We start from the raw sequence: 72,089 nt of genomic DNA, 5'->3' as shown, positions 1-72,089 counted from the left end.
AACGCACAATTACTAGCATATACCAATATTGAAGTGGCTGGCACTGCGTAACGTTGCCTTTGTGGGATTTTACATTCGAAGAATTTAGAAGCCGTATTTATTCGCTGAGGTTTAAAACTAGTGCAAGGAATGGGGAACTATTTTTTTTTCAACGTAAGCTGTTATGGGCTCCATCCAATAGCTGGTTCGGTTGGCGACTATGCCCGCGGCCGCCACCTCCGCCGCCGGTGTCCGGGATCCCTAGCAGCTATTGCCAGGAATGAGAAAAAAAAATCATTTCCCGTCGTGATTTGACGCGGGCCCGCTGGGTAGAGTCATCTACTCTACCACTGAGCCACGCCAGCTTTTCGTTTCTTTATTAGATGGGACCGAATTTTAATAAAAATAGGAAAAAGTAAAGCGCTAGAGGAACTTAAGGGGACTGAAACCATATTCAAAAGTCAGGCAAGCACGTGCAGGTGTCCCATAAAGGCAGTCAATCCGGCGGTGTTGCTTGTGCAGCATACACACTACGAACGTGGCAGCAGATTCCCGAAAACAAGACCAATTGCTTCGAGGTGGTTCAGCGCGCCTTGGTTCAACATGTCATGCAGTGAGTCATAGGGATCTTTACAAGGTAGGAAACTAATTGTGTATGGTCTGATAACTGAATCTTTTTTTTAAGAGTTCTTTGGAGAATGTCCCCGAAGACCACGGCATCCCCCCACTTTACAAAAGAGGCATCAATCGTTACAGCATGTGGATACAACAGCCCTTTTTTCTAACCAGGTTCTGACAGGAAGGGTTGCCGAAAGTAACTTAAAGAAAAATGTGTTGATCCCCGGAGGAATGGTCATTCGACGGACACGCTTAAGCACATCTAGGTAATAACATTCCAAATAAAGCGCACGGTAATGGGGAACAGGAAACAATGTGTATATGAGTGCAGCAGAAATTTTTTTACGGGTGGCAGTGAAAATATAATTCATAATAAACCGAGCGTAAAAAAGAGAAAGCCTTCAGCAACCTCCTTCAGAAAGCCCCAAGGAGCCGGTGGGGCATCTGTGACAGATAAAGGCACAACTATTTCTGGAATGTAATTGATTAATCGAAGTTGTAACATCCCTTTTATAAATTGACTGTTTACATAACGAAAGAACAAGAATCGGGAGACAAGTTGCCTAACGGAAACGTGAACTAGCCAAGACACCAACGCACAAGAGGAAAAAAAAAACGGTTATCACGCCGCACGGCCTCAATAAGTGAGCTCCATACATAGGTAGCAAACACAAGATGAAAAGCTTGCAACCTAAGCCACGAGCAGCGTAATACCTGCAGGACATAAATCGAGCAGGACATATCTGTCGCTGTTGCTGGAACTCAGCGTACTTTGCGGACGCTTCTTGCTGCCTGCTGCGGCACTAGCCGCCGCCTCCGCCGCCAAAATGCACGTTAGCAAGCAAAAAAAGAAAGCGCGGAAGAAAATGCGGTAGGAAGAAAAAGCACGTTAGGAAGAACTTGGCGGTCGACGCGAGCTGCAAGGTAAAGCGTGGTAGGAGAGGAAGAACTTGTCGCTACTTGGCGAAAGCCGATCTAGGGATTTTACGCGCCACTTGCCTTGCATTGTGAGAGGCGCGCCTCGTAGCGTGTATACGTGAGCCCCTTGTATTGCAGTCACATATTATTACACCAGCTGGCATGCTATGTAGCAGCTACATAGGTAGCGTTAAAAGGTAGACAGAGAAGTCTTGAGTAAAACGAAATAAGATTATGGAGATATACAAATATTTATGTAATGAGGAGCGCGTATGGCATTTCTGATTAATTCAAGCAGTCTAGGTAACTCTCACCGTCCCATTTAAAAGGGAATCGTATTAGATCCCCATCATCAATAGCATCGTATCGTGCCATTAGATACGCATGTGACATGCGCGCCGTGTAGCGTCGATACGCTCAAACTTTGCATTGTAGTTTCATTATAATCCGCCAGGTGTCCCGGCATGTAGCGGTTGAGCATAGCAGTTTCATACTGAATGTAGCTGGACCTGATTAACTCAAGCAGGCTAGATGAGTTTTTCCCCACGCCGGTTCAGAAGGGCTGCAAATAAACCCTTTTCTCTATCATCATCAACATCAGCAACGTACGGTGTCACGGGTCAAGGGATGCTGCATGTGCGCCATGTAGCCGCGATACCAGTGTCAGGTTGAAGGACTCTGCCTGTGTTCACGCTTTGGTACAGGTAGAGTCCTTGAATGCTTGAAAAGCATTGAAGGACTCTCGTACTTGTTATGGCGCCTCCTCACAAAGTATGAACCGCTGCCGAAGAAATGAATAGTGGAGCTACGCGCGCGGCTGCAACCAGGCAACAATGGGCTCAGCAGACCGCTGTGCAGAGAGCACGATAAGCCTCGTGCGTCTAAATGTCGTACAAAAATCCCTCACGTGATCTGACCCTAGGTGCCTAAGGACAGGATCGTTTAGGGACTTTTGAGAGATGATGACGGCATGTGGCGCGTTGAATCTCCGGCCCACGCTGACCGCTCGTCGTATGATGTCTCCGCGGTGGGTTCAGTATTTGTTGGCGAAAAGTCGTACAGTAGTAGTGGTGTGGCATGTCGGCTTTTGGTCTCGGGGAACTCTGGTAGTGTGAGACCCGTATTTCTCAAGTGATGATGACGATCGAAATATTCAAGTGATATAGCGCCTCAGCAATGCAATTAGCGAACGGGCGCTGTGCAGCAGCGTCATCACATCGCAGATGCACCATTACCAAAGTCGGTTCTTTATTCTATGCCTTTAGTTGATGGGTGCCGTAGGCGGTGGTATTCTATGTGTTCTTCGCCCCGACTTACGTTACGTAAGTAATATAATGCTTTAGTACGTGGTGTTTGCTCACAGCTGTTCACGAGTCGTTTTCAATCGTGTGCAGCATTTGTGTGCCATATTTGACTCCAGGTGATTTGCTTTTATTGTGGGCTTTACGACAATTATGCCGTAGTGCTGTGAACTTAATGGAGCTCTAGTGACATCACATAGTCTGCCAGAATTCCACAAACTAAAATGCAGAGTAGATGTTTCACATTATTCGTACTAAGGGCGGGATAAACACGGTGAGGTGGAGCTTAATACTGTATCCTGTTATATATAGCTGCATCTCTGCCCGTTTTTCGTGCTCTTAATTTTAGGAACGGGACGCAGGGTTCTGTGTTAAGTTGGGACGAATGAATGTGTATATGAGCATCTGCAATAACTTCACTGCAGCACATTTGTGTAATGCAATGAACCAAACGGCGTATTGCGGTGACGGGATGTATGGCTGCCCTAGTTCAAGCTTTGATGTCTCCGTTACTCTGAAGATACTGCCCCGCACGCTTAACTATAATCTCAGGTGCTCTTGAACGCTCTATTTGCCGGTATTTTTATTTTCACACGCTGAATGGTCCCACGGCAATACATATATGTAGCGAGGTGAAGCTTATTAAAATGCCAAATGCTTTGACAGTGTCCGACCTAACAGTTTTAGAATGACATGGCCAATACAACAGCCCAGATCTTCATTTTAACAATTTTATTAGGACTGTCAAACTAATCTTACAGCAAAGAAAAACAATGCAAGCACCTCAAGAGTTGATTAGCAAGTAATTCTGGAAAGCACAAGTCTAGTGGCGAAGGGTGTGGTGAAGTGCTGTAAACATTCAACCGACACACCTTAAGTGCTTAAAAATTTCTAGCATATTGATGCAGGTTGATCCGACTTACTGCGATATTGGTTGCTTTACAATTAAAATAATAGTATTGGATAAGAGTATGCAAGCGACTCGTGTGCTGCTTGGTTATGCAATCCACACGCGTCCCAGAAATGCCCAAAAGAGGGTTCTTGTTTATGCATGCAGCTTGTGTCCACTAATCTAAAGCTCTATAATGTCAGCAGTATAAAGAGAGGCTTTAAAAATAGGCCTTTGAACTTCACAACTCCAATTTTGTTTCTTCTATACTCGTACAACCTAAGCACTACGCTGTCGTGAGAGCATCCGGCTAGCTCATTGCCACATTTTGCGACAAAAGCAGTGATCACTCAATTAGAGTTGCCTGTCCTAACACAATTCCAAGAATTCATTAAACAGTTCATTTTTTAAGCACGAAGCATGCCATGCCTCTCAAGTAAACTGCTTTGCACTGCACCACATCATGCCCAACTAGACAATTAACCACGCAATGAGCTACTAGAAGTAGCTAAAAAAATCAGCAGTCTTCTGAAGCCAGCTTGATTTGCAGCTCCTAAAATTGGCTATTATTCAATTAGGGGAAGGAAAGAACAGATTGAATATACATATGTCTGATCAGAAAGTTGTGGTGGTGTGCTGCAGGATAAGGCAGTGAAAGGAAGCCGTTTTGGCATCGGTCTACCTCTGTCCCAGAACCAGGCTACGCAACCTACGGGACTTTCCTTGGCTTTGACATTTCAAGTTCACTTTCCCGAGCACAGAATACTCAGCCGAGGTGAGCTCAATGCACATCACTCACATTGGGGATGCAAAGACGTACGGCCAAGAGGATGTCAGCTTGACGAAGCAGACACAAGAGACCTGAAATTAACAAACGACACCAACTATCTCAGCTGCCACATCCTCCATTAAAACCGGATGGGCAGTACACTTACCTAGCATGGGCAACTGAAGCGTTCATCCAGAGTATCAGTGCGACTCTGCCCCAAGAGGCAGCGACCATTATTCATTATTCCACAATCACAGCCACATTCAATTAAACATCCTATTAAACCACTTTCACAAAATTGGGGTTTCAGGCTGGGACCATTTCCGTGATGCACTTGAGTCCGCAGAATGTGAAGGTGTTGAGGAATCGCTAGCAACACGCACCCTTCACACACTGCGAAGAGCGACATGCGAAATAGAGCTTAGTGGGGCAACATCTAGCCCTGACAAGCACCTGCTGCCCTTTGGGGTGAGCAAGCAAAGCTGCATATTGCATACTTAAATTGAGCCGCATGCAACAAACCCGCATCAATGTTCTTCACAAGCCTGAGCAAGCAAGATGTCATGCTAAGAAACTTGCCAGAGACTGGTGGGTAGATCACGGCGCGTCATATGAATGTATATGTCTCAGTAAGGTGCGAGACATTCTCGGCTATAACAGGATGAACCAAATACTGTAATACTATTGAAAACATGCTGCTCGATCTTCAGTGCACATCTGAGTAATTTGAGGAACAGGCTGCAGATTCTTCCCCCGACCGCCTCACAGGGACTAGCCGTCACAAGAGTTGTACGCACCTTAATGACCACTTGCGAAGGTAGGAATGGAAAGACTCTTTAGGATGGCAGAACCTGTTGTTACTCTCGAGCATCTCAACACTTGAAGCGCACGTGGGAAAGATGGAGTCATATTGCAGATGTTGAGGAATCTTGCCGAAGCGAGGAAGCAAGCACTATTGCTTGTAATCAATGAAATCTGGAATATTGGAATTCCCCACAGAGTGAATACACTTGGTCATGATGCCACTACCGAAACCAGGTAAGAAACCTAACACCATAGCCAACCTTTCATCAGTCTCACTCACATTGACAGTGTGCAAATTGACTAAAGGAACGTGCCTCGCGAGGCTGAATCACCATATGGGAAAAACAAGACTATTTCCACCTGTTCCAGATTGGTTTCTGGCCGAAGGTTGACACGTGCGACAATAGCCTCTTTCTGCATCAAAGCATCTCCAAACCAGCCGCTTCGGAGGAAAGATATATGGGATCATAGTCACAGTCGAACCAAGAAGAATGTTGAACACAGTCTGCAATGAGGAGGTACTGGTGGCCTTTCATGAGGCCTGCCAAGGCCTTAGGGTTTCCAGTATTGCCAAAGCCTCTCATGCAACCAAATGTTTGAAATACGAAGTTACAGTAAAAAGCCAAAGACTTTTACCAACTGCACAGATGGAAATGCAGGTAAAACCCGGATCAGCACAATTGGTTGCAGGAGTGATTCGCTGACGAGGTAAGAAGGTGACTTAACAGTTGGTGATAAGGTATACTGAATGCAAGTATGGCAGTATGTACATATACTGTTAGGCCGAAACAGATGAATTTTCTCCAAAGTAATATCAAAAGCTCATTTTTTTCAGGATGCCACTCACGTGCTTTAGGCAAGTGTGGACAGGGTTATATAAAGCTGAATAGGCAAAATAATACAACTAGATACAGCTGTTAAGCGTAGTATTGTTCCTGGGCTAAATTCTTGCTCCTTGAGCTCTTTCAAGATCATTAACTGTAGCACCAAAGTAGTGGACCACTACCAGAACAAAGCATGTAGTGTGCGTATCTCAGTTCTTGTGCTTATGCCAGTCTTCCTTTTTACAGCAATAGCTGCTATGGGCTAACTCTCCTGGTTGTTGTGATGTCTACTGGTGTTGTCAATGGAATTCCCAAATTTCTTTCTAGAATATTGCAAATAAGGTTTTGCTGAGAGGTTTCAAACATACGACTAAAAGATTGGCAGTTCACAATTCTATATTACAACCACTCTGCTGAAGGTACATTCATGGTGTATACTGATACTGGAGAGCGCAATCAAGCCAACAGGTGCCAAGATTCGCTACCACCTGCTCAATGTCTGCATATTGTATGTAGAGTTGGCGTCCGCGCTTTCAAGTTCTGACACATCACCTTCCCTCTTGTGAATGCAGTCCTAAGTTAATTTTTCTTCTTACTTGTAATGACTGTGAATGATTGTATCCGCTTTATTAATCTTCTTCTAGTGCTTGGCTTCTCAGATTAACTGGCAGGGAATGTTGGTTCCCTGTTTTCCTCAAGCACAGTGCAAGACCTAGCAATGGGTAGCCCAAATATAGAATTGAGAGAACCAAAACAAATTCAGCAGTAAGCTAAAGGGTTCTTTTGGTGGAGACCAGTGGCCAAGTCCAGATATGAAAGAGAAGGGAGAAAAGTGGATTCTTTCCACTTCAACACTGGGAGGCACCAATCCCACAAATAAATGCGACTCGTACTTAAATTACTTCTTTGAAGGAGATTATTGACTTGCATTGGTAAGTATTCACTTCAAAAAACACCGCATTAAGCAAGCTTCGTATGCATTTTTTTTTCAATTCAATTCTATTCTTTATTTGCAGACATAGAACATACAGAAATACCAGAACTGGTTGGACCCATAGCCACATGCTAGTGCGGGTCCAATGAAAAATGAATAACAATTGCAAGTACCAAGCAAATAAAATACATCACGTGCACACACATATTTGTCACATACCATTAAGCTGCACGAGCGTACACAATGAAATGCGAAACAGTGAAAAGTATTGTATACTATTAAACATTTCTAAGTAAACACAACACACTAGTTAGGAGGATTGCAGGCAAGTTTCTGCACTAATATGAACACACATTATTAATCTCGACAAAATCGAAACACTAAGATATGTTCAGCAGGTGTCAGCGAGTTACTAAAGAAAAGAAAGGACATCATGATTGTTACAATTGAAAAGCATTATTGAGGCTAAGCAAGTATTTCTTAAGTACCGATGAAAAATTATTTGCTTGTTTTATTTCTGCTGGTAGTTTATTTCAAATCTTTGACCCTGCAAACTCTAGTAAACGTTGCACGTGAATATTTTTATTTTGGAGGAAGATTAAAATTACCGCAGGTTTCATTTCTGGTCACACGAACAGATGAGTAAAATATAGAAACAAGAAAAGGGAGGTTATGTTTAACAATGTTGAAGACACACGTGGCAATTCTTAATTAGTGTATCTTGTCATACGGCAACACATTCATTCTATTAAATAAAATCAGACTTGGTTTATTGTAACGTGAATGGGTAATTATTCTCAGGGCGCGCTTTTGAAGTTTGCGTACAGGTTCAAGATAAGTTTTGTATGTCGTAACCCATGATTCATTACAATCTGTGATATGGCTACGGATGAGTGCAAAATATAAAATACGCAGTGTGTTAGTATCGAGACTTGCCGTGCGTGTGAGAGTGCATAGCATCCTGATGCGAGCTTTTTACAAACTGCGCTTATTTGTTCTTGCCACTGCAGATTGCTGTCGAAAATCACGCCAAGATATTGAAATGAGTTGACTTCGCCTAATGGAAAATCGTTTATTTCTAAATCTAATGATTTAGCAGGAAAGGTATTGTTACGCGTTCGAAATACCACATATTTGGTTTTACTAACTTTAATCGTAAGTTTGTTCTTTGAGAACCATTCACTTCCTTTCTTGAACTCTTCGTTTGCTTTAGTTTCGAGATCACTAGTGTTATCGGCTGTTACTACAATACAAGTGTCGTCGGCGTACATAAGCGTTTCACTTGTACCAAAAATAGGTGAGAAGTCAATAATGTATAATGAAAATAAAAGGGGTCCAAGGATGGATTCTTGAGGGACTCCAGTGCACGTATGCTTAGGCGATGATGCAATATTGTTCATTCTTATTACTTGTACTCGCTCATGAAGGTAGTCAGTAAGAAGATCTAATGAGCTACCGCGGAAGCCATAATAAGAATCAGAATCAGAATTTATTGCTACAATTTGGGTCAAATTACATGTATTTAGTATGCAGGAGGGGGTCCCATAGTCAAAGACTGTATCGGGACCTCCTGTACAAGAATAGTTATGATAATTGACATCTCAAAGCAACAGTAGCATATAATAAGGTATTATACAAGCAACAGGAAATAACGTTAACAGAGCAAAATACAGAATTCATTACAAATAATAACAAGCTTTAGCTTATCTCAAAGTAACATAAAGAATTGCATGTGAAAAATGTACCAGTAGTTTATTTACAAAAACAAAAACAAACAAAAAAGGCTAAAAAAGCAAGAAAGAACGAAAAAATAACGGTTACAGTAAATTTTCTCATTAGTTTGTCAATAATAAATGCATTTTGAGGGCCCTTTTGAATTCGTGTAAAGATTTTGTATTTTTCATAATGGGAGGAAGAGTGTTCCATACTGATATGGAAGTGAATTCCACGCTTTGTTTCATGTAGTTAGTGCGAATTCGTGGTAAAAGAAAATTGTTATTTAACGCGAATCTGGTGGCACTATTAGTTGTCAGGTTAGATGGTGAAAATGTGATCGCCGGTAGCTCTTTATGTAGACATCTGTAGAAAAAAATACCTAGGTTGTATTTAATGAGCCCGGAAATTGTAAGGATGTTATTCTCGTGTAGTAGGGAAGTGGCATTAGAAAACCATGAACTATAGGTAATAATTTTAATGGCTCGGTTCTGAATTGTTTGTAAAGACGTAATATGAGTATTATAGGTGGTTCCCCAACATATGATACCATAAGTAATGTGAGAGTGGACGAAAGAGGGCTAAAGTGAGAGCAATGTGGTACGTGTGAAGTAAGGGCGTGCTTTAATTAAGATGCGTATACCATAAGCTATTTTCTTTTTATGTCAGCAATATGATTGTGATATTTCAGATCAAGTAGTCAAGAACAGTCAAGTAGAACGTCACGGAAAGATGAACATGAACTTGGATGAAGGCAGTGGGGACCAAGACTGATAGATGCAATGGACGCTGATGGTTTCGCTGATGTGAGGAGAATACAACAAATTTAGTCTTAGTTGTATTAATAGATAACATGTTAACGTTACATCACCTTAGAATATTTTCTAAGTCAGCATTTAGTTTATTAACGAGAGATGAGATATCTTTATGAAAAGTGAATATAGTGGTATCGTCAGCGTACAGAAAGCACTTTGTCGAAGAAAGACCATTAGGTAAATCATTAATAAAAACTAAAAACAGGAGTGGCCCCAGGATAGAGCCCTGAGGCACACCGATGTTAGTAGTTTGCTGTCGAGAATAAGCGCTGGAAACTGAAACAACTTGAACCCGGTTATGTAAGTAGCTTTTTAGTAGCGAAAGGGCAGGACCGCAAATGCCAATTGCTTCGAGCTTAGAAAATAGGACATTATGATTAATGCTATCAAATGCTTGCGTTAGATCGATGAAAAGTGAGGCGGCGAGAAATCCCTCGTCAATATTTTTTTTAGTTGGTCCGTAAGATGAATAAGTGCCTGCTCTGTGGAATACCCAGGGCGAAAACCAAACTGACATGCAGAGATGATAATAAATTTAGAAAGATATTTTGTTAGCCGTACTTCAATTGATTTCTCAATAACTTTTCCAAAGAACGGCAGAATGGAAATAGGTCTGTAATTGGGTGCAGTAGTGAGTTGTCGCCGTCTCTAAAAACTGGGATAACTTTGCCACGCTTCAGTTCAGAGGGAAATAAACCACTCCTGAATAATAAATTAAGAATAAATGAAAGTATGTCTGAAGTTAGGTGCGAGATATGTTTAATGTTAGCAGGGTGGACCTCATCATTTCCAGCGCTTGTCACTTTTAGGTTATTTATAACGGCAGTTATTTCTTCTGGCGTTGTAGGAAATAAAAAGAATGAATGAGGTAGACGGTTCATGTTAATGTTTTCTGCAAGAGTAGGTGGATTGTTAGAAAAGAAAAAAAACCTACTAAAAGCCTCAGCAATTTCAGCAGGGGAATCGAGCTCTACTCCATCCTTTAAAATTCTAGGTACCTGGTTTAGTCGTGCGTGTCTATTTAAAAAGGAGTTGACAACCTCCCATTTCTTTTTAGTGTTATTAGCTGCCTTTAAAATTCTTTGCTCGAAATACAAACGTTTAGCTGTTTTTATTTTACGTTAACAGTGTTACAGAAGTTTTTATATCTGGCACGTAAGTTCATTGTAAATGGTTGCCTTTTAGTTTTCCTATATAAGTTATCCCGTTTGCGCATTTATGCTAACAACTGCTGTGAGAGCCATGGATTGTGAACAAATGACACATTTTTTTGCATTTCTTTTTATAGGTGAACTTACGGAAGTATGATGTATTTAAAGAAAAAATTTGGAAAAAGCTTTCTGTGGGTCATGTAGTGATTTAATTTCAGACCAGTTTGTATTAGCAACAGCAGTTATGAAGCCATCTTTGTCAAGAACGTCTTTAGTGTGTGAAAGTGGGTAAGGTCGTACATTAGAATTGAAACGTAAAAGCAGGGGGTAATGATCACTGATGTCGATGTGCAAAACTTTTGCCTCTGGTGAATGAAGCAGGTTAGAAAAAGCATTATCAATAAGTGAGCCTGTACCATAAGAGACTTCGCGTGTGGGTACATTGATTAGGCAATCATATCCGTAGCTGCGGAATAAACTAGTGTAGTTAATACAGATGTGTGATGTTTCATCGAGTAACTCAATGTTTATATCACCTATTATAACAACATTTTTATTTTCTAGAGATATAGTATGTAAAATATCATCGAGATTGGTACAGAACTCATTGACTGACGGTGAGGGAGAACGGTAAATGCAGCCAAATATGAAGTTCTTGTTATCTTGAGCAAAAAGCAGTTACTGATTAAATCCAAAGATTCGCATTAGTGACGGTTAAGGATAAATCATGTCTTCTTCGATAAGCAATATTAGAAGAAACATATATGGCAGCACCACCGTTATTAGTCGTCAATCTTTTGCAGTATTCCACCTTATAGTTAGGGAAGCAATACAAATTTTTGTCATCGTCAGATAACCAGGTTTCAGTAATGGCAATTAATGAAAGCGGATTAGTTAGTGATGCGAGGAAATTATCGATAGCGTCGAAGTGTTTACGAAGACTCCCAGCATTAAAATGAATGATGGAATGAAATCCATTTAAGAAAGAATTCAATTGATCGGTCTCCAGTGTAGAAGCCATGTTTGTTGTGTCAATTGGTTAAACAATTACGCCTAGTCTAGTTTGGTTAAGTCGGATTCGTCACGAATACGCAGAACTTTGCTGTTAGTAGTCTTCCTAGCCTTAATTTGGCAGTTGTCCGTCCAAAGGAACATCCATTTTCTTTCTTTCTTCAAAGTTAGAGCCTTGGAGAAGAGAGCCTTGTTAGATGGGGTCAAATGCTCATTTAAAAAAACGGGAGCGTTTGAATGTTGCAGTTTATGTAAGAGTATGTTGTGATCAACTGTATAGAATGCTTTTTTAGGTCCAGGAATATGACACACACAAGTACATTATTTTGCAAAGCTTCATTAATCATTTGAGTTAACGTTAACACTGCTGACGAAGTTGAATGATTCGGACGAAAGCCATGCTGCGGCGGGGGCACACAACCTTGTACCGATGCGTTAGAATTTTTTCAAACATAGTATTAATGGTACTGAGACGGATATCAGCCTGTAATTGCAAGGGTCATTTCGGTCTCCATCTTTGAAGATAGGGACAAACTTAGCTATCATCAGCTGAGACGGATATCTAGAACAGTTCACGGAGTGGTTTCGTAATGAAATACCATCTAGTCCGGAGGCTTTAGAGGCTGACATCTTATTGACTGTTGCCATCACGTCTTCAAGTTCAATGGTATACATAACGAAAGTGTTAGGTACGGGACTCTGCAAGATAGATATATTTTCTGAATCACTAAACTTTTCAGCCAGGGATGGACCAATACATGCGAAGTATGTGTTAAAATTCTCTACAACGTTATTATCAGTGGTTTCGGGAAGCACAGTTAGCTCGCCTTGTTTTCCTGTGATTTCGTTTATAATTTCCTACAGCTTTATTGTGTTACCAGCGGTCTGTGTAATTAGGTGAGCATAATAGACCCTTTTGCGCGATCGCATCATAGCGACAGATTTATTCCGCTGTACTTTAAATTGCTGTAAGTAGCATATATTCTATTAATTATGGTGCCTTTTGTCATGCCAGTATTCTTTGGCCTTAAGTATTTGAAGTATGTGCTCAGTCATCCAAGCGCACATGGGCGTATCATGTCGACCCTTCGAGACCTTGCGATTACTCCTATTTATGGCGATATTAATAAATGCAATTAGATTATTTATTTCAATGTCGATATCCTCGTTCAAAATTTCACTGAAGTTAATGCGAAGGATTTCTTCTTGTAATAGCTTGTAATCTATTTTCATTCAAATGCTGTTTCTTATTTTTTTGGTACTAGTTGAATGATCTAAAGCGGCAAAGATAGGTAGATGATCAGAGATTGGCTCTTGGTAAAAGCATCCGGTAACCCCCATGTCTAGATTTGTAAATGCGTGGTCAATTAAAGACGAAGATGCCTTAGTTTTACGCGTCGGCGACGTAATTAAATTACGATAGCTGTAAGATTGCAACAAATAGCTATAGTCGCGGTTATGTATGTCATATGTGTTTATGTTCATGTCGCCTACTCAAATCACTGGTTCATTTCGCTGCTTTGACACAGCGCAGAAAATTGTTTCCAGCTTATTGAGAAATCCTTCGAGGTTACCGCTCGGTGGCCCATAAACTGCACCAATGCTGACGTCACGCTCTAGCCGAATGAAAACGGATTCAATGTCATTGCAACTATATGTAGCCGCTGCAACCTTACTATAGGATATATTATCTTTTATAAACAATGCAACGCCACCCCCGCGTGAACGTTAGTCGCTCCGCGTTTGATTCTGTTCTGTAACCTGGAAGCCTGATTATTTCACTTTTCCGCAGCCACGTCTCAGTTGTTGCAATGACACTGAACGAATGTTCATGTAGCGACAGGAAAGCAGAGCAGAAAGCAAGTCTACGTTTTATTAATACTACGGATATTGCAATGAAAAACTGATGTAGATTTTGCTCTACAAAGATTGTCAATCTCTTTGCTTGAATAAGCCATTGTAAACGAATAGGGTGTGCATGTTATAAAAGTACTTAAACTATTGCTGCTAAGCCTTCTTCACGTGTTAGATACACTACTTTGGAGTTCTCGGATTTCCGCATTAGTATTTTCCCCTCAGAAACCCATGCAAATTTCCATCCTTTCTCTCGTGTTTGTTAGATGGCTTTTCCCAGCAAGATTTTGTTTTCGGGGCACAAGTGTTCGTTTACGCACACTGGATCACTATTCTGAAAGCCCAGCATGGCTGTATTCAGTCGCTTCTTTTTGGCTGCCTTCAACAGTTTGTCACGAACTGATCTGGATGGGAACTTCACAACTACGTTTGGAGGCGTATTGTTCTTCGATGGGACGCTGTGAGCTACGTCAATGTCACCATCAGAAAACTGGACGCAGAAGGAAGATGCGACTTTTCCGATTGTTCCGAGGACGTCTTCATTGTCAGCCTTTGGTATACCTCTTAATTCCAGGTTATTGCGTCTGCTGTACTGCTTTAACTCTATAAACTGCTTTTTCGTTTCCTGAAGCTCTTTGTTTAGCCTTAGGTTCTCTTTCTTGCATTCCAGGCCCTGGTTTTTCACTTCGGTAAGCTCAAGTCGAAGGCTTTTTATTTCTTTGCGGTAATCTTCAAAGTTTTCGTTCATGTACCCGACTGATTGTCTGATGGAAGTGAGCGCAGCTTTCACTGAGTTATTCGTTCTCTGACTATTGGTCCGTATATACTATAGCAGCTACTGTCATGAACAAAGAAATTGCTTCGTGAACTGTAGATCGGTGGGGGATAGCTTTTCGTGCTCTAGCTTTAGCTCACGGAGTTCTGAGACGCGGAAAACATGTGTGAGGAAGATGTGTTGTCATTACTACAGCATAAGTATGAAGAAAATTTATTTATTTATTCATTTATTTATCTCTCTTTTATTTATTTATTTATTTATCACTTATTTAGTTGTTTATTTATTTGTTTATCACTGTACCCATAGCGCCACAAATGGCATTACAGTGGGGGAGATGATATAGTACAATGAAGGGGAAAATACAGATGAATTGTCATGTGCATAAAAGATTGCGATAACACACACATGAAAACAAGCACTGCAAATGGATGAAGTCGAGAGTATGACGGAAGGGCGTCTGGTCGGGATTATGCACACTTAAAAGGAAGATGTCCGGACACAGACCAGAATGGTTTAAAACGGTAAATATTGATTTTAAGCCATTCTGGTTGCTGTCCGGACTTCTTCCTTCAAGGAAGCACTACAAGAATAAACCATAGGAATAGAAAGCAATAACTTTAGCATCAAGATAAACATACGTCTCGGGGCCTAGAAATTACGTAGCAATTACAGGGCCTAGAATACATTCTTTATATTTGACAGAATCCACTTTCGCATCAATTACATTGGCCACGTAAATGCTCTACTGGGGCGACAAGAAAAAGTTTTAATTTGCGGTGGTGGTGACAACTTCTCATGATAGTCGGTTCCAATCCGAACTTGTCCGGGGAAAAAATGACATATTAAATCTTACAGTTTTGTGCCTCATCTCTTTAATTTTTGGGCATGGTCGCGTTGTAAAGAAACATAGTCAGGAGGAAGTAAGTACGCTTCCGGACATGTAACTGTTTGAGAATGAAAAAGGATATGCAGAAATTTCAGTTTTAACATTTTCCTACATTTACCTAATGAAATACAGCCAAGGTTATCCTTAACGCGTTACGCTGAAGAGACTTGTGTAATTTCAGAAAACATTTTGCACTTTTTCTATTCGCTGAATGTCATTTTTCGAGCAAGAGATCCCACATGGTACAGGCGTATTCAAGTGCGCACCTAATAGGTGTTTAATTTCTGAAGGAAACCGTTTGGTATTTGGACGCAGGGAGCCTAATGTCCAGCATGCTTTGGCTGTAATTTTTTCAATGTGGCGGTGCCATGATAAGCCAGGTGTAAAGATGACGGAATGGTATCTGCACTTACACACGGCAATTAGCTCACTAGTGATTAGGAAGTACTTGTAGTCTTGGGCGGATCGCTTTCTTTCGTAAGCAACATCTGCACTGTTTCTCAAATTGATATGCATGCCCAAAGCGCTGCACTATTCACCAACGCTGCTCAATTCATGTTGCAAAACGGTACAAACGTGTTCATTAGTAATAACGCGATAAATCGCACGATCGTCTGCGAACACGCGTGCATGGGAAGATAGGTCAGCATCTCTTTCATTCATATAAATTAGAAATAGCAATGGAACCAAAACTGACACCTGCGGTACTGCTCATGTGACATCAGCCTTACGAGATCTTTTGTTGCTAAGAGCTACGCGCTTACGTTTAGTACTGGGGCCCTATAACGTAAAACTGTTCCAACATGTTTTTATTCCAATTTCGCGACGTCAAATTTGCGTGCCCGCCGACGTTAGCCTCGGGCCACCACCCGCAGGGTTGTCTCAACAGACAAATCAAACGCTCCTCTCGTTCATAGGAGGTCACTTTTATTTGCTTGAAAAACGAATAACATTGTTATACCGAGCTGGTTGTCTTATCTAATTCGCCCACAAGAGGCGAGGAACATGCTCATGTGGAGAGCGATTCGATGGGGCCGTGCCACTGCACTGAAAATTGATAACCGGATGAAGAGCGTGTGTGAGTGAGTGAGTGAGCGCGTGAGTGAGTAAGTGAGGAGTGAGTGAGCGAGCGAGTGAGTGATCGTGCCGGCGTCTACGATTGGTCCGCTTTGCCATACTTAGCTTGCGGTGGCTCGTTCACAATCGCGGCGGCATGCAACGGAAGCTTAAGAATTACGTTAAAACGGATCCTCAGCAATGAAGACTTGACAGAACAAGGCCGTAAACGTACTGAAAGTGCTCAAAAACGTTACACGGCCACGCAAAAAGTTTTACTGGACGCAAATAAACCCAAGCTCTCCCGCAGGTGCGAGTAGCCAGTGCCTGATCGATCGGTGGCAGCCATCTTTTATTCCTTTTGGAACGGGGCAGCCTGTGGCTATTCAGAGGAAAATTCAGTTTTGTTCGGCATATTAATGCATCTTTAACGCGTACACGTCACTTTGACGCGGTGAGTTTTGGTGGTTTTGTGACGTCGCGCGCCAGGCAGGTGAAGTGGCTGCAGTCCGAAAACTCTTCACCAATAGCCGAGGGCTAATGGCCAAAAGGCCTCGAATCAGAAATAACTATTTTTCTTTTGTTCAATCAAATCATGCATAATCATTGCGTACACGTCATATCACAGGGGGAGCTGTCACGGTTTTTGTGACGTCGCTTGACCGACAGGTGAAGTGGGGGTGATCCAAAAAGTTTTTGATCAATCGCTCAGAACTCCAAGACCAACTTTGGGCCATCCAGCGAGCCAAGGAAGCCGCACGGGAGCAGCAGCTTCCAGTGGCCATCTAGGCGGCCCCAGGCCCGGGCCTCCCAATCGCCGTATTCGATATAAAATTATCACATCACATCACAACGCGGAGGGTTGATTGCAGAATTGGAATAGAAAAGTTTGGAATAGTTTTACGTTATAGCACCGCTGAAGTATTCTTTAATGCAGGAAATTACTAAGTGATTAACATTATACCATGAAAGTTTTTCAACCAATACATGAAGTACAACATCAAACGCCTTCTGGAAATTCTAGAATATGGCATCAATGTAGCAACCCATGTCTAGTACATTCGCTAAACCATGTGTGAAATCGGCGAGTTTGGGCAATCGATTAATATGGTATGGTATGGTATGGTAAAATTTTAAACAACTCCTGCAGATTGTGAGTCTTCACGAAGCGGGCCGCTCCCAAGTGGGAACCGAAAGGCCGAGCCTCACGGCCGCATCGTGGGCCTGCTGGACCGCCCAGAGTTGGTCAGACAGAAGAGGGCTGCGGAGAACCACCTCCCATCTGGCCGAGCTGTTAGCGATGATAGAGCCTGACCAGGCACACCGCCAGAGCGTATGGTCTAACGTGGCTATTTCTCCACAATCGTGGCAGGTAGCATTGGTGTAAGTATCCGGATAGGTTGTATGTAACAGCGACGGATTCAGATAGGTAATCGTTTGTAGTAGAGGGAACGTTAATGATTGAGCCCTATTGAGGTGCGGATGAGGAACAAAGTTGGTTCTACGGCTGAGATAGTAGTGTTTAGTAATCTTGTTGTAGGTGGAGGGCCTGTCCCTGTTCTCTGGGGAGTCGGCTTCCGATTGGTCGAGGGTAGCGCAGTGGGCAAGTTCACGCGCAGCTCTGTGAGCCGACTCGTTGAGGTTGGGGGGAGCACCCTTTATCTGACCCTGATGTGCGGGAAACAAATAAATGAAGTGGTGCGTGATTGCCTTGCCCCCAATATGTCTGAGGGCCTGTTTGGAAACGGTGACTTCTTCAAATGATCTGACTGCAGATCTTGAATCACTATAGATGACATCCCGTGAGGTATCCAGCAGGGCTAGCGCAATAGCCATTTGTTCAGCTATTTCGGAGTCTCTCGTCCGAACCGACGCAGCATTGGTGATTCCTTGCCTACCATCAACAGTGACGATGGTGAATGCCCGACGTCCCTTACAAGAAGCGGCATCCACAAAGATGACCTGTCGCTGATCACTGTGGATTTGCCTAAGGAGGTTGGCCGCCCTTGCCCTCCTTCTGCCACGATTGTGATCGGGGTCCATGTTCCTAGGTATTGGCGCGACCGTAATGTTCTCACGAATCGACGGAGGAACGTCAGAGAACTCCTCCGCTACTCTATCGGGGTGATATCCGAGTTCCTGCAAGATGGATCTCCCTGCCTTCGTTGTTGTGAGGCGAGTTAGCTGTGCGCGCTTCTAGGCCTCTGCAATCTCTTCAAGAGTGTTATGAATGCCAAGCTGCATTAAGCGCTCTGTGCAAGTGTATATGGGTAACTCGAAAACCCGCTTGGTAATCTTCCTAAGATGTGCGTTCAATTTATCCCGCTCTGCCCGTTTCCATTGATGCATGGGTGCCATGTATCTAAAGTGGCACAGAACGAAGGCATGCATTAGCCGAATGAGGTTATCCTCCTTGAGTCCATGATGCCGATTTGATACCTTCCGAACTAAACGAACAGCACTTTCAGTTTTAGCAATTAGCTCGCGTATAGTCTTGCCATTTGTACCCCCTGACTCAACAATCATGCCCGAGACCGTGATTGAATCGACTCTCGGTATACGGCAACCGTTTCTTGTATATAGGCTAATGTCTCTGTCTTCTAACGATGCCCATGCCTTGGGTCTTGGACCGCGTTTCGTCGGACTATACCGCAAAAGTTCCGACTTCAAGGCGGAGCATCTGAGACCGGTGGGTTCGTGAGAGGTTTCAGTAGTGTCTATTACTTCCTGTAAGGCTCCCACAACCTAACCGTCATGGCCTCCTGTGCACCATATAGTTATATCGTCAGCATACTTAGTGTGTTTGATGCCTTCAATCTCGAGAACCTTTCTGCTTAGGTCGGCCATGGCTATATTGAATAAACAGGGGGAAATGATTGTCCCCTGTAGGGTGCACCTCTCGCCAAGTTCCAGCAGTTGTGATCCGAGATCGGCCACCCGGAGGGTAGCCTTTCTATCCGAGAGGAACAATGTAACATACTTATAAAATATCTCACCCAGATTGAGCCGAGATATCGAGGCTAGCATATGCGAATGTAGAACGCTGTCGAAGGCCTTCCCAAGATCATGTCCCAAAACGGCTCGAGTGTCGCTTGAGTCTTCTATGATTTGATGCTTAATCAGTTTCATGGTATCTTGTGTGGACAGGCCTGGTCTGAATCCTAGCATACTATGAGGGTAAATGTCGTTATTCTCCAGGAACCGGGAGAGTCGATTCAGTACCTAGTGCTCCCCTACATTACCCACACAGGATGTAAGCGAGATGGGCTCAAGTTGTCAACGCTAGGTATTTTGCCAGGATTGGGGTGAGTACTGCGAGAGCAGTCTTCCAAAGTAATGGGACGGTTCCATTCCTCCAAATTTCATTAATGTCCTCTGTGAGGTAGGCGATTGATTTTTCATCCAGATTTCGAAACGCCTTGTTGGAGGTGCCATCCGGCCCTGGTGCGGATCTACCATTGGGTCCATGTAGGACCCTACGAATCTCCTCAACGCCAAACTCTGCATCCAGGTAGGAATTGGCCTGGCCCTGGTAATCGAGATGTACAGGATACCACCCTGAGTCGACTGGCAGATATCTGTTCGCAAGCGTACGGATTAATTCGTCCTCAGAGATCATTCGTGCGGCCTCATGTATGGTTCTACCAGTGACATGCCTCTGATTAGACTTAGTATTGGTCTCGTTAAGCAGATGCTTAAGCAAGCTCCAAGTTTTACCATTGCGCATTTGGCCGTCAATCGAATTGCGAACCTTGTCCCACTGCTGTTTAGAGACGGTTACACAATGCTCCTCAATGTGTTTGTTAATCTCAGATAACTTTTTGCGTAGCCAACGATTAAGTCGTTGACACTTCCATCTGTTGAGAATGGACTGTTTGGCCTCTAACAGATGGGCTAACCTGCTATCCATTTTCTCAACAGGAAGGTCAGTGCAGACCTTAGAGGTTGCACACCGAACGTCCTCTTGGACCTCCACCAACCCTTGCTCTATGGCAGGTCGGGAATCTGAGGGAGGCCTCTCTTCCCGAACCTTGCGGAATTTATCCCAGTCCGTGTACGAGAATTCGCTCTGTTTTTTACCCACGATAGGAAGCTGGGCCTCACAAATATAGTGGTCACTACTATGGTACTCAGCCAAGTTATTCCATTTGGCCTCAGTCACGTTCTTGACGAAGATGAGATCAGGGGTAGAGTCTCTACACGTGGATTTCCCGATTAGGGTTGGAAAGTTAGGGTGAGTTATGAGCGTCCGGTCCAGATCCATGGCATTCTGCCAGAGATGCTTACTTTTATTGGTGTCATATTTATAACCCGAGGCATGAAGCGGGGCATTAAAGTGCCCTGCGACAATGAGAGGGCTTGAGCCTGTCATGCCTAGGGCCTTGCGGAGCAGAGTCTTAAATCATTGTCTTTTTTCTTTGGGACTACTATATATGTTAAGAACATATATGCTGCTTCTGTTCACCCGACGAGGTATGATCTCTACCATAACATACTCAATATTACTACTAGCCAATTAGAGATCACGTGTCACATGAGTGAGTTTCTTACTAACGAGAGTACATACCCTCCTCCCCCCCGACTGCACGTCGACCGAGCAAAACCCAGCCATCGAGATGCCAGGCGAGAGGGTTTCCTGTAATAAGATAACCTGGCGCATCTGTTCACAACTGCGTAGATGTTGTTGTAGGGGAGCCTTTTTCCTAGAGAAGACCCTACAGTTCCATTGCCAAATTAGGAATGTCTCAAGGGCGGAGCCATCTCTTGCGAGGTGAACACCGACCTTAGGTTGGGCTAGAATCGGGGCTACGTTGCTAGCTGTTGGGTTAGAAAGACGTATCGGTGTGTTCGGTGGCGTTACCGGGCCATTAAAAGCCACATCTAAAACCACGTTGATTAAGGCTTATCAATGCGTAGATGTTGAGGTGGTTTATAATGCTAGCCAGTAGGATTTGTTCGAAAATTTTACAAACGCAACTCGTTAAGGAAATACGTCGATTATTCGATAGAATACTACGTAGTCCTGATTTGTGTACTGGTACAACATTGGCTATTTTCCGGTCTTCAGGCAGGGTGCTCAGCTCTAAAGATTTAGCAAAAATGCCTTTTGGATATCGAAACACAGAAGAAGCACTTAAAGAAAGAAAAACAGGAGACAAATCATCCGGCCCAGCCACTTTAGATTTACCAAGACGCTGGAATAACAATTCAATTCCCCTTGGGATAATGACATCATCCATGCGTTAAGAACATTTTGTGCCACAGTTCAGAAACATTTCACTGTCATGAGGGCGCGTTCCGAATGCAAACCCAAAAATTAATTCAGGCAATTGGCTTCAGCCGTGCTATTGTGAACAGCTGTGCTACCGTGATCAAGCTAGGGTACTGAAATTTCGTCTTTGTGGTTCATTGTAATAAAATTACAAAATCGTTTGGGCAGCTCCATCGTTCTCGAATTTAAAGAGTGAAAATATGAGTCTTTTGATTGTTTTGTAGTACTCTTTAATTAGTTTGTTGCTCTTTTTAGTTCTTCTTTCTTGAAAGATATCGGATTTCTTTTATAAACTGCATAAGCATGGTTCCTCGTCCGAGCAATTCTGCGTACTTTCTTCGTCAACCATGGCTTTCTTTTACTATGTGTTGTTGGCAGCCACCATGATGGCACAAACTGCTCACGCACCTCAAATATTTTGTTCTGCAATACGCACCGGAGTACACTGACACCCTCCGATTCCAAAAACGTTAGAAATCTGTCAAAGTATGCGTCTAGTGCAGATTATATCCCGTTTACGCGCGCATTATTGTAGCTGAAAATACACCGGCGTCCCCTATTTATCACCTTTGCATATCTGAGATTCATCTCACACAGAACAAGACTGTTATCAGCCATGCCTGGTAATACACGCATGGATTGTACTGCTGAGGGCATTAGTTTAACCATGCCACCTTGAGTTTTGTTAGCTTTGGCATAATACCACAGTAGCTTCCTTTTTCTTCGCACGTTTTTCGAAAAATCTTCCGATATGCTCATCTCCTTCGCTCTTAGATTTTTTTTTTGTATTTGCAAGCACAGCCTCTTTATCTCTGACCGAGCTAAACTTTGCAATAATGAGACGCTTTTTTCCTGAGCTGTAGTTGTTCCGCACAGGCCAATGTTGACCTGCACAACCCCAGCACGAGCGACTCGGATTCCTGATATGTTTCGCGTTTATCGTCATCGACAAAGCCAAAGGAAAATGAGGTTAGACTGTCTACTTCGATTTTACAGGTCATCAACCTTCGCAGCAAGTTTTTCTAGCATGAAATCATGTGGAACAGCCTAAGTGCTGCGTTCAATAACCAATCTCTGAAGATCTAAATTTGTCCTTTGGTTTTGTAATTTCCGAAACAATGGTTTAAGCTGCACATTTTCTTTTTGTTGTCTGCTTGGTACTGCTTAATGGGGGCAAGCCTGCTTTTAATCTCATTCTGTCCATCAAAGAGCTGTTGCATTATGTTGGCAACAGGGCCTGGATCTTGTTCTATATCACCCCATACCAACAGCATCAAGAGGTAGAATGCTATTCTACGCAGTAGCACAAAGTGACATTGTCTACGGTTCGTACGCTTTTCTTTAGAATTAAGCAAGCATGCACACTGAAAAAGCAGCAGGGGTTGGAGCCGGTAGTTCGAGGAGCAAATGGAAGAAACAATTAGCATTACCAACCAGCAGCAGCAACGAAAAATGCGTGAACGGCACAAGCATACTAGCGCCCGTTCCACGCCCCAAGTGGAGACTGATGTGCTGGTCCTTAAGTAGACTGAAGTAATCCTCGGTGTTAGTCTATGGTTGGCCGGCTGGCAACGGACACCACTCGTAGAGGGTTGCCGTGTAAAATTCCGTGTAGTTGCTTTTTTTTATCTGTAATGTCTTCCTCAGAAATCGGGAAGCCAGTCCAGCTCGTTGCATCCGGTGATGCAGGCTCGTTTTCGCTGGCTGGCAGAAGATCGCAAAAACGTTGACACGAGGCTTGACAGGTAATCTTCTGTTGGAGGAACGAAAAGTGCGTGAGCGACGCAAGTATAGTAGCGCCCGTTCTACTCCATTGTTTCATAGACTCTGAAAGGGAGCAAACAAAAAAAGAGGCGGGACGAAGGAGAGCTTGTAGCAATATTAAAAGCAGATATTTCCACAAGAATGAGCATTCAGAAAACGTTAAGAACGAGATAATAACGTCGGCCAACGTCGTGGGAAACGTTGTGATTGCATGAACCGCCCCGGCAAAGTAAGACTATTCTTGTGAAGACGCTGGGAATCGCGAGGAAAAACACTGACAGTAGACTGTGCAGTTATAGTGCACACTTTCAACCTTGCGATAATGATGATTGCTCCATGAGACGTGTCTCACAGGCTGTGTCAGGCTGGCACAAAGGGAGGAATTTAGGAAGTATAACTTCGGGGAACGAATCATGGGGACAGTAACTTTGGTCATTTGTGTTCTGATCATATAACTGGCGATGATGAACTACCGCTGTGTTTAATTACATAAATATTATGCGCATTCCACAAACATGAGATCCCGATATGTTTGCTGTGCCTAGCTCTGGATACGAGAGTACTGGAGCGTATTTAGTGACCTAGCATGTAGTAGTTAAAAAAGTACTTTTGTTATCCCTAATCTTTACAATGCTTTTTCTTGTGCTCTGAGAAATGTTTTGTCTACGAAACAGTATCTTCCTCTCTTTGAGAAACAGATTTTATCTTTTTTGCTCTGAGAAACGTTGAGAAACACAGTTCTTTGGCGGTGAAAAATAATTTTTCGGCAACAGTGATACATTTCTAAGCGTGATTACTGGCATCATCGGAAAATTTCGAATTCATGAGCTGTTCCCTCATATTGAATGTTTCTTGTAGAGCTCAGTCTTATAATTTTGTAAAATCTCTCCTGGTTGTCATACACTTTTGTGTACTACCCACATCACATATAGTATATTTACCTTGTGTTTCGGCTTTAAGGCCAGAACAGTACGTTTCTTCGTACTTCTAAGTTAAGTACTTCGCATAAGTATACATCTAAGTCAAAATGAATTTCATTTTCCTTATTGATACACATAAAAACACATCGTTCACTATCGGTTCAAAGTTATTTATTGATTTATTATTTGTCTTACAAACTCAGTCTGCCTCTGTGATATACTTATGTAGCGTTACGACATTAAACGTTTCAGGGGCATCGAAAATAAAATGACTATGAATTCATTGAAAAGGACGTGCTTTATTTTGTTCAATTGCGCATAAGTGATTTTTGTTTTTGCTACCGTGAGAAAACACATGTTTTGTTCACTTGAAATATGAATGTCAGAGAATATGTTTATTCGTGAGATGGTTCAACAGGTGGTTGTTTGCATTCATGATGCATGTAACATAATCCCTATTATCCTTCTTTTAACCCTGCACAATATTTTACGTCCAAATGTTGATCTCGTTCCTTCACACGTGTGTTCTTAGCTGCCCTTCTGTCTTGGTTGACATTTGATAATGTTTAAGTTTGTGATCTTTTGTCTTTCTTAAGTGTTGGGCTCATTTTATGGTTTTACTAAAGTGCACCGCCAGCAAGGCCCTGTATTGTGTTCATGGGTACCTGCATAAAAAAGAAATGAAATTAAAAATGTAAACAGAAAAGCCTGTTGTACCAATGTATTCAGAAATATTCTTATACTACTCCTCCAACTGCAAGCTTGGAGATATCACCTCAAATTTGCGATATAGTGCTGCATACTCGCCGGTTGAGATAGTTGAGAATCACACTAAAATGGCTCCAACGATTTCATAGCAAAACTGTCACTACATTCTGTCTTTAAAACAACAGGTAGAGGCGGCTACGGCATAGGTTGAACACCACGTTTGTTGGAACTTTTGTGGCTTTAGTTTATTGAGGGCAAAACTGAACATACAGAATAACATGCACATCATTAACATTTCAGAAACAATTTCTCACAAGGCTACAAACACTGGATTTGATGGCAGTATTACAGTTTCATGCAAAAGGCAATGACTCCACACGAGCCACGAAGCATGGTGCAAAAGGTGCTCCAAGAAAAGTAAAGGCGTTTTTATCCATTAGGGTGTAACAAATGCTGAATTCTTCGTCATATTACTTTAAGTTTTTTATTATAACAATCGGCGTTTTGTATTTATTTCATCTCAGCAACAATGAAAAGAAAATACAAGGTACATAAATGAATAAAAGAAAAGATGACTTACATAGTAAGGATTTATATTCAGTATTGTTGCCTTACACAAACCAAACATTTTTAGATCTATTATGCTTAATTGAAGGAAAACCTAGTTCCCGTAGAGACGCTTCAAAAAGAGAATGAAGTGCACTCTAAGAACGGCTAAGAGAAGATTACTAGTTCTGGGAAACTATAATGCCCTGGATGATTCTAAAAAAACAGTAACTGAAAGCGTCTTATGAAGAATAACAATAACGTCTGTGCAACAGTGTAACTAGTTGTTCCGTGCGCAGTTTTGATAAGTTGACCTAATAAAAAACTGCATGCCCATGCCTAATTCGTAATACAAGATTCTGCATGAAACGTTTTGTATAGACGGCAGCAGTCATTTTATTCTACTCAGGATTAAAAATATATTGAGATAACACCAACCTATTCCCAGCTCATGGGCCCTAGAAGTGAGGGCAACAACTGTAACGTTCTAGTGACCATGTTATGCTGTGCAAAGCCTTTTGTTTTCAAATCAAACTAGCCCATTTACTCACAGTGCAAGTGCCTTAAGCCTCGTTGTGTGCATCCATGGAGTATTTAGCAGCCCATTTTTCGCATATTCGCCAATGTTTCCAATGGTTTCTGTTGTTTATTTTGGAGCATTTTTCATGCAACCTTACTCCGCGCTCAAAGGTGTGTTGCCTGCGAATTTTATCAATATTAGTGTGCTAATGTTCGGAATTACAGAGCAATCAAACGTAAGTTCTATACTGTGAGCATTGCATATTAACTGTCAGCAAACAAATCAAGCGCTTTGCATTGTATGACAGCGCAACATGCGAAGTTTTCAACCTAGCTCTGTTTTGTGTAAGAAAGGGAAACATTGGAGAACATGCGTAATCGTTCAAGTACACAGCACAAAAGAAACGAAAAGCACTTCCTCAGCATCTTACTTAAACATTGTGAAAGTGCGCTAGCGTTTCTTGATGCCAGGCAACCAGCACAGTTATCGTTTTACGGTGGACAGATTCCTCAGCTTCCTAATCAAAACATATTCTAGGGTAAAATGCGTTGCTGGAAAAGACGTATCTCGCCATTGTGAAACGAGCACTTCAGATCAAAGTCAGGTGAAGAAATATTTAATATCGAGTAGTTTTTTTTACTTCGCTATCTTTTTTTTTACTGTTTTTGCGTATGAGACCTTAGGACAAAAGTACGCTCCTAATTTTTCTATTGTGGCGATGCTATTATCAAGCTCCCCGGTGACCTACCATTGCATTCAGCTACTTCCGCATGTAACAATATGAAAATTATACGCATAGAATGCATTTACGATAAAGCCGACATAGAAAGTTGACGTGCCAACCTCATGCTATACATGAAGCTGATTTCGGCTGCTATGGTTTGTGACTGGCATCTAGGAGCTTCTATAGCCTATTTCTAGTTAGTGTAGGTAATTGCCTCCGCAAAGAATACAGCAGTGTTTCTACTTATCTAAAATATGAGGCAAGAAATTATTTGAACATATGCCGTAGCATATTCTACTTTGCGTACCATTATATTTTGTAAAACAGCCGTTTATCAGTTTCTGGTTTACAAACGCGTAGTTTAGAACTACCAGGCTTACAGAACACGTTTTAAAGAGATGCTTTTATTATGCTAACCGTTTCGTAGTTCCGGAATAGTGACTGGTGTGTAGATATGCATGATGTCCTGCAAAACAGCCTTTTTGCCAGAGTAATTTTTCTTCCTAATGATCAGCAGTCAATCATGAAAGTGATTCACTTCGTTGTGCCCTTAGAAGTTCTTTTCAGCAGCATGTAAGTAATTATTTATTTTTAATTGTGGAATCCCTATAGTCCATTTTTGACAATGTTTTCATGATTGGTTCGTTATGATCCCCCGAAGCTTACAGTTGATCAATTTAGATCACACAGAATGAGAATGAGGTTCAGATTGAACAGAACGAAGGCTACGGGCAAACATTCGTTCCTATTCATCAAACTATTCATGTTCTTATGTAAATTTTGAATTCTACTGAGACACCTCTGTGGAGCGGTAATTGTGAGGTGTCTTTGTCCTTATTTTCTGCTACTCTTTGAAATCGGCGTGTAGTAGAGCTCTAGGCATTCCAAAGTTTATCTTTAATTCGCAACTTGTTCCCTATATGTTACAAGACATTTAATAGATAAATAAAAAAAGCGTACCTTTTGATTCCTTGAGCAAACAGTGTTTTCTCTGTGGCTTCGAAACCAGCCTAAAGTAGAAGCGAACGAAACAGTGGCTATGAAAACTTCTTTAGCAACCTTGATGCCCCGAGCCCAGGATTGTAAGAAATTTTTTTCACGCTTCATGAAGTACGGCGCTCACGTGTCAACCAACGCCCTGGTGTTCTGATTGGCTAAATAGCATCAAATATTCATAAAAGAAGTCCCAATACATTCCCAAAGGATAATTTTTGCGCTTCGTAGAAACACCAGCGTTCATATCAAGATTACTAGTTTTACTTTAGGTAAAAATGAGAGTTGTTACGATTAATTTTCAAAATTATTGAGTGATCAAATAGAAACTTTGAATGCAAGTCTTAAGATCTAAGCGAGGCGGTATAGAAGGAAGGGAGCGGTGGTCGGACTCTATTGCTGCTGCCAATTCGCGGTTTCTGTGTTCCATTTCTCTGGCGTTCTTTTTTTGTTCGCCCGCTTGATATTGTGGCATCCGCAGCCAGAAATCGAAACCATGACTCAGTGAGGGCGGAGACGTCATAACCAGCGTACCACTACGACAAGAATTTGTATCAGAGGATGAAAGAGTAGCTGTGCGATAAAAGCGCATTGCCTGATTCTAAATATTTGAACTGAGCTCTCTATTAGCGATGTCTGGGAACACAAGTCGCTTCAAGCAGGGGGAAGGAGCGGGCTCACGTTCTGCTTCCTTGTGGGAGCAGATGTCTGACATTCATAGCTAGAGGCTGTTAACGCAACAGAGAATTATATGTCACTCTGAATTGCAGAATACGATAAAGGCACAATTGAGGAAAATGTGCTAATAGTAGTGAAATTTTTGATTCGATAATGCTGGTTTGCGGCTTTACCGCAAAAATTGAATCTTTCAATTATAAAATGCTCGTAACATGAGGTGCCAGAAACGTGCCGGCAGTGAAGGATTTCACAAGCGTGCCTAAAAACTCATATATAAATTTTGCGAACACACATAAAGTCATACAAAATGTTATTACGTATTTACATTGGGTATGTTGAGAAGTTCGTGGTTTGATATTATTGTGAAACGTCTGCCATGATTATATATATCGGTATTTTCGCTTTCGTCACTGCTTATGGAGGTTTTGATGTGGGCAAAAATAAGCCCCATACGGGTATCTTGCATAATTTCTAACACGCGTTATTTATTACTTATCGTTGAATGGTTTTATACTAATTATGGTTTGACAAATTGATACACCAAAAGCCTCTTGTTATTTGTTGATTAGCATGTGCTGCGTTCGGCCCAGTACTGACGTACGGGGCAGAAACCTGGAGGCTTACGAAGAGGGTTCTACTTCAATTGAGGACGACGCAACGAGCTATGGAAAGAAGAGTGAAGTCATGCAAGAAAGCAAAGCACAGACAGCCATTTCGAGAGAAAATGATAATGACAGCGACGAAGGCATTGCGTACAGCCACGGGAAAGAGTTCAAGAAATGGAAAAGGTTATGAAGGCCCTCAAAAGTGTCGCCAAAGCAGTGGTTGGCAGTGAGGTAGTCACAGCTATCACAGACCTACTAGACAAAAATAAAGGTGTTCTTCCACACTAGGAAGGACGGCTTAGGACATTGCTTCCTGAAACACAAACACTTTCGTTAAGCACTGATCCCATGCAGGTAGGACCACAAAAAATACTTTGCTCGAATACCGAGTTGTGCAATTTTAAAAGTAACGTTATTCTTTTACTGCACTCTTTTTTGTCATTTCGTGAAAGCCGGCCGACGCTCCGTGTCGGGTGTACATTCTCTACTGGTTCAAGACAAAGGGAACACATAGTTTATGCGCAAGCCATGATGTTGTTCTAAACGCGTGTAGCATGCGGTCGAAGTGAACCTAGAATCCTTACCTGCTAATCAAGATATCATGTTTAATTGCACGTTAAAAAGACGTTATAAAACTATTTTAACTGCAATACTCTTCTGTTAAGCGGCATAAGCCACAACGTTAGAATGCGGTTAGAATAGTTAATATTTTTCAAAGGGAAGAGGGCCCACCACAAGCTGGCGCAAAGGCCAATATAAACTTTTTCTGCCCCATCTTTGCGTTTGGTATGTTACTAAAAAAAAGGTCTGTAATTTTCACTAACAAGTTAGACAGCCTCCAGGCGTTCATGCGATATGCACAACGCGACACGTAGCTCTTGTAGACATTTGCTATCTTACTTCTGACAATCATACGCCATGAAAATTGGGGAGTCGTTACTATCATCCTAGGTAAATGCCCCAGTGTCCATCACAATTGATTCAATTTTTGCAATCCAAACTTTAAGACAAGAAAAAGAAAACGTGATGTCTGTTGGTGATCTCCTTTCTTCCAAAAACTAGCACAAGAGAGTGTATTCATCAGATTTTCCCGAATATGACTGTTTTCCAACACAGTTACGCTAACACTTCCACCACGAATTAGTTCAGAACCGTTAGAGGACTCGCAAATTATTCAGCAGGGCTGGTAATGCAAAACACATTTACAAGAGCTGCCCGATATATTGCGTAGACTCTTTCTGAATTACCTTTAAGTTTAAAAATTTCATACGCATTACGGGTCATGGTGACTTCCCAGAATAGGTGGTATTTACGACTTCCATCGACATGAATGATATCAATGTTCCTGTGGCATGCATTGTACAATTCTTCTTCTTCAAGGCCGTCAACAACTTTACAATGTAAACATATTTGATTCAAACACTCTGGGTTCATCATGTTCACTTTCGTTTTTTCTGCGGTTAATTATGGCGGAGTTGTCTTGTGGGAATAAGTTTCGAGAAGATGTGCGTAGCAGTGATGTGTTTTGTGGGCTGTATTCAGTAGGACAACGTCCAAGCCGAACGTGTCACCAGCCTGCAATTCTAGCTGATCTTCAAATAGAAGGTTTCCTTGCATCATTTTTTTATTCATTGGTTTTGTAATTTAATGTTTGAGCAACTGGTGACGTAGTTGCTGCTCAAAAGGTTTCATGCTTTTCAGGCTCCAAAATTAATTTTGAAAGCCCTGCCTGGGAATTAATGCACTTCGAAACTGGGACTCCTACAACTAATGTCCACAGAAAAATGACGTTGTGGTGCCTGGCATATTTGAACAATAGCTATTTTCTTTTACTTCCTGTAAAATTGCCGGGCTTTTATATCGTGCATTTAGGTGGTGTGAAATCTGGGGGCTAATGTGTAATAAACTACATGCGGTAATTGTTGAGACGCAGTTCGAGGCACATCCTCTTTGTTAGAACGTGCAATGTTTCAGGCTGATAATCATCATTGTCATATGCGCCTCTTTTGTGCCGTCGACACTGTTTTATGAGCACGACAAAGAAAAAATGCTCGCCAACATACCGTCGTCTTGCCAAGAACAATTTCTATATGGCCTCACATATTTTTGTGGTGGTACACTATCGGCTTGTTCTGGTCTCCGAAATACATGGATAGACAGCCCCGCTCTCTGAGAACGCGAAACACACAACCTTGCACTATTTGCCCAGCGCGATTGCTGTACGCTTGCTCAGTGGCTGGCACGGCCAATTCTAAAGTGCACATGGCTGCTGTGACCTGCTTTAGAATACCACTGGTGGCGGTTGGGAGCAAAGCTTTACATTTTGTCGTATTATGTCGCTGTGATGCTTAAAATGACGAGGTTGCCTGACAGCAACAAGAACGCGTCGGTGACGGCGATCGTCGTCGGCAACATTAAGGCCTGGTCACAATAAGTCAGCATGACGTTTATATTTGGTCTGTACGCTTCTCACGAGAGCTGTCCATAGCGTCAGCGCCCCTGTCACACTGCACCGAAGCCAACATTCCGCAGACAGTACGCTGACGGCCATATCAGAGCAGCACGTCGGTGGCAGTGGAGTTGTAAACAGACTCAAGCGATTTTATTGTCACATTGTGACAACATGACATCCTCCCAATCCCTGTGCCGAGGCGGCACTCCAGCTGCAAGTTGAATTGATTTCTAACTATGTTAATATACCTTATGTTGCCGAATAGATAAAGCTCGACGTGTATTGTTTGGCAACTGGTTTTGTTAGAAGCCTCAAAGTCATGGTAAACTTTGTTTAGGATAAAGTCATCCATACTTTGCTGAACTTATGATTTTATAGGGAACAACCAGGTTTTATTTTCCACTTAGTTGGGACAGAATGACGTCACGGCCACAACCCTTGTTCGTACCTAGATAAACAGCGCGCGTTTTGGGAATAAAGCCATTCCTATTAATGCTATCTGAGTAGCGTCGGTATGCATGTTAGAACAAGTGGCGACGGAGATGGGATCCGAAGCCTAGGCCGAGATTGCGCAGGACAAGTAGAATGACGAATTTTTTGGATTTAGAGCCTTTCGTCGATGATGGCGAAGAAGATTTCATGTCTTGTGTTGAAATATTTAACCACTACTGGAAAGTGACCCAAAACAAAGATGACAGCCTGAAGAAATGTGCCTTTATAACGGCCGTTGGTAAACGCCCCTACAAAACGGTGAGGGACCTGTTGCTACCAGCGAAGCCAAAAGACAAATCATTCGATGAAATCATCGCAGTCCTGAGAGAACACTTCTCACCGGGAAGCAAAGTTATCGCCGAAACGTTCAAGTTTAATCGCCGCTACCAGGTGGAAGGTGAGACAATTTTCGCATTTGCCGTGGAACTACGCCATATGGCAGCAAGATGCGATTTTGGGCCGTTTCTGGACGATGCTCTTCGAGACAGGTTCGTGGCTGGCCTCAGCGACGCTTCGATTCAAGCCAGCCTCCTGAAGAAAAAGGAGCTCTGCTTCGGAACTGCGTATGACCTAGCCAGAAGCACGGAACTGGCTGCGAAAGAATCCAAAGCCTTCCGCCCAACCTCTGACAAGACTTTCCTCGACGAAGGCGTCCACGTCATTCAGAAGGGTCAACAACGACAATAGGCGAGGACTTCGGCGGGCCTTGCATCCGGTAACTCTTGTTACCGATGTGCGGAGCAACACGATGCTGGAGACTGTCCATATCGAAAGGCAAGGTGTCATTATTGCAAAATGACTAGTCATCTGGCTCGGGCGTGCAAGAAAAAAAACGAGAAACGGTTAATGCATTCAACGACAACGATGAAGAAGTGGAAGAGTTACAACTTTTTCACGTTCAGCAAAGTGGACCGACGACTCGACCTTACCAAGTGCAAGTGCACATTGCAGGTACGCCAGTGGAGATGCAAATAGACACAGGAGCCGCTGTCTCGATTATTAGCGAGAGCGTCTTTTGGTCACTGTCTTGTTTACAGCCACGAGTCAAAAGAGAACTGCAACTTAGAACGTACGGAGGTGCACCACTGGAAATGGTAGGACAAGCGGAAGTGCCGCTTGCCCTACAATTGCCCCCCTCTACCGAGAACCACGCAAGACGTTGCCTGTCGTGGCTGTACCTGGAAGGAAGCCGGCGCAACTTGGACGTGACTGGCTTGCAGAAATGAGGATTGACTGGAAGAGCGTATTCACGGTGCAGACAGACGGAATGGTGGAGGAGCTGCTACGCAAGTATAGCGATGTTTTTATTGCGAAAGCAATTCTGCTCGCACTCTAGGCCCATCGGTGGTCGTGGCGCCTCCTTACACAGCTGCGCGTCACGTGATCGTGTGACGTCATGCCAGACCGAGAGATGGGGCCCCAGCTCGCGGCATCGATGGTAGAGGCGAAGCCTTGCGCGCCGCTGCTGCGGCGCTACCGAGAGAGGGCGCTCGCTGGTGTGACGTCACGCTAGGAGGATAAATGGGGCTACAGCTCTACTCCTCGCAGTGGTCGGCGCGCTGCCTTGCGCTATGTTGGATGATGTATAGCCATAAGTTGAACAAAGGGCAACCATGTCCACACCATTAGCCGAACCAAGGCGAAGCCAAGGGTATTGGTTTCGCAATCTTCCACACTTAACCAAGCTAAGCCTTCAGCCAATTTTTTTTCTACGGAGGTAGGACTAATAAAGGGACACAAGGCACAGCTGGTCCTAAAGGAAGACGCCAGACCAGTTTTCTGCAAGGCTCAACTGGTTCCCTTTTCCCTGCGGACTGCCGTCGAAGAAGGAATTCGACAGCTCGAACAGAACGGGGGCCTGGTTCCCGTGGCACAAAGCAACTGGGCTACACCAGTGGTCGTCATCCCCAAGGCAGACAAGAAGGTGAGGCTCTGTGGAGACTTCAAAATTATCTTAAATCCTTGCATAATGACGGAGCATTATCCATTACCCTTAGTCCACGAGATCTTTGGAGTAATTGCGGAAGGCAAGGTCTTAACGGTCTTAGACCTGACCACTGCGTACCAACAAATAGAAGTGCACCTTGACTCTAAAAAAACTGTTGACGCTTAACACGCACAATGGCTTATTTCACTGCCTCCGCATGCCATATGGAATTTCGAGTGCCCAAGCCATATTCCAGTCGGTGTTGGATCAAGTATTAAAAGGCGTGAAGGGCGTTGCCTGCTATCTAGATGATGTCCTCATCACGGGAGCATCCGAAATGGAATGTTTCGAACGCGTTGAAGCAGTCCTTGCTCGGTTTCGGGAGCATGGCGTTCGGCTCAAGCAAGAGAAATCTAAGTTTTTCAAAGACTCTGTCACCTATCTGGGGCATATTATTAGCGCAAGCGGAATTAAGCCGTGTACGGAAAAGTTTGAAGCTGTTAGGAATGCGCCAGCTCCAAGGAATGAATCGGAACTAAGAGCGTACCTTGGCATGCTGTCTTTTTACTCGAAGTTCATCCCCAACATGTCCACACAGCTGAAACCCCTATATCAATTACTGAAGGGAACTCGGCAGTGGCAGTGGCCCAAAGACGCTGAAGAGTGCTTCCAGAGGAGCAAGCGTTGGTTGACGAGTGACAGCGTCCTAACTTTCTAGAATCCGGAGAAGTCAATAGGCCTTGTAGCAGACGCGTCTGCATGCGGATTGGGGGCGGTGCTCTTCCATAAAATCGACGGAAATAAAAAACCGATAGCCTACGCTTCGCGAACACTCAGTAAAGCATAGACTGGGTATTCCCAAATAGAAAAAAGAATCGATTGCCCTGGTGTTCGTTATCAAACGATTTCAAAAATATATTTATATACAAGAGTTCACTATATACTCTGATCACTTGCAATTAAATGGCTGATTCAGACACAACAAGTCGCTTCCAGCACTATCAGCTCCCAAATGCAGCGCTGGATGCTGCTACTTAAGGCCTACCGTTACAAATGGGTATATAGGAAAGGGAAGGCTCTTGCTAATGCGGACGCATTATCGCGGCTTCCGCTAAAGAACGAAGCTGGCGTCAGTGACTACGTGCAGTATTTCTCGGCAACAGACGAACTGCCGTTATCAGCTGAAGATATTCGGAAAGCAACAAAGAAGGACCCAGTCCTATAGAAGGTCCACTTCTTCACACTAAATGAATGGCCAGCAAAAGTAGCCGATGAAAATTTTGCGCCGTACTTTACTAGGTGTCATGAACTATCGTTGGATCGAGACTGCGTGACCTGGGGCAATCGCGTAATTGTGCCACGAACGCTCGTTACGCCGGTTTTAAAATTGCTGCACGATGGACATCCAGGCGCGACTAGAATGAAAATGCTTGGGAGGAGCCATGTGTGGTGGCCCCAGCAAACTTCGGACATAGAAAAGACTGTCCAGAGCTGTGCAGTCTATCAATTTAGGCAAAACACGCCGTCCCAGGTAGACTTCACTCCTTGGGCCCGTGCACGCAAACGATGGGAAAGAGAGCACTTGGACTTCACTTTTGCAAACTCATGCTGGTTACTAGTCCTGATAGATGCTTATTCCAAATGGGCAGAAGTTGTGTGCATGACAACAACTACAGCCGAAGCAACTGTGCAAGAGCTGAGAAGAATTTTTGCGAGTTTAAGTCTACCGGAAGTGGTCGTCACAGGCAATGGACCGCAGTTCACGTCTGCTCAGTTCTCTACATTCCTTGCCTCCGATGGCATATGCCACCTCACTTCTCCGCCTTATCATCCTGCTTCGAATGGGGCGGCGGAACGACTTGTGCACACAGTCAAGAAAAGCCTACTAAAGCAAATTGGAGAATACAAAAAGGATGGAAAGTCTATGCAGCATTGCGTCGATCAGTTTTTATTCTCGTACAGGAACACGCCCTGCGCATCGACAGGGATTACGCCAGCTCAGTTGTTTTTGACATGGGCCCAAGAACACGTCTTAGCCTCCTGCACCCGGAGCTGAGTAACCGGTTGAAGAATGAATCGCGCCAGCCCACTTTTGCCCGCTGAAGGTCAACATGGCGCGAGTTAACAGCAGGTGACGAGGTATGAGTAAAAGGAACTCGTCCGGGCGACCCTCTTTGGTTAGTAGACACGATCACGCGCCGTATTAGTGCTGTCACGTATACAATGCGGGTGAATAACGAAGAACGTTTTGTGCATGCCGACCATATCGTTTCAGCTAAGCGCCCGGATTACCAGCCAGCCAGAAGCTCGCATCCAGCCCTACAACATCCAGGACGGCTCGATTAAGAAGACCCCATGGCGGCCCGAGAAATCGCAGCCCTTCCAGACGGTCCACAGGGCGACGATCAGACACTGCAAGACCAATGTTGACATGAGCCCCCAGCATCGGGGCGCCTTGAAGATCACCAGACGATGTCCGGCGCCGAGACCTCGGAGCAGGTTCCAGTGCAGTCTACTCCTGAAACCTTAAGGCGTAGTACACGAACACTCAAGCAACCAGATAGATGGGGAGACAATTAAAAAGAAAATTATAGCTGGCAGACACTTCACCTAAATTTACACATAAGTGAGCTGAAGACGTTCATCTGAAATCGAACACAACCCGACAAGGCTCTATCTCTAAGGCAATGTAGGGGGCGAATGATGGATTCACCTCGGCTGATGAGAAGCTGCGGGAGCTTGCATTCAAACATTTTAATAATGTACTAACATTAGACAGCTTTAGTTCTTTGCCATGACAATACGTACGCAGCACGCAAGCGCTTTGCGGAATGTAACAGCGCGGGTGACATCAGGGCTTTTAGTGCTGGGAAATGCCTACGTACGTATGCGGGCGAGCGTTGTTAGACGCCGGGTGCATCGGAGCGCGTCGGCCGCGTCAAATAGCCTTCCACTATTTGCCTACGACACCGCCATTTTGCGAAACTCCTTTGTCTCACATTCTCCCGAGCAAACGAGGACTAAGAGAGCAGCACGCAAGGCTACCCACGTTCGTACGCAAGAATCGCATGCGTGCGTAAGCAGCGGCCGAGTCTGTATCGCGTACCGTTCATGTTTCGTTCTACCTATGCGCAATTTGTGGAGCGTAGCGATCTTACGTCGACAACGCCATTGCCTACGCAACGCACACAATACTAAAACTGTCTATTAGGAGCATAAAGGTGAAAAAGAATTTGGTAGTACTCCAAGCAGCGACAGTCATCACGATGACTGTCGACAGTAATGCGGTTGGCATTGAATCAATGAAGCGATATAAAGTATCTACACCATTCATATGAATTATGTAGAAGGATGTACAGGAGCGCAATTTCTCGTTCTCGCTTCCATAAGAACACTCGGTGCCATCTAGGGCAGCCACTATGAAGCCTCCGCGTGGCCTCCGAAATGCATGACATGTCGGTGCGTGCGAACGCTTAGAAACGCTAAGAAACACGTCATGAGGCAGCCATGCTCCTCTCTCGCGTTTGCTGCGGGACACACTGCGGCATCTACTGGCGCTGTGGAGAAGTCGCCGCGTAGTCTTCGAGACGAGAAATGGTGGTGCACAGGTGCCCGCGTACGCTGACAATTGTTCCTTGGCTTGCCTCGCACTCAGTGGCGCATACTCAGCGACGCAAACTGAACATGTGTTAATTAACAGGTTACACGTATCGAGTGCATGTGTCTCCCAGCCTGCTAAACCATGTCGTTTATTAATGCCATCAATTCAATAACGTAATGACCATGCTCGTCATGCCATCGTCGTCATACTGCTTTTTTGTTCTATCCACGTCAACCTTTTTTTTGTCATTATATTCTAATAATGCAGTCACGAAAGAGTCGCGATTATACCGACCTTGTCATGCTGTCATCATTTGACAGTCGCTGTCAAACCTCCATTGTCAGCTCGCCGTCGTAATTTCACCATGGTCGCGCCATCGTCGTCATGACAGCTTTGACATCCGATGCTCGTCATGGCGTCGCCGTCACGCTAGCGTCGTCATACGTGGTACGGCCGCCGTCACGCAATTGTCAACAAACACTCGTTATCATGCTATTGTTCTGACGCTGTTGTCAGGCCATCGTCGTCACTGCATCGTCGTCATGCTGTTGTGGTCGTTCTGTCGTCATCATTGTAACTTCGGCAACCGGCTGTCATCATGCCATTAATTTCATGCAGTTCTCGTGACGACATCGTCGTCACACCGTCGTCTCACCTTCTTAATCACTTCGGTATCACCATCCAGTTTAACTCTCCTTGTCTCCAAACAGAGTGAAGCCACTGCGAGTGCACCTCCCAACTGCCGTCGTTTCGAATTGAATTCTGGGGTGCTAGATGCCTAAACAACGATTTGATTATAAGGGACGACGTAGTGGGTGAATCTGCATTAACTTTGATCCCCAGGAGATTTTCAACGCGCCCCAAACGCATGGGATACGGGCATTTGTACATTTCGCCCCCATCCGAATGCGGCTGCCGCGGCCGGGAATTGAGACTATGACCTCTGGCTTAGCGGCGCAACACCACAGCTACTAGGCCACCGCAGCGGCTCCGCCGCAATTTTGAAGTCAGCATTGATTCTCAAAAAAAAAAATTCATCCGGTCTGTTCTCTCTGTGTAAGAGCGATGTTGGTACATCAACTGCCGCGATTATAATTCCGGCATATTACTATTTCTTGCCGTGGCATCATCTAGAAACTCTGCTTAGAAAGTACAACCGCCCATGTTTTACCGACAAACAACGTAGCATTGTTGCCGAGGGCATGTTTCCATTTGTGAGCTTGTAGTGATTTCGTAAGAATGCGCCTCTTCCGTAAACCAAACAACCAGATAAAAATTCGATAACGCGATAGCGTTATCGCAACCCGTTCGCAACGCCCACTCATTCGCTCGGCATGCTCCTTACGAGACGAAGGGGAAAAGCGGGCGTGTGGTGAGCCACCTGTCGGGGCAGCGCCGTACATTGCGAGGAGGAGGTTTTGTGTGTTTGCCGCAAGATGGCTCTGCGCGAGCGCCAAGCGCAGAAGAAATGTAGCGTAAACGTACTTCCCTACTCGTTTAACTGCGACTTCTGTAATTTACATGCTCATAATTACCGATATACACCGCAGTATAATTTTCTACGGCACGTTTCTAAGACAACACCGCATTCACTAGAGGCGCTTTTGTCCCGCTTTGAACTATCAAACTCATGGCAGCCTGGTAGCATCTCCGTCTCACACTTCGGAGACCCTGGTTCGATTCCCACTCCGCCCATCTTGCAAGTGGTTTTTATTTATGAATTGTCTTCCGGCGTTTTTCGCTCACTGCCAACGCCGCCGACACCGGCTTTTCTGCGACAAGAGCTCCTTAACGCTTTCGCATTAAAATTATCAATCTTCGAAAGTGAACATTTTATCGCAGAAGATGCACATTTTAGGGGGGGGGGGCGCGAATGGCACATCGCCTAAATGACTGGAGTTTGGACAAAAAATTCCGTTTACTGTCGCGGAAGTTCGAATTTGCGCCAAAGTTACATTGTAGTGTTAAACGATATGCAAGAGCAACTTTGTCTGCAACTAACAGTCATAACCATCACAGCTGTTCGGTGGAGTTGTACCCTGTGGTGGCGCCTAAATTCACTTAGCACGTGCTGGTGGGCTAGTTGGTTATGCATGGTTAGCCTACGTGGCTTTCTCGTGTCTCCTTACTTCGTCCGTTGTTTTATTTGGCGCCTTCGTTGTAATCATGCCTAAATTCAGATCAGGGAGGAATGAAAAAAGAGCACGCTTGTTACCGTGCTTTACAAGCAACCCCAAGTCGCGATAGTTAATCCGGTGTCTTTCCTTGAAATGTCCCTAATGAGCTGCTGTGCTGCTTAAGGTTGTCAAACACGATAATTTAACTTTAATTTTTATTGGTTGTACTGTGTATGTAAAAAGCAAAAGAGTACATAAATACCTAATCTGCTGTGCATTAACTTCCCCATGCCTGATGCATATAAAATGCTTGCTGCCTTCCTTTGATGCTCTCAACTTTATAAGACCGAACGCCTGCATGTTTTTACACATTTATAAGGCATAAAGTTCATACCGCACAGGTAAGTATCACAATAAAAAAAGGAAAGTTTTGCTTAGGACTCGTGATATCTGCGCTAAAACGTAATACCATCAGCAGTTTGCCTTTTGTGCATTCCCCACGGTGAAATGTAATCACGCAGCTTAGACAGTGGTCAAATCATGCTAGAAGCTCATTTATCGTCATAACTTTCAGTCCATGGATTATTCTGAAACGAAGCCTTCTCCTTTTTCATTTCTTCTTAACTCATCGTAGAGCGCACTGAGATACATGCCCTACCTAATCACGGCGCCTCATTCATTCTTAACTGTACAAAATTTACAAATGCTGAAGTTATACCCGCGCATGATCACTACGACTGGCCTTACTAGACGCAACACTCGTCCGCACACACGCACGCACACGCACGCACACACACGCACGCACACGCATACACGCACACATACGCACACGCACGCACACACATACGCACACGCACGCACACAGGCACACGCATACACGCACGCACACGCATACACGCACACGCACATACACGCACACACACACGCACGCACACGCATGTACGCACGCACGCACTAGTAATGTGTGTCGTTTTCTTATTCAAAGATGAGCCGATATCGTCGCTATTTTTGCCACTTTGCCAGTCTACAACAAACGTTACGCACTTAAACTTTGACAGGACAAGAGGTGGTTAAGGTTCGCAAGTAAGAAATGCTAGCGCCACCAGAATGTCATCCCCATGTTTAACACAAATGGGCTGCTGAGCACGAGGTCGCGGGATCGAATCCCGGCCACTGCGGCCGCATTTCGATGGGGGCGAAATGCGGAAACACCCGTGTGCTTAGATTTGGGTACACGTTAAAGAACCCCAGGTGGTCGAAATTTCCGGAGTCCTGCACTACGTCGTGCCTCATAATCAGAAAGAGGTTTCGGCACGTAAAACCCCATAATATAATTTCTTTTGAACGCACACGCATGTTCTCCGGCGCACAATACTGCCAATCTGCTTGACAAGAGAGCTGTGCAGTTTCACGTAAAAAAAAAACGCGCGTCATCGTGTCACCCACCTAGGCTAAGCACTTCGCGACTGCAACAAGTCGCAAGCCATCTGTGGTGGTGTTTTGCGTACCAAGATGAGCGCATGCACCGGGAACGTCACGCTGTGACGTCGCCGGCGCGGTGTGACGTGCCCCAGAAGAGGTCTACTGTCGTCATGCTGCCGTCATCAGACGACCTTTTCTGATCTATCGAGGTCATTCCTCTTACGTTATTCGGTTATAACTACGTCTTCGTTACGGAGTCATGAATATGCCGCCGTTGTTGTGCTGCCGTCATCATGCTATCGCTATCCTGCCATTGTCGTCATTCGCGCTGCTTCATCTGGTGTCGTTATACCGACGCCTTCACAATATCATGGTAATGAAGTCATCGTAATTATGTTGTCGTCGTGTTACTATCGTCATAATTTAATAATCGGCATCTCAATGTCGGTATGCTGTCTCGTTACATGCTTTTTACGTTCCATTCATATAATTCCTTCTATCTATCGTCACTTCGTCGGCGTCGTACTGTTGGCGTCATGCCTCTATATATATTCTTAGTTAACATTGTAAAGCGAGTGCCAGAGAAAATTGGGAAAGTACCGAAGTATGCGGCATACAACACAATAAACTAAATTTTAGAATTATCACTACGCGTGTTACATCCACGTGACTTACACACCAGTGTTTTTCGGTACATCGCTGGATTGGTATTGGCATTGCGCTCGAAAACTACCACGAGATTAGTTCAGAAGTAATTTTTCCTCTAAGCACCGCTTGTTATTGTACCTACTGTTTTAATAACCTTCACTATCATGAGTCACCATTAACTCTCTGACGAACTGTTTAACCCGCACATTTTTTTTCTTTTGTGCACGCATGAATTGCTTCAAAACAAAGTTTCGCGGCAGCCCAGTGCATTACATTTCGGTTGCGGCAATCTTGTTGTAATTTCGTCGGCGAAGGGCTGTCACTGTAACTTCCGCGTCGTCAGCCTGATGAAAAAAACAAGTGTGCTCCGCCTACGACACGAGGCACTTCAAAAAGCTGACAGCTCGACTCTGTCATGCGAAGTCACCTGTCCGAGTTCATATTGTGCGTCGCGTGCACCGGCTATGTTGCACATTTTGAAGTTTCAGAGCTGAGTACCATTCACCAGCACTTACTGGCGTTATTTTTCACGTTGCACCACAGCGAATATTTTAGATGATTTACCAAAGTCCGCATTCATCTTCGGCAATAGCAGCATAGAGATCTCGTAGGTTTTAGACAGCCCAAATTGGGCGCAGCATCTTTGCAATGTGCTTCGTTTAGTATGGAGAAGCAGCTTGTTTCATGATGATAATCTTTATCCAGCTTAGCGAATTCATTGTTCTTTAAACTTCAAAAAAAAAGCATTTAGCTGCCACCATACGAAGATGGTGAGTCTGGAGTCTCCTGCTGATGGCCCTTTTCATTTGTTTTTCAGTGCATTGAACATGAAAGGATTTGACAACTTCAAATGCTTCATACTTCTCTACGCAACATGTGAGTGAGCACCTAAGATTCCTTCTTTAACATTTAGCGAGGGGAATGAATAGAAACAAAGCTCTCGTTTGTTGTATTACAACTACAGGAAGACAATGAATGCAGAGAAACACAGAAATTAACTATTATTTTTAAGTTAAGTGCCAAGCTAACCAGAAAAGAGAACGGAAAGTGGAGGGAGAGGCTAGTTGCCGCATATGAGAGCTGAACCGACATCTTCCATTTTTCGCGTACCGTACTTTACCATTGGCAACGACTTATACATCTGGAAAACTTAATTTTGCGCGCTATAAGGGCCCACGCAAGGGGGAAATACGCGAGCGCCAACTACCGACTGATGTATTGAACTAGAAGATGGGGGGCATGGTGCCACTCCTGCACACGCGCCACACAAGAGACATGACGTGACAGTGAAGTATTATCTCTGGCGATACATCTAAGCGCCACAGAAGTGTAATGTATATATATATATATATATATATATATATATATATATATATATATATATATATATATATATATATATATATATATATATATATATATATATATATAATGTATGTATACAGTGAAAGAAAGGGTGCATGTACAATTTACTCGTGGTGACTGCTTATGTCTATGCAACTCTAGGATATGGCGTAGTACTCCTTGCCACGAGGGCTATTGGACCGGCAGCATTTCAGAAGTGCGTGCGGTGTAGTAACAAGCAAAAAAAAAGAACAAGTAAAGAAAACGCGTTTTATTGTTTCTCTTTCGATACGGCTCTCTTTGTGGTAGCGATCGTGGTGATGCACAGCTTACTGCAGTTTGAAGCACAAGAAAAATTAAGAGAAACAAACTAGTTACATCCCTGTCACGAATCTGAATTCGTGTTACATTCCCGTCGGTAGCTCAAGGCGTGTTGCGTTTTATTTAGAAAAATATAAAAACTAGTCACGTTATATTTGTGCTGGTAATTCATTTTGGATGCTTTGGTTCTTGTCCCTTTATGTGAAATCTTATGCAGTTCTTCACAAGAACAGATTCCCATATTATTTGCTCACATATGGCCTTACGTTTGTGGGCTCTTGAACTGACGGGTACCGCCTCAAGTGCGAAATTCTTTCTAACATGATTCCTGATTACTCAATGAGAATGATATAACAGCAATCGTCTACTTTTTCGCTGTTTTCTAGGTGTTCCTATGCTGTAAGTACCCACTTGTTCAACGCGTCTTCAGGCGAGTTTTTCTAATATCATAATTCGCTAGAAGCTATGCTCCAAGAGGGCAAACAATTGCATGTCCACAGACGTGTCACTGTTTTTCCAGAGCATCATCGGCAATAGTACGGATATGTCCTAAAACTGAACAAGGTACGTGTTTATTTCTTAAACACATTTCATCGTATTTTTATGTGTGTTTGTTCCGCAAGAACATTAACATGTGTATGTCTCTCGGCTTTCGTGGAGCTATTAGGAGGTAGCTCCTGGTCCTTGTGAAGCGCACAACGCGATTCCCGAGGCCTTAAAGTATGCTCTGCCTTATATTCAAGAGATAACGTTCTTTGAGAAAGAAATGTAAGCGACACAGTATCTTTTCGAAATGCCGTAAGGGAAAAGCGAGATAGCCGCTTGTGCATAATTGATCTATATTACTGTTCTCTCTTTTCTAACCGCAAAATTCTATAGCGTGGTTACACTGTTGTTAACTTTACTAATCAAAACTTTCTACAAAATACTTATGAGCTGCGGTCCTGCTCTGCAAGTTTTTTAAAATGTGTCTGAGGCCTGTCATGATTGAACTAAATATTTCTGGTATTTTTCTGCGTCGCGTGTCGCAGGTAGAAGCTGCAATAATTAGGTTGGTGCACTCTCAAGGCTGTTACTTGCGGATAGAAAAAGGCTACGTCCACGCATTCATATTTACCTTAAAATCCATGTTCAGTTCTATGCGGTAGGTTGATTTTGAACTAGTTTGTTTGCAAATCCCTTTGCTGATACAATCACAAGGGCATGTTCTTTTTTCTGTGATCGCAGCAGATTTTTAACACGCGTCGATATTTTCTGGAGACAAAAAGATGCAGACGGCCCTGGCGTTGGTCTTCCAAGCGGTGGACAACTGGGTAGATGCCTACAGCGGCTCGGAACCAGAAGTGGTGCTCGGACATTTCAAGCAGCTGGTCGACGAGTCTATGGAACAGCACGAAGCACTCGCACACATTGAGCTTGAAAATGATGATGACGAAGGTGATGTGGGAAGGTCGCACGGATTTGGCAAAAAGTTGAAGAAGTGGAGGAAGAAATTGGAGAAGACTATAGGTGGCGCAGCAGAAGCCGCCGTCAGCAACAAGATCGTCGGTGCAATTACAGCGGCTATCTAATGCAAAGTTAGTTTGCGCCGAATTTCTTCGACAATCTCCCTATAGCTCGGATCAATACGTTTCGTGAAAGACGACGTAACAATTGTTCTCTTGTCAGATTCAGAAGCTGTTTATGCTATTCACGAGAAAAAATGTTGAATAAGAAATATATAATTACGTTACGCGAAAGTGCGCCATGAACTTGAGTATTTTTTTTTAGTTTACATCCACGTATTTGAAGGTGATGTGATCTGAATAAAAAAAAATTTTGTGTGACTCTTTATGGAAGGTTTTTGAGAAGCGACAAGCGTAAACAAGCGTGAAAAAATATGGGTCACCGTATCTGTCAGGGTGCGGTCATCCAAAATTATCTTAAGAATAAGGAGTTAATAAAAGGCACAAGCTTTATCAATAAAATATGGTATTAAAATGTGTGTTTTAGTCAATGACGTTTTTTAGTAGTGCATCATTTTCTGACTCGAATAAAACGGCAACATAAAGTTTTAAGAAATTTACAAGCATCTATTTACGAAGCTTCTTCTAACTGTGCGCGATGATAGTAGGTTTCAGTTGCACTGTTCTATTGTAAGTATTTTTCATTGCACTCTGATGGTTTAGCGTGCAATGAGCTTGACGTGAACTATATTGCAGTTCTCTACATCGGTATATTTAGCCTGCGTCGTACCCACGGAAACTATGTGACTGCAGTCTCAGGAACTCCTATGTGCTAGTAACCTTGTATTAAGCGGGTGACTTGAGAACCTGATCTTACGTGCGTAAAAGCTTTCTGCTTACGAAAACAGTGTGGCTTGTTATACTTCATATCTCACCGTGATCACGCATAGTTATATACAGATATGATTTTTCCATTATTGTTCTTGAGGAAAGATTGGCGCTTTTAGGTTGCACTCGGTTCTCCTCGACGCACGAAGAACTCATTAAAGTATCGAATAGAGTGCCATTTTTATAGTCGTGCTATTTACATAATTGTTAGGCCACTTTACACCACTCTTTCATGTTATAACGAATATTTTGTTTGGGTGCCCTTAGACTTGTCTTGCGCATTTGGCAACACATATGACTCACTGAAAATTCACCGGCAAAACTAGTTGTACACGTGCCGTGGAGGCCTAGTGGATATGATATTGCGCTGCTGGGCCCGATCTCGCAGAGGGCACATTTCGGTGGAAGCGAAATGCACGAAAGTACATGTACCATGGATTCGGTGCACTTGAAAGACCTCATGTGGTCATAATTTCCTGGAGTCCCCTAACATGGTGTGCCTCGTAATGGGATCGTCGTTTTGGCAAGTAAAACGCGAAGAGGTTTTTTTAGCTAGTTGCGCCAGGTGACTTAAGTATGGCATTGTTCTGAGGCGACGGCCCAAAGGCTTTGCTAAGGGTGAAGGGCCAATCTGGACTACAAAACGGGATGGTGGCTTTTGTCACCGAGCCATTAATGAAAAGGTACGATTACATAGCTGCCAAAAAATGACGTAGATACCCTAACCGCTTTTGTTGAATGTTATTTCTCGCACAAATGCAGCCTCAAGGGGGGTACTGCTGCGGAATTGATACGAAGAGGACTCTCACAAAAGTTGACTGTTGGCCTAGTCGGCGTTTCTTTATTCATATTGCTACGGAACAGCCACCACAGTGTGGCTGCACTGAGGAGAAAGATGGCGACGCTATATCAAGCGGGGCCACGTCGTCTTCTTTCTCCTCAGTGCAGCCACACTGTGGCGGCTTGCACATCAGCTACACGTAACAATATCTTCCTTGCACACAAAGCCCACATAATCGACACACACAGGGCTGAACTAACAACTATACTTTATTTCTCTGACCACAAGTGTAAATGCGGTTTGAACAGGAAAAGAGGAAAAGAATGAATAAAGTAAACACACACAAACACACCAACACACACACGCACACACGCACGCACGTGCGCGTGCAAACGCACACGCAGGCCGGCACTGCACATGAAACAATTTGCAATAGACATCGTTCGCCATTACACGCGCTTGATCATGGCAACGCAAATGGTGGCAATGTACTCCAAGGGGGCCCTACTAGTAATCGTATAAAAATATACCTATGTTCTCCAAGACGGTCATTTAAAAAAATTGTGAGGTTGTAGCCGTAGTGGTGGACCTGGCGTTCTTTATCGTGCTCCTATATCTAAGTACCACGGGTGTTTTTGCATTTCGCCCAATCCAAATGCCGCCGGCGGGATTCTATTCGGCGACCTCGTGGTTAGCATGGAAACAACATAGCCACTTTGCAACCTCAGAGTCCGTCTAGTTGAACCTGCATACTCGTGCACGATGACGGAAGAAGTTAAACGACGCGTTAACCATGCGGTGGAAGCTTCTTTACGCTTGGTGGGGCATCTTTTTGTTATATGGGAAGCACTTCCTTGCTCAGGCCGCGCCAAATTCAAACGCAATACGGTCCAGGTTGACAAGCTTGTCACTGATGCGCCCACTCGGGGACGGCTACAAACTTCAGAAACTTCACGAAAGGCTCTCCAAGGGCCTATGCCTTTTTAGGACATTTACTTGCCCTTTTTGAGATCTTCAGTCGGGTGTGAACGCCTGTCGTTGGAACGACTTTTCTGTTACCTGTTTCTTTTCTTTTTTCTTCTTTTATAATTTTGTTCCGTTCTTTTTATTCTCTCGCTCTTTGTCGTCTTTACAAAACATATATACCCCACCCTAGTGAAGGTAGCGAATCAGAAACTAGCCTCTGGTTAACCGTCCTGCCTTCCCCCCTCTCTCTCTCTCTCTCTCTCTCTCTCTCTCTCTCTCGTAAAAGCGATAAAGCACGTTCTGGAGGCACATATTTGGGTGCATTTCCTAGAATCTCAGTCAACGTACTTGCGCACAGCATTTTACGCTGAAGAATCTGTGTCACATGGAGGCGTGGTTTATGCAACAATTGGTCCATCCTTCTCCGAATCCCGTGCCTTGCACCCCGATACTTGTATATTTACGGCTGAGGTCTATGATGTTTGTTGTCTGTGAAATTTAAGCTGTAAAAACAATTACATTTGCAGAACTCTGGAAGCATCATCAATATGTTTGTTGTTTCGTGTTTTGTTCTCAACAGGAACGTCTGCCGATTGCGTGGCACCAAACCCTTAACACCTTTTCCCACCCCCAGTATCTCCTGCCCATATTAATGCCACCCACGTTGTTCTGCCGAGATTCGACTCCGCAGCCGGAATCAAAGTGACACCATGTTGAACAGCCTCCACTATTATCAACTACCTCCAGTACTTAGTGGCCGTTATTCCGTTCTTTGCCAAACGTATGTCTTATGAGAAGGTAGTTATATTCTGGGCACCTGGCCTAGGAGCATCGAGGGCAATATGCTAAGTGACCAAATTGCAACATCAGTTGCTTCGGAAGCTATTAATCATACCGCTCTTATTCCTGCCTTGGATATCAAATTTTTCCTACAAAAGAATCTGTGGAGCTACTGGCAGTGCCTGTTGGACGGTGGAACAAACAAGAAGCATCACGTAATTAAGCCACGGTTACGTTCGTGACCCACCACAACGAAAACAGGACGACCTGATGTCCTTTTCCGTCGAGTCAGCATAGAACACATGTTAGGCACCTGTAGTCTTTGCTGACTGGCAATGTACATCGAACTTGTGGTAAATGTGATGGCAGCGTTACAGTCCTCTATGTACTCCTGGAGTATCGGTAAGCAGAAGCCGAGCGAAAGGACACTTTGCTCTGACACCGGCAGGATATCGCTCTCTATCCGCTAATGTGTTTGGGTGCCGAACGATTTTACACCAAATCAGTCCAAGGTTTATTGAAGGTAGTTGTGTTACATGTTATAAACCATAGAGATACATAACCCATCCTCCCGCCATTGGATGCCGCTGTGGTAGTAGCTTTTTCTATGGCACATTCCTCCAGTTCCTAATGTTTCCAGGGCCCTGTTAAGGTAGTAGCGCTTCTTACAAATATTCACCAGTGCCATAGTTGGTATGTCACATCATTCCTTCGCAATATATCTGTTGCGTTCATAGAAAGCCTCATTGTTTAATGCCATAGATTATTTCATGTATATTTTATGAATTTTACAACTACCATTTTCGGCCGTATAAAGCCACGTCACATGTATTTCTCGTAAGTCATCGCTCCACTTCGAACTCATAACATTGGCCCGGTGCACTTTGGCAATACTTGTCCCTCCCGCGAGAAGACGCCAGATTCATCATCATCAAGCAAAGCCACTTCTTTTGGCGGCAATAAGGCAGCCTTAAGCACGCATCCTCAATTTTGATTACAAAGCAGGCATCCATGACTTATCTATTGAGCGCCTTAAATAATCTAAATACTATTACACGCGACTGTAAATATCTATTCAAAATCTGCGCCTTGTCCTTTTCGTTTCTTCCTCCATGCTGTGTTCTAGTACCGACTTCATACTGACTCGCTCAATTATCATTGTTTGTACATGGCAGTTTCTTTAGCGAACATAACGACACCTTCAAAGCTACATATAATGAATTGGAATACACTAACAAAGCACTAACTTTAAGCACCAAGCGCTAACTAGAAGAATCGCCGACATGGAGCATTCTGTAGGAGGATGAATAAAATCGCAATAAATAGGATTCCTTCATCTCAGGGAGAGAACTGCTCTCTAATTTGGAAGGTTGCCGACGCAATTGGATGCCTCATTTCTTCTGGGGCCTGTTACGTTTCGCCTACGACGCGCGGTATAGCCGGCGCGGATGCAACGGACGCCGGGGCTTCGTTCAAAGCGGCGGACATTTTGGCCCGTTCAGCGCCGCCGATACGCATCCCCGCCAAGCGCGTCCAGGCATGTTTCAATGCCACGTGTCTTCAAGTATGCGTGTGTGTGTGCATGTTGGTGCCCACGCTTGTCAAAGCGCGGCAGCCGGGGAGAGGAGCTCCCCAAATGTGAAGCGAGGAGGTCTGACCGGCGCCGGCCCGGCGGATGCGTCACCTTCTAGCCTCAACGTGCCCGAGCGGCGCCGTCACGTGCGCGTCTATCGAGGCGTTCCTTCTGGCCCTCAACTGCGAGAGTATAAAAGCAGCTGCCCCCGGACGCCAAGAGAGAGGCTCCGATTTCTTCTGTTGAGTAACGTGCTCTCCCGTCTCTCCACTTCGGTCGACCTGACCGCCCGCTCTTTTGCGATGCTAGAATAAACAAGTTGTTCTGTTACCAGTCGACTCATGCTTTGCCGGGACCTTCGGATGCTTCCAGTTGTGCCCCAGGCCGCCAGGCCAACGCTACCCTTGGGGCTTGCGACCCATTTGCAATAACGGGCGTCAGCACTGAGATTCCAACAACTGTCTGCCAGCGGTGAGACCGCGACAACGGAGGCCAGCAGCGAAGATATGCAGTTGACTGTATGCTGAGCAGCACAACGACCATCCGGGAGCAGTGCAACGAGCCCTGTGTGATGACTGGTTGCCTGCAGCGGAACGACTGCGCTGAATTCTTGGCTGCGAGGTTTGGTGAGTGCGGGACTTTCTTCTTCTGAGTTTTGCCAGGCTTTTGTTAGTGTCAGAAACAGAGCTGGTAATTGTGGTTGTCGTTGCTGCCGGGTTAGTTTGCGGCAAGACAATAGTAGGCAGTTGAGAAAGCAGCATTCAGAGCAGCCATGGATTTGAAGTCGTTGCGCAAACCGAAATTGCTGGAGCTTGCAAGAGAGTTGGGTCTGGATGTCTCAGACAAACTCAGAAAACCAGAACTGCTAAGGGCTATTTTTGAGTTAGAGGCTGAGGATGACGAGCTGTCGGAATGCCTTGAGACTATTGAGGAGAGGGCAAAAAGACAGGAGCGCGAACTTAAAGAGCAAAAAGAGAAACAGGAGCGCGAACTTAAAGAACAGAAAGAGAAACAGGAGCGCGAACTTAAAGAACAGAAAGAGAAACAGGAGCGCGAACTTAAAGAGCAGAAAGAGAAACAGGAGCGCGAACTTAAAGAACAGAAAGAGCGAGAGCAACAAGAGCGCGACCGTCAACACGCTTTGGAAATGAAGCGTCTCGAGATAGAGATGGAACGCGCTCGTAATGGAAGTCAGGCACACGGTGCAGGAGAACGAGTATTGTTCAAAATGACTGACCAGATGCGGCCGTTTAAGCTTGGAGAGGACATTGGTTTGTTCCTGGTTAACTTTGAGCGAACGTGCGAGAAGCAGGGGTTCTCTCGGGAAACGTGGCCACAGCGCTTGCTCACTTTGTTACCCGGCGAGGCGGCCGACGTAGTCGCTCGCTTGAAGAGAGAGGAGGCAGAGGATTTCGACCAAGTGTAATCGAGTCTGCTAAAAAAGTACAGGCTGTCAGCGGAGGCGTTCCGTCGCAAGTTTCGGGAAAATGAGAAACGCAAAAGTGAGTCATATACAGAGTTTGCCTACAGGCTTATGTCAAACATGCAGGAGTGGCTCAAAGAAGAGAAAGCGTTTGGTGACCACGAGAAAGTTCTGCAGTGTTTCGGGCTGGAACAGTTTTATAGTCGGTTACCTGAGAACGTGCGGTACTGGGTCTTGGATAGGCCAGACGTTTGTACGGTGGCTAAAGCCGCCGAGCTAGCCGAGGAGTTTGTGACGCGTCGGGCTCGCGGAGCTAAGGACGGTCAAAAGGGTGAATTTGGCTCCAAGTTTGAGAGGCCAAAGTTCACACCCATGAGAGCAAGGGGGGACACACGTAGTGCGGATGCGAGTGAAAGCAGTCCGACCGAACGTAAGGAGACGGCGGCAGCCGAAGCCGAACGCAGAAAGCGGTTCGAGACGAGGCAAGCGCGCGTTTGTTATACGTGCCAGAAGCCGGGTCACTTTTCGGCGCAGTGTCCAGAAACAAAAACAAAAGTCGTGTTTTTGTCATTATGCAGCACTGACGAGAACATGAAGCTTCTCGAGCCTTACATGCGAGACCTCCTCGTGAACGGGAAAGAGTGCCGAGTGCTTCGCGATTCCGCAGCTACGATGGATGTAGTTCACCCCTCCTACGTAGAACCCGATATGTTCACGGGCGAGTGCGCATGGATCAAGCAAGCCGTGGACACACAGCGTGTGTCTGCCCGTAGCAAAAGCGCTTATTGAAGGACCTTTCGGAGCGCTTCAGACGGAGGCGACAGTGTCTTCTATGCTGCCCCCCCAGTACCCGTACCTATTTTCGAACAGGTCCGATCACCTCCTGCGCGAGAAGGGGCTTTTGTTTGGTGAGGCTAGCGTTCAGGCCTTAACCAGATCGAAGGTTCGGGAGCTCGCTGCAAAGGCGGTAGTTGCGGGGCCGACGTTGTCGAACAATGAGAAAGGGTCAGAGGCGCAGCAAGCTGATATTCGGAGCACGTCCGAACTGAATAAAATTGAGCCTGTAGCGTTGAAGGCACCAGATACTGGAGAGGAAATGCCCGACACGGGAAAATTAGAAGAGCTATCTGCAGATTTGCTCATCGCGCCTACGTCAGACGGACTTAATAGGTTGCTAAAAGTCAGCCGGTCGGCTTTGATAGCCGAGCAAAAAAAGGATGGCAGCCTAGAAAACATACGCTGCATTGTCAAGGAAGGTATCTCCAAGAAAAATGCTCGCTTTGTGGAAAGAGGTGGGGTCCTGTACCGGAAGTATCTAGACCGCAGGGGAGTGGAGTTCGATCAGCTGATCGTGCCTCAGTGCTACCGTCAGGATCTGTTGCGCTTGTCGCATGGGGGTTCGTGGTCCGGACACCTAGGAGTTAAGAAAACCAAGGACCGTCTCTTGCAAGAGTACTATTGGCCAGGGTGTTCTCGGGACGCAGACCACTTTGTGAAGACATGTGACACCTGTCAGCAGGTGGGCAAACCAGGGGACAAATCGAGGGCGCCGTTGAAGTTGGTACCTATCATTACGGAGCCTTTTAGACGGCTCGTTATTGATACAGTGGGACCTCTGCCGGTAACAACCACGGGGTACAGGCACATTTTGACTGTCATCTGCCCAGCGACAAAGTTCCCTGAAGCAGTACCGCTTAAAGAACTCAGCTCAGTTGAGATAGTCAATGCACTACTGTCCATATTTGCGCGAGTTGGTTTTCCTGCGGAAATCCAATCAGATCAGGGCACAGTGTTTACTAGCGCTTTGACGACAACTTTTCTCGAAAGGTGTGGGGTAAAGCTGTTACACAGCTCGGTGTACCACCCACAGTCGAATTCCGTTGAGAAGCTCCACTCCGTCATGAAGCGTGTGTTGAGAGCTTTGTGGTTTGAACCACAAACTGACTGGGAGCTGTGTCTCCCTGTGGTGATGTTTGCATTGAGGACCGTGCCGCATGCGGCTACGGGGTTTTCGCCAGCTGAGCTAGTGTATGGTCGCTCGCTGCGATCTCCGCTTCGCATGCTTCGAGACGGATCACTGCCCTCTCCAATGGCTGCAGAACATTTCTTCCACAAATGGCCGCCTCCTGCACTGGAGCCTCGCTTTGCAACAATATTCCTTTGAGGTGCGTTACAAAAAGGGGAGTCTCAGCGGTAACGCCGATGGCTTAAGTCGAAGCCCCTAACGTAGGAATCAGCCTCAGAGTTGTTTGTTACTGATGTTTTTCTTCCTGAGGCAGCATTTTTAACATATTGCTTTTGTTTAGTGTTTCAAACTGATGACGTGCTTTCTAGTGCAATTTTCCAATTTGTGGACGCGTTCTGAGTGCTGCTAGAGTACTGTAAGGAACTAGGCAGTGGTATAAAAGGGGAAAGAGCCTGGCAGGACTTGGTGAGGGTTGTTTCGTGCTTGCTGACTGAGCGGTTGAGTTTTGGCGTAGTTCTAACGCTTGCCGGGAACGAGAACAAAAATGTCAACTCTCTCGAAGTCACTTTGCAGTGTCCTGTGTGAACCTGAACGAGAGAACGAGGCCTTCTCTGTGCGCTGCGCTCAAGAAACGCCGAAGGACGCCCGACTTCGGTTATGAGCATCACCGAGCGACATCCCTCAGGACAGCGGATGCAGTCCCCTGACCATTCGGATCTCCTTCCCGCGGCGGGGCGGTCTGTTACGTTTCGCCTACGACGCGCGGTATAGCCGGCGCGGATGCAACGGACGCCGGGGCTTCGTTCAAAGCGGCGGACATTTTGACCCGTTCAGCGCCGCCGATACGCCTCCCCGCCATGCGCGTCCAGGCATGTTTCAATGCCACGTGTCTTCAAGTGTGCGTGTGTGTGTGCATGTTGGTGCCCACGCTTGTCAAAGCGCGGCAGCCGGGTAGAGGAGCTCCCCAAATGTGAAGCGAGGAGGTCTGATCGGCGCCGGCCCGGCGGATGCGTCACCTTCTAGTCTCAACGTGCCCGAGCGGCGCCGTCACGTGCGCGTCTATCGAGGCGTTCCTTCTGGCCCTCAACTGCGAGAGTATAAAAGCAGCTGCCCCCGGACGCCAAGAGAGAGGCTCCGATTTCTTCTGTTGAGTAACGTGCTCTCCCGTCTCTCCACTTCGGTCGACCTGACCGCCCGCTCTTTTGCGATGCTAGAATAAACAAGTTGTTCTGTTACCAGTCGACTCATGCTTTGCCGGGACCTTCGGATGCGTCCAGTTGTGCCCCAGGCCGCCAGGCCAACGCTACCCTTGGGGCTTGCGACCCATTTGCAATAACGGGCGTCAGCACTGAGATTCCAACAGGCCATTGACACAGCTCAACGTGTTGCTAACAAGAGGGTTGATAAGAACGTTATGGTTCATTTTCGTTCGCGCAATGCTTTAATTTTTTGTAAGGGTCGTACAGCTCGCCTGCGTTGCTCCCACATATTCTTTTCTGGTAGTACAGATACATTTACTTCAACGAACACCTCACAGTCGACAACAAGTGCTTGTTCAGCAAAGCGTCTGCACTGAAAAAGGACAAATTGCAGTTCATATGGATAGACAACTGCGGGATTAAAGCTCGTGCATCAACCGATGCCGGGGTCTTAGGTATAACCTCAGAAGCTGATTTTCACGCCATCGCAGAGGCACAGCTCATTGCTGCATTTCTCATCCTGCCCATTGATTGCAAACTCCTAACCGAATACTTTTCATCATGTCTTTGCAATGACCCGCCAAAGTCAAAGAATTGCTTACATCTTCTAATGACTCTTTTGTTGATATCAATGCGGGAAGACTGCACACGAACCACTTCACCATTTCAGTATTCAGTGATCCCTTAGTGATCAGTTTTCATTTATTTGTGTTTCATAAACATGGTTTATTATTATGGATGGTAAATTATAGTTTTTATTTATACCAAGTGGAGTATGGCCACCGTATTTCGTATCGTTATGGTCGTTCCGCTAGATGTTGTTTCACTTCTTCATACTAAGTGTAACAGTAGGCTTGATTTTGTTGTACATATAAGTCCCTGTGAATCGGTATGGATTGAAAGTGACTTCACACATTCGTAAAAGGTTTATTCTCAGTCGTGTCAACGGCTCTCCATCTTCATCTGTCTTTGATTTACTGAGTGAACTTCTCCATGGTTCTGCAAAAAATTACTCTTGAATATAAGTAATTTCCAAATGTTGGTGATAATAACATTACCATACTCAATGCCGATAATGAAATTGTAACAGCTTATATAGACCGTTTTGCTTGCTCCGGGCTTGAATCATTATCTCTCCTGTTAGGTGTTTTACTCATGGTAACAGCACGCTTCTCGACTATCTCTAACATCGTGCCAACTCCAAACTCTGGTAACATAGATACACAGATCCCAGATCATTGCGTAATATTTGTCACTTTTCACGCCGATTATTCAGACATCGCTAATCAACCAAGATAGTTTCGTTAACACTGTAAAAGGTACTGATTGATCTCTAATTACATTTCTCAATGATCCCGAAGAAGCTCTTGAAAAGTTTTCTTTGGTATTTCTAGAAGATGTTCCCGCTAACACAACTGCCGTCACATGCGGGAAACGTTCTAAGTTTCCCAGTGATTCTTCGGAAAGTAAATGTTTACAAACTAGAATAAAAAAACCCATGCAGAAGCACTTAAAGAAACATTTCAATGTACGCTTAGCTGCACGTGATACAAATTATTCTTACAATCTGAAAAAAATGCTAAAGAAGTCTAAACGACAGTACCAAACAAATGAAGTTGCATAATACAAACAGAATCCCAAGAACAATGAAAACTTCCACAATGCGTTCATTATTTGACTTAAGTCCAGTAATGCAATTGATAAAATCAGTTGCAACAACAAATCTATTAGTGATTATTCTAGCATAGCAAATTGTTCCTTTGCGTAGCAAGGTCCTTTGCATATACAACAGTAGTAAGACCTCTACATATCCCATTTCTTTATTCTCTTTCCCGTAGCTACTGATGAGGTATGCTTCCTAGCAGTAGCTCTGAAGCACACTAGTCCTGCCTAAAATAACATTTCTCGATTTCATTTGAAGCTTATTGCACCACTCATATCTCAAACACCTTGGATTATAGTGAAACACATTTTTAAAGCGTCATTTTTCCAAAATTGCTTGAAAAGCTGATTGTCCCTGTACATAAGAAAGGTAACAAATCCGAGGTGGTAACCTTCATCCCTATTCTTATTCTCGCGTTCATTAGTAAATTTCTGTAGAAATTATTTCGCAAGGGCTTAAATATGTATTGAAACATGTAATTTGTTGAAATATTGTCAATTTGGTTTTCGCGCTGGTAGTTCGTCAACCTTAGCTTTAATATTCCTAATACTTCGTCACTCGCCTAATATGTGCTTAATATGTGTTTAATATGGTTCGGTATATTTAGGATTTGCTAAAGTTTATGATACAACTAATCATACGATCGTTTTTAATTAGGTAGAAGCCCTGGCAATTACCCGTGCAGTACCAAAATTGCTCAAAAGTTAACTGGATGACAGAGCAAAAAAATTTTTTTCAGAAGGGATTTACTCTGGTACTGAAGTCAGTATTGAAGGTGTACCACAAGGCTCCAGGCTAAGTGCCTTACTATTCCCCATTAATCGTAATGATTTACCCACGTGTTTTAAATCTGTACAATGCGCACGATAAGCGGACAATACTACCATGTACTTGTGTGACAAACCTTTACCAACCTCAATATTTGGGCTAAACAAGAAGGTTGAACAGAGTATCGCTGGGTGTTTTTCCAATAATTTTAATTATCGGCCTTATCAAAGCTCTATTCTTTATTTTTCGAAGAAGCCAAAGAATACTAACCTACATGCCTTAGCTGACTTAGATGGCCATCACATTCACGTCTTCGATTCTGCATCACTTTCGGGTATCAAATTAGATGCTAATCTAAAGATTTTATGAAGACATTACCTTCATATAGCAGAAGCGTACATTAGGTAATAAAGCATTATTAAAAAAACAATTTTTTAAAGGACGTGTTATTAGCATATCACTAGTGATAGTGATAGCAGAGTGTTCCGAATTCCAGCCATGCCGGATCGGCGCATATTCATGCAAGAGCACCTATTGTGCTGATTACACTTACCGGGTCACTTTTTTCATAGCAGTGCCCCTTACGTGTTCTTGTGAACTTCGTTCTTTACTTTGTCACAATAATCCTTCACTGATTCATTTTAACGCACGCAGTCTACGAAATAATTACGAGGGGATAAATAATTTTGTATCGTCGCTTGATCATGATTTATCTCTTATTTGTGTTCCCGAAACGTCGCTTTCTAGCGATGATAGTAACGTGTATGGGTTCCATTCTCACTGTCCTGAATACTGTCGCCGTTTAAACAGTAGGCATGGTGGGGCTGCCATCTTTGTTTCTCCCCGCATCAGTTACACTCGCTGAAATGATTTAAACTTTCACGTCTATTCCTGCGAAATGATATGGGTGGAAACTAACGAGCCCTTCGAGGCATGCAGCACTAAAAGGTTTGTTCTCGGTTGTGATTATAGGTCACCAGGTTCTAGCGTTTGGGATTTCATCTATGCTCTTGATAACATACCTAACAAACTGCTGTAGGAAAATAAGAGTGTAATGTTTTTGGGAGATGTAAACATCAATCTATTCGATGTTAATTCTAACTTCTATATAGCCTACACTGACTGTTTCAGTGGCTAAGGCCTTGAATCCCTCATCAAATCGCCTACAAGATGTGGTGGTGAGGGTTCTAATTCACTAATTGATCAAGTTTTAACGAACCTAGACGTACCCATCATATTGGCGGGCGTTGTTAATACTGACCCCACTGATCACTTGCCGATTTTTGCAATCTTCAAAACATTTTTGCTAACATTGTCACCTCTTACTTCACTACAGTATTCGGCACAGATAAATTCATTTCTTCCATTAGCTCCCGTGACTGGTCAGATATGAATTTTATTGAAGACCCTATAGCGGCTCTTTATTTCTTCTGCAATTTATTCACTAAAGCAGTCAGTGCTTGATCTTGAACTTTGCGATGTAAAAATCGATTTAAACGCCCCAATAATCCTTGGATGTCAAATGGTCTGCTGAAGAGCTTGCGGAGAAAAGATCATTTGTATAAGACTAAAAAACAACCATTTAACTGTTCTCTAATAAATTGGTACAATACATACTGCAACGTTCTTAACCGGACTCCCAAAGAAGAGAAAAAGCCTTTACTATGAAATAGCGTTCTTGCAGATAAAAACAACCCTAAAAAGCAATGGCACTTGCTGAATGACCTTTTGAACAGTGAGCCGCCTAAGATTATATCTGAAATTGTACGCGACTATCTTACTTTTTGTCAGCCTGCTCATGCAGATAGCAAACGCTTTTTCTGATCATTTCGCAATGCCTGAGAGAAGCAAGCAAACAACCTCCCAGCCTAAAATAGACCGCCTGAGGCATTTATTTTTCCTTCATCTTGTTACGCCGCATGAAGTGCTTTCTATTACGCGTACTCTTAGTAACACAGGTCCAGGATTAGATGGTAATCCAGTGCGCCACCTAAAGCTAGTCGCTGATGCCATATGCGACCGCACCTGAGCGTAAAAATTAACGTGATCTTTATTTCTGGTGAATTTACACAATTGCTAGAACGTGCAAAGGTTATTCCAATTTTTAAGAAAGGTAATACAGACCTAATTTCCAATTAACCTCCAATTGAGATTCTTTCTCCCCTAAGTGAAATAATTGAAAACCTATTTTTGATAAGAATAAGCTAGTATTTGGAAAAATTCTATATAATGAAATCCTGCCAGTTCAGTTCTTGGTCTGGAAGCTCCACTGACTGAGCTCTGCTTTGCTTCAATGATTTTAATAATAGCCTTGACAATAATGAATTCGTTGGTTCCGTTTTCTTAGACCTTACTAAGGTATTTCATACTATTAATCACATGATTTTATTTCGTAAACTTCAAGCATATGGAATAAATAGCAATGCCCTAGACTTCCTAATAAGGTATTTGTTTGATAGGGAATTTATTTTTATACGTGTGAAACTTTTTCCCGTTCTAAAAAACTTAACCAAGGGGCACCACAGGGCTCAATACTGGGGCCTTTGCTTTTTTCTGTTTACATCATTAATATGCCAGACGTAACAGACTTAAGTCATTACGTTCTATATGCTCACGACACAACTATACCTATAGCTGATAACTGCATCTCTTCTCAAGTTATCAAACTAAATAAGACTCTTGACCACCTAATGAAATGGTGCAATGACAACGATCCAGTCAGTGATCCATCTAAAACGAAATTTTTAGTTTTCCATTAGCACAATAAGTCACTAATTATTGCGCCTTCGTTAACCTTAGGCAATCATTTTATTCCCATTAGCGGCTCCGTTTCATTTCTAGGTGTTATCTTAGACAGCCATCTGAGCCTCAACCATAAGCTACAATTTTATAAACACCTTCCACAACTCGAAAAGAAATGCTTCATTTGGAATTAAAGCAGTGACAAAAACTAGACCTTTCCTATCAATCTTTGCTCTCATTTTGCTTGATCATGTATGTATCCTTACAGCCATATCAATTACACCATAACTACTTACGGTAACACCTGCTATTCCCTGTTCAACACCTAAAAACCATGTTCTTTGCTTTATTTCTAACAGCTCTCGAGTAAATAGTACTAAATACTCACAGCTACTTGTGTATTGCCCCTTCACATAATTATCATGTTTTTCGGGTTATTCAAGAATGAGCTGACATACATTAAATACTATTCGCTCTAATTCCCAGAAGAATGTTAGCGCTACTCGCTTTGCTCAGAACAATAATGTTTACCATGCCGAAGCATCTAATTGTTCTGAAAAAGGACAGCTTCACTCTGCGCCATTCTTCCTTATCTGATGGACAGATTGTTTTTCTTTTCTATGTTTGAAATTACTAGAAAAATACCTTTTGAATGTGTGCGCTCATCAGATATGTGTTCACCTATGGCAGTTTTTTTTTCTAATGGTGTCTTTAAATCAATTTTAGGGAATAGCGATGCAACTTTTTGCAATATGTAAATTCACTTGTGTAATTATCCCAGAATGAAATGTCTGGCTTTGTATATGAGACCATTTCTTTACCGACACTCTTATGGTGTCGTTCTTGGCCGTGCATTATTTGATCATTTTTCTTTACTTATTTGTAGGGTAGAATTTCGTTTTCTATAGTCATGCCTGAAGTTTATTTTCCTGCTCGATAGTAATTTGTTCCTATCAATTAGGCCTAGGGGTCCCTGTACCGTAGCCTGAACTTGGGAACCTCTTAAGCAGATTCTCTTTCTTTAAGCATGTTAAGATAACTCAAACAAATTGTACACTGATACTCGAATAAAGACAAAAATATTCTTTGCAGTAAAATGCCCTAGCATAATCTGCAGTCATACACAGACCAAGGACTTCCAGCTGCGTGGTTGATGAGGCCTGATGCTGTAATTAGAAGACCCGTCTGATTCCTTTCATTGGCAGAATAGGGTTGCAGGAGCGCCTTGGACGCTGCTGTGTTATGTGGCATCTAAGAATACGTGAAACTATTGTAGGAATCTTGACAAAAAAATGTTTGAGCCGGTAAGACTAGTACCGAAGGAGACCGTTGAAATTATTTTGATTTCAAGAGCGTGAGAGAAACGGGAAATATGCATTTGTTGGGATCTCTGGAAGGCGCAACGAAAATCTTAGTTTTCAGAACCAGCAGCGGTTACAAAAATGGCCTCTAACTTTTATAACTTTAACGCGAGGGAGATGATGCGGCGAAACAGCCTATTTTAAAGCGTTTGGCCATCTGATGCGATGCCCAGATCCTGAACATGATGCAGACCAGTCTGATCTGCTTGCAATCTCAAGGGCCATTGATATGCTTTGGTAAGGAAAGCATGAGGTTGCGACGCACGTGGTTAGGTTGGCATGGACCGGCGAGCAAAAAAATGGAACGTTCCAGTTGCACCAATAAACTAGGTGGCCCATTGAGGATTGCGCATGCGCAAAACACACACGAGATTACAGTTGATCGATATAATTGCAGTGCTGGCGTCGGGTGACTGCCGGCTCCCCCAGAAGGGTGAGGGCACATGTGCCACGTTCTAGAAGACAAATTGCGTTTTTATCATTGTAATTTAGCTGCCAAGTGCTAAGGCAGGCGAATGCTGACAATCACCGCCAAGTGCACCTGTCGTGGCACCCGTTCTCCTTGCAGAGCACTGGTCATTCAGGTACAGTCACTTTGTCCTTAAACCAGAGCTTTCTTTCGGATGCTATGGATTTGCAACCATAATGGCAAATGGAAGAACGCTAACATAATCCTAATCCACAAGAAAGGGTACGCCAAAGACTTGAAAAATTATAGACCGATCGGCTTACTGTCCGTTGCCTACAAACTATTTACTAAGGTAATCGCAAATAGAGTCAGGAACACCGTAGACTTCTGTCAAGCAAAGGACCAGGCAGGATTCCGTAAAGGCTACCAAACAATAGACCATATTCACACTATCAATCAGGTGATAGAGAAATGTGCGGAATATAACCAACCCTTATATATAGCTTTCATTGATTACGAGAAAGCGTTTGATTCTGTCGAAACCTCAGCAGTCATAGAGACATTACGGAATCAGGGCGTAGACGAGCCATATGTAAAAGTACTGAAAGATATCTATAGCGGCTCCACAGCCACCATAGTCCTCCATAAAGCAAGCAACAAAATCCCAATTAAGAAAGGCGTCAGGCAGGGAGATACGATATCTCCAATGCTATTCACAGCGTGTTTACAGGAGGTATTCAGAGACCTGGATTGGGAAGAATTGGGCATAAAAGTTAATGGAGAATACCTTAGTAACTTGCGATTCGCTGATGATATTGCCTTGCTTAGTAACTCAGGGGACCAATTGCAATGCATGCTCACTGACCTGGAGAGGCAAAGCAGGAGAGTGGGTATAAAAATTAATCTGCAGAAAACTAAAGTAATGTTTAACAGTCTCGGAAGGGAACAGCAGTTTACAAAGAAGAATGATAGGTGTAACGTTAAGGGATAAGAAAAGAGCAGATTGGGTGAGGGAACAATCGCGAGGTAATGACATCTTAGTTGAAATCAAGAAAAAGAAATGGGCATGGGCAGGACATGTAATGAGGAGGGAAGATAACCGATGGTCATTAAGGGTTACGGACTGGATCCCAAGGGAAGGGAAGCGTAGCAGGGGGCGGCAGAAAGTTAGGTGGGCGGGTGAGATTAAGAAGTTTGCAGGCATGGCATGGCCACAATTAGTACATGACCGGGGTTGTTGGAGAAGTATGGGAGAGGCCTTTGCCCTGCAGTGGGCGTAACCAGGCTGATGATGATGATGATGATGATGATGATGATGATGATGATGATGATGATGATGATGATGATGATGATGATGATGATGATGATGGCATGTCATGTTCGCCGGATAACTTCAATCGACAAATCTGACGTGGCACTCAGAGCACTCTTTAGGCTTGCACGAAGTTGCGGATCAAGACCCATGATTATATTCTGCAGGGACCAACGTCATCAACGCAGCTGAATTTTGGAATTCGGGAGCTGAGCGAAATAGGGGACCAACGTACGCAATTGAACATAGCGCGTGGCTTATCTCACGACTAACGTCATTCCACACGCATATGACGTTGGTGCGTTATGCCCCCATCAAGATGTGTTGAAAAATAAAGGAGCTTGTAATAAGACTCAAATATAAAACGTTCCATAAAAATTCTTATACGCAGAGAAAACCTGTTCAATACTACTATTTTCATTCTTGGAGACGTGCACAATGCCTTTCAGGAATTCGCTCTTTTAGAAAGGTTGCATACTTTGCGAGCTATTCGAAAGGCATCACCTTCCAATTCATCTCTCTATCATTTCCTGTGTTCTTAGAAAGCGTTACTTGCACTGACTTTGTGTTGGCAAAGAAACGTCGCGATAGGTACAGAGTATCGTTAGTAAACATCGCTGCTAGAGAGGCTCGCGTAGCGCAGAAACTTATTCATTATTAAGTTGTCTTATAACCTATGATGAAGCAAGACAGCTGCATTCAGGTATACTCTCGCATAGTGAAATATCGGGCACTTCTTAATACCACATTATTTGTTGCTGCCAAAGCACATTGCAAATATAATAAACGGTATTATTTATATTTCGCAACAGCCTGCGGCACCAGCTCTGCTGCTCAGACATTATCTATGCAAAAACGTGCTCCTGGTCAGACTTTGTACACGGTGATAAAGTGTGGTCGGCGAAGCGGACGTCATACTGCCGCGGTTGTTTTTCGCACAATGCTGAGCCCACAGACAAAGGTACGCGCGTAGACTTTGTATCATGACCTTGACGTTATCTCACGCCGCTGATCGGCGCCCCAGTTTTTCTGTACTTTCCGCATTACTCATTATGGCTGATAAACCTTGAACGTCTGCGTCTGGCACGAGGCAATATCAGGATTGGACGTCCGCTTTGCTTCGTATAAATAAGCGCTGCAAGGATTGTTCTCTCACTGCCCTGCGACCAGACAACTGCACATATTCCTACTTCACCCCGACAAAGGTAAATATAAGTGAAATACCCACAATTTTATTTGAGTAATATATGATGGTAAAGACAGTTTCTTGTGTGATTTTGTTACGTTGCTATAGGATAGGGAATTTAAAAAAATCAGTCATTATCAAGGTTCCGGCCGCATCATTAATCTCTATACTCGGTTTTTTACATAACAGGCAACGCTGCCGAAGGTACGCATGTCGCCTGTTCATGGAAGTCTCGCTGAGCGCATCTCATAGTGCGTTTGATTTAGACTGGCGCCTCTTCGGGATAGGTAATCGGGTTCACCTACGCCTCGAAAAAAGACTGACATCTGGGCCCTCCGAATTGGTTTAGCTTAAGCTTGTGTGTACATATCACTTGGGTAAACTTGGGGTCACTTATGAGTCGACCGAGTCAGGCTTAGAGTCAGGCTAGAGTCTGAGTGAGACCGAATGAGTGCAACTTTGATTAGCTTGTAACCTGGCTGAACAGAAATTCTGTAAATAAGTTTGACGGAGCACTCAGAAAAAAAATTCCAACAGAATCAAAGTTGGATGCAAACTTTGTAAGCGATAGCTTTGTAATAAGCCCCGAGCAAATCATGCTAGGTTGCACTCCGCCTGCTCATTTTGCAATACCTCGTTAATCAGGTCCTGTTGATATTATCATTATTGTTATTCACTGCTTACGCTGAGCCGAAGCATAGTTAAATTATGTGGAACTGGAACCGAATAGTTTTGGGTTTTGGAACTCATTGAATACAACATGAGTGTTGTGAGAGAAAAGAAATACCTAACGTAGCCGGTGCCAAACATTACAGCCATGGTAAGCGTTATGCGTGTGTGGTTGTGTACACTGGAGAACAGTTCGCACTCGCGCGGTAAGGGAGCACTATCGTTTGTTATTTTTTTTCTAACCCTTCTATCGAAAACAACATTAGCGTGAAATACAGATACGCGAAAGGGTTGAGTGCTGTTTGTAGGCGAAGAGCACTCGGAAAGACTCGCACACAGGACACGATGAAGGGCATGCAATGCACATCTGTTTAGTACCTCTGTACACTTCACAGGAACATGGTAACACAATTGTTCACCTCATAGCTTGCGTCTTCACACTTTGGTACAAGGGGTATACACCCTTTGTTCTCAGGTGCTCACACAACTTACTGGATTGAATAGACAAAATTCATTGTCAATGACGTAAGTTTAGCTTCACATTCACTTTCTCTATTAAATCATTCACATTATATTATATTCACATTAAATCCTGCGTTGAATACAAACTGGCTAAAAAATTGGGTGTCCAAGACTTGAACAAGCGGCAACTAGCATAGGCTCATAAGTACAGAAACGGCCGTACTCATTCAGACCCACTCAGACTAACATGCACGGAAGCACACACGGGGAGTGGGTATGATTTAGCTTCACACTGAATATGTAGTATATGTAGTACAGAATATGCATGTAATATGTACTACAAAGTATTCACTAAGGTAATTGCAAATAAAATCAGGAACACCTTAGACTTCAGTCAACCAAAGAACCAGGCAGGATAACGTAAAGGCTACTCAACAATAGACCATATTCACACTATCAATCAGGTGATAGAGAAATTTGCGGAATATAACCAACCCTTACATATAGCTTTCATTGATAACGAGAAAGCGTTTGATTCAGTGGGAACCTCAGCAGTCATGGAGGCATTGCGGAATCACAGTGCAGACGAGCCGTATGTAAAAATACTGAAAGGTATATATAGTGGCTCCACAGCCACCGTAGTCCTCCACAAAGAAAGCAACAAAATCCCAATAGAGAATGGCGTCAGGCAGGGAGATACGATCTCTCTAATGCTATTCACAGCATGTTTACCGGAGCTATTCAGAGGCCTGGATTGGGAAGAATTGGGGATCAGAGTTAACGGAGCATACCTTAGTACCTTGCGATTCGCTGATGATATTGCCTTGCTTAGTAACTCAGGGGACCAACTGCAATGCATGCTCACTGGAGAGGCAAAGCCGAAGGGTGGGCTTAAACATTAATCTGTAGAAAAATAAAGTAATGTTTAACAGTCTCGGATGAGAACCGCAGTTTACGATAGGTAGTGAGGCACTGGAAGTGGTAAGGGAATACATCTGCTTAAGACACGTAGTGATGCGGATACGGATCGTGAGACTGAAATAGTCAGAAGAATAAGAATGGATTGTGGTGCGTTTGGCAGGCATTGTCAGATCATGAACAGCAGGTTGCCATTATCCCTCAAGAGGAAAGTGTGTAACAGCTTTGTCTTACCAGTACTCTTGTGTGGGGCAGAAACCTGGAGGCTTACGAAAAGGGTTCTACTTAAATTGAGGACGATGCAACGAGCTACGGAAAGAAAAATGATAGGTGTAACAAGGGATAAGAAAAGAGCAGATTGGGTGAGGGAACAAACGCGAGCGAATGATACCTTAGTTGAAATCAACAAAAATAAATGGGCATGGGCAGGACATGTAATGAGGAGGGAAGATAACCGATGGTCATTAAGGGTTACCGACTGGATTTCAAGGGTAGGGAAGCGTAGCAGAAGGCGGTAGAAAGTTAGGTGGGCGGATGAGATTAAGAAGCCTGTAAGGACAACATGACCACAATTAGCACGTTACCGGGGTAGTTGGAGAAGTATGGGAGAGGCCTTTGCCCTGCAGTGGGCGTATCCAGGCTCATTATGATGATGATGATGATGATGAACATGTAGGTGTAAGGGTGAGGAAGCATGCATAGCTGCTGGTAGGTGTTAGTCCATCAGTGTGTCAGCGAGTATCAGTGTTGACAATGATGCGTATTTACATGAGTGGATGGATTCCAGATATATGGACGTGAGTTTGCATACGAGTGAACATCAGTAAATGTTAGTGGACGTTATCAGAAGCGTGAATGAGTAAGTGTGAATGTGAGCATAAACGTGCACAAAGGAGTGTGTGGCGATTCGTGTGAGTAGACATGAGTGTGAGCGCTACCTTGAAGGACGCTCTGATCTTGCCCTGAATCAGGGACTCTTCCGTTAGCAGGTGCTTCAGATGAGTTAGATAACGATGAGTTCAAATTAGGTGATTAAGTGTGCCATTATATATTGTTAAATGAATTGTGACGCCGAACCCGTGATACCTTCAGTGAAACTGTTTGCAATTTTGTGTATCTGAGGGAAATCGAGTGTGTGAGTCCGAGGGTATAGGTGGCTGAGTGAGTCTTGAAAGTCTGGACAACAGTAGCCAGGCTGAATATATATAACATTATATAGTTTTAGTGAGCGTGAATTTGAGATTAGATGCTAGTAGATGCTACTGAGTAGATTATAGTGTATGCGACAGAGTATAAATATATTTAAATCTTCTGAGCGTCAAGGAAAAACTATATAATTTGTGAGACTGAACGAGTTTCGGTTAGCTTGACGATCTATGTAGGGGGAGATGGGGGCGGGAGGGCGTGAAGGGGGGCTCTTTGTATAGAACTGCTTCATATATTACAACTGCAAAACGTGGTTGTAATAGCTACGTCAAATTAAAAATATATGGAGATTCCTGCGGCCACTATGCAATGTGTTATGTTTTTTGGGCACGAGCGCAAGATGGTATTTGTGGTCACTGGTCCCAAATACTTGCCACTCCGTAGTTTGGTTCCAGAAGAAGTTCAGATCTGCAAAATTTCGTAGGAAAAGAATCATTATATTTTTGCGACATAAAAGAGATAGATCTACTTTTATATTGATTTATCCGATGCAGATCTATATTTACTTTTAAATGTAACATGCTGTTTTTAGTCGCCAATGCAAGTAGTCAGATAAATAGCTATAGCTTTCGTAACATTTGTGGCTCTACATGAACGGGAAAATCGAACTTTAGGTGGGGGCCCGTCAGCACCTTCGAGACAGTCTTGTGGGGCAAGGTAGCCTAATACCATGAAACGATACACCGAAGCGCTTGTAAAAAAATGAAATCTCGTTTGCCTTCCAATTGGCTTCTGTGGCAGGGTGTGACCTTATCACTGGGCTAATTTAGCGAACCACACCGCCAACTTTCACAAAATAGGGAAAAAGGTTTATGTCTTGACGAAACAGCTTTCTTCTTTGTACAGAAGAGACGTGCTCTGCGTTTGACCCCTGCACACATTCAGCCTGGGAACGAAAAATAAAACTAGCGTTAATGTAGCCTATAATTGATCAGTGCTGGAACGTGAATGTGTTCTTTGTTTTCTTCCGACAGACAGTGATTTCGCGATGAAGGCATTCGGGATCACCGTGTGCTTCGGACTTTTCGTAGCAGCATGTGAGTAGAAATTCGTATATTTTATTTGAAATTTTTATAGGACTGAGAACAATCCAAAGCATATCTCAATTCGAACGAAAACAGCTGAGCGGCCATATACATATGCGATAGAGATATATTATGTTTTTTGAGACAGGCTTCTTGCGGACTAACCGTCTAACGGGTAGAAATTAAACCCAAAGTATTAAGTTGTTTGGCTTATATAACATCTGTTTAGCATAAAATACAGGCAGCTTTCACACGCTTTTGCAAATACGCCGAAAACATCGAATAAGGGCGCAGGCTTCATACTAAGAAAACGGTGAAATGCCCTTCTAACATGTAATATTTACACGTGCCTCTATTTTACGCAGTGCGGCACATGCAACTAGTAGGCTAAAATTTACCAAAGCATAATTTGCACGAATGACATGACAGCGTATGTTACCAATAAAAGTTATGTTCTGCAGGTTTACGGGCCAGACCCACAATCTGAGCACGAGATATACTGTAGTTGAGGACACAGGAATATTTTGACCACATTGGGTTCGTTACCATGCATGAAATGCGCGGAATATGGACGCTTTACATCTAAATGCGGACACTCCGGCCGTGATTCCATCCTGTGTCTTCGGGCTTAGCCATGAAACGGCTAAACCACTAATCCACCACGACGTGTATATCTCAAGTAAACTAGGTGATGCCGGCGAACCTATATGCCTACTCTCCCAATTTCAGGTTTGCGAAATTATGACAAAGTCATTGTCATGATACCCATGATGAAGCGTAATTTGTGCGATAGTGTGGCAGTCATTTGCTTCCACAGTACGTACGCCAGAGCCCCACCAGTGAGACACGGCTTCCCCGTGACATTTCATACTTTCATCTAAACAAAAATTCATTAGATTGTTTTGCTTATACAGCAAAGTAGTGAATAGCGTTGTTGATGACGTGGGCACTTGAGTTGCCTGTAGGAGTGAAAGAAAGTACTAGAGATGAGTTTGGAAATTATAAACTCAACAAAATCATGTCATTGCTGAGACAATGAAGGCCACGTGTTTAAGGAAAATGGATTTGTCATGCCTGGGCTGCGTTAGCACTGGCATTCCGACTCCTTCATCCGCTTGTTCAGTCCCCGAAGATGTTCACGGATCGCCCAGCTCACACTGGCACACACATTACACTGCCTGGCGGTGGCTTGCGAAGGTTTAAAACTTGCAGTTAAATTATTTTGTAAAATTCCCGGCCTCGTCGTAAAGATGTCTGTCACGCAGGCGTGTGGGCTTAGCAATCACAATACCTTGACAATTGAAGAGATCGCCAAGTCATTCGTTTAGATGTAGTGGTGAAATTGCCGATTAATTAGAGATTGATTAAATAAAATGTAATCTTTCGTGATTTGAAAGCAAAAGCATTACAGCTGCTACTTTCTTTGCCCCTTTGCAGGTGCAGCCACACTGTAAGTATACAGGAATCCTGCTTGGTCATCCATTCAAATTTTGGATTCGGTGAAACTTTCTACAAATTTACAAAATTTTCATTTCTAATTGAACAAGCTTCTTTCCTTTATTTCATTACAAAAGGTGGGTGAAGACATTTTTGTTTAATTTTCTTTTCAGTGAGTCCCTGGAAAGTGAGCATGCACTTCAGCAAACCGAGCAAGGTACTGTCCATATCTTTATTTTGAAAATGTCATACTTACGATCTTTATAATGCTGACGTACTTGCTTCAGGATTCCCGCTAAATTTACATAGCAGAAAGATATACTCAAGTATCAAAAACCAGGCAGTCCGTTCTGCCATAATTCAAGAAAGATTATACTACGAACATTACGGTTTTGTTTTGTTGCTCGTAAGGCGGGAAACGTAACTAAAAAAAACCTGTTTATTTATTCAAATCTTCACTGACTGAATTGCAGTAACGGATAGATAATAATATTTTGGACAAATATAATCACATAGTAACATGGTGTCGCAAAAAAGTTAGTCGAATAAATGTGGACTGCTATGTTCCTTTATCCTGTTTGCGAGAAGATACGGCAACGTTTCTCATAAAGGAAATCCATTTTAGATATCCTACATCGTACAGTAGAGATACAAAAGCCATAATTTATTGGTCGCCTTGTTTAAGGAATTTAGTGTTCTCTTGTGCAAGGTTAGGTGAGGGTTGACCTTTTCTTCCGTCTCCAGGCGTTGTGTATGACACGCTGGCTCTTTAGGTTGTGGAACGTCTTGCAACAATTTCCATCAAATATGTAACCACTACTTTCATGTCCTATCTTCCATAGACAAAAAGCTCCAGGCTTCTGTCATCCTGCTTTGCGAATCAGTGGACAGATGGATTGAAACTAACAAGGGGTTAGAGCCGACAAAGTTGCAGCAGCGTCTCGAGAGGCTAGTGGACGAGGCTGTCAAAGAAAACAAAGCACTGGACGTCCTAGAGGACGAGGACGACGCGGACGATGACAGTAATGCCGTGGTCGAGTATGGACTCGGCAAGAAGTTGAAGAAGTGGAGGAAGAAGGCGAAGAAGGCCCTCGTCGACGCTGCGAAGGTGGTCGCTATAAACAAGGTGGTCGGTGCCGCAGCTGGCGCTCTTGGATGAAGAATGCGAAGTTTGCAGCGGCGGCCGAGAAAGGATCGAAAGCTTTGAAAGGCATTGCCTTAGGTCAGCAAAGACTAAGGTCGTAGTGTGATATTGATAATGAATGAAAATAATTTATCTATTAAAATCCTTTTCGTTGTTGAAAGATAAACACGTATCTTCTATTTTTGCTTTCGTTCGAACAGCGTTCGACGAGGGAGAAAATAAAACCCAATAATTTGCGTACAAGACATTATTCAGCGTTGCATACATCTCACTATTGTGCTAGGCCTATATCGGGCATAGCTTTGAAGTTGCACTAAAACTTTAGAAATTTTCCGTGCCAGCTAGACAATTCAAGTCTTTCAACTAAATTATCCTATGGAGTGGACATGCCCTCCACAATAAAGCACTGTCCGTGACTGACTAACTGAATTCATAATTACGTTGCACTGAGTTATACACTGGCAAAACGACGACGAGGAAGGCAAGAAGGACGGAGACGGATGAAGCACGAACTACCAACTCTTTCTATTTGTTAAAAAGCACATAAAAGTCTGCCCTCCTTGCCGCGCCCCTTTTTTCAGTTTGTATATCGAGCGTTCTCTAACAAAATTAAAGAGTTAGTTCTTTGCCCTTCGTCCGTTGACGTCCTTCTTCCCTTCCTCGTCATCGTTTTGTCATTGTAATGCTCACTGCAACTAAATTATGGGCGTATACTAACAAGCCACTTGCATCAGTTTACATAGCACGACTAATTAAAAGCTTAACAATTATTTTTACACAATATTTTGCGGCATATATCGAAATTTAGGAATTATAAGCAATGAATTTGCAAAGAATATTGGTTAGGACAAAATTCTGAGTATGGTACCTGTTTTTAAAAATGCACTGTCAAACTAGCGGTAAAGACTACCCTGCTGTCCGGCAACAGTGACTTCCTGCCGAGAAACCGCTGCCGAGAAACCGCTGCCGAGAAATCTCTGTTTGAAACCTTCGATCACAAAATGAATTTGAGCACCAATGCATTTCATCACACGCATACTAAACGATCGCCTCTGAACTGGTGTCACCTTGAGAAATAGTTCCAAGGGGATACGCCTTGCTACCTTCCCGGTTACGATTCGTAGATTGCAATGTGTGGCGTAATCATGTATTACTTTTTTAGTGCAAAGGTGTTCAATATTCATTTAACGTTCTTGATTTTTTGTACAAATAATGTCCGTCTCATCGAGAAATTCAGTTCAGTGTTTGGCATTGTGCCATCGGTCAGGGATACTTTAAAGAAATTATGTGTATTATGTAAAAAATATTTCGTATATGAGTCTTTATGGGCGTTATTCTACATATGACCCTAAGTATTCAGTTCTAATTGCTGTCTACATTAACTTTTTTAATAGTCATGTACATCTGACATT

General features: G+C 43.7%; 2 protein-coding genes and 1 long non-coding RNA gene across 5 annotated transcripts; all 3 read left to right on the top strand.

Annotated features, from left to right (window-relative positions):
• The first annotated feature begins 32,067 nt into the window (after positions 1-32,067).
• LOC142570519 (uncharacterized) lies at positions 32,068-32,661 on the top strand. The gene has a single exon (XM_075678895.1). The coding sequence runs from the start codon at positions 32,068-32,070 to the stop codon at positions 32,659-32,661; it is 594 nt and encodes a 197-aa protein (XP_075535010.1).
• A 9,502-nt stretch (positions 32,662-42,163) lies between these two features.
• LOC142571047 (uncharacterized) lies at positions 42,164-45,187 on the top strand. Of its 2 annotated transcripts, none has more exons than XR_012825741.1 (3): positions 42,164-42,296; positions 42,507-42,565; positions 43,875-43,919. XR_012825741.1 is itself a non-coding variant. In XM_075679345.1 (3 exons), the coding sequence occupies exons 2-3, from the start codon at positions 42,517-42,519 to the stop codon at positions 44,923-44,925; spliced, it is 360 nt and encodes a 119-aa protein (XP_075535460.1). In that variant the 5' UTR covers positions 42,164-42,296; positions 42,507-42,516; the 3' UTR covers positions 44,926-45,187. The 2 variants fall into 2 exon arrangements, 1 of the variants encoding a protein (XP_075535460.1); XM_075679345.1 differs by lacking the exon at positions 43,875-43,919 and adding an exon at positions 44,615-45,187.
• Positions 45,188-63,672: 18,485 nt separating this feature from the next.
• On the top strand, positions 63,673-71,097 carry LOC142572901 (uncharacterized). 2 transcript variants are annotated; one of them, XR_012826161.1, is made up of 4 exons: positions 63,673-63,835; positions 68,046-69,595; positions 69,707-69,750; positions 70,376-71,097. It is a non-coding gene; the product is annotated as an uncharacterized LOC142572901 (long non-coding RNA). The 2 variants fall into 2 exon arrangements; XR_012826160.1 differs by having other exon boundaries at positions 63,674-63,835; positions 68,046-69,546.
• Positions 71,098-72,089: the final 992 nt, after the last annotated feature.

This window comes from Dermacentor variabilis, chromosome 2 (assembly GCF_050947875.1).
Source record: "Dermacentor variabilis isolate Ectoservices chromosome 2, ASM5094787v1, whole genome shotgun sequence".
In the NCBI taxonomy this organism is placed as follows: domain Eukaryota; kingdom Metazoa; phylum Arthropoda; class Arachnida; order Ixodida; family Ixodidae; genus Dermacentor; species Dermacentor variabilis.
The sequence above is the reverse complement of the archived record's forward strand: the minus strand, read 5'-3'. Positions and strand labels throughout refer to the sequence as shown.

Excerpts from the sequence above, each read along its gene's own strand:
- LOC142570519 (XM_075678895.1), top strand. The coding sequence starts at position 32,068 with ATGACGAATTTTTTGGATTTAGAGCCTTTCGTCGATGATGGCGAAGAA.
- LOC142571047 (XM_075679345.1), top strand. The coding sequence starts at position 42,517 with ATGAAAGGATTTGACAACTTCAAATGCTTCATACTTCTCTACGCAACA. Across the intron at positions 42,566-44,614 it reads CATACTTCTCTACGCAACAT|ACAAAAAGATGCAGACGGCC; the intron begins GTGAGTGAGCAC and ends TATTTTCTGGAG.